The sequence below is a fragment of the Anabrus simplex genome, chromosome 8 (assembly GCF_040414725.1).
Source record: "Anabrus simplex isolate iqAnaSimp1 chromosome 8, ASM4041472v1, whole genome shotgun sequence".
NCBI lineage: Eukaryota > Metazoa > Arthropoda > Insecta > Orthoptera > Tettigoniidae > Anabrus > Anabrus simplex.
The window spans coordinates 81,014,916-81,087,004 of NC_090272.1; the positions used below are offsets into that span (position 1 = coordinate 81,014,916).

A 72,089-nucleotide genomic window follows, 5' to 3' on the forward strand; every position below is an offset into this window, starting at 1 on the left:
ACCTTCATTCCGAGGTGGTGCAGCTCTTTCCAGGCACATCTCCAATGGAGATGAGCTGCATATACCGTTTCAACCACTCCCCAGCCCTCTTGTTATTTTTATAACTCTAGAGTCGAACCGGGTTCCCCACAGGACGGCTGTTAACAGTTTTAACACTTACGCGGCGGAGGCGGACTCGAGAAACTAATAACGCTATTATTATTATTATTATTATTATTATTATTATTATTATTATTATTATTATTATTATTATTGTACCGGGCGGTACACCTCTACACCGTTTATTTAAAAGTTGCGCCAGTTGAAACTCCTCTTCTGGAGGAAGGTTGAACTTTATCTACTCTATTAATTCTCTACTTTCTCAGAAGATGTCACCACGTGGAAAATTTTGAGTTTTTGAACTGTGTCACTTTTGATGTGTTTTTGTTTCGCTTGAAGTAAGAAGTGTGAACTTTCTCTTCTAGAGGACACTACTGAAGATCAACAATAGCGCACCCTAGTGCGGAGTCAAAGAACTATTTTGTTGAAGAAATTTTTATTTCAAAAGTTTGTTTCTTGTTAAATTTCTTTCTGTTATTTGTTTAAGTTGGCTGTATACCCCTCTTTTTCCCCTTGTTTTAGATTTATCCAATCCCGAATTTCTTTTAGTAATTTCTGACCAATCTGGTGTATCTTCCCCCAACTTGTATCTGTTGCGGGGTCCTATCCAATAAAAACATTGTGGGCGGGTGTTTTCATTCCCCTAACGCCTAGAAACTTCCGCGAGAGTATATAAACTGCTGATTTTAGGGTCTCCGGGCCTCTTCTGTTCCATCTTTCAGTGTATTAAGTACATAGCGGGAGGCGGGAAGCGCCTCTTTCCTCGGCGGCGGTCAACAATAAGGTAATGGCCGATTAATAAATTCTTTCTTTTCTTGCTCAGCAGTTTAACTTTCGAGGCGGGTTCTAAGCGTTCAACCATGTAACCTTTTCCTAAAATGTAAAAACAACTGGTATCTATTCTATTTTAAAGCGACATATCGGGATAGAGAGTGCTTAACCCTCTCGAGCTCCCACTCACATCGTCTTGAGGTGAACTTATTCTCTCAACCAATTCTTCCGTAATGTAATGTAAATTGCTATTAAGTCACCTCTGTAGTATGGGATTAGCCCTTGTAATAACGGCCTAGTGCCAAAGTAGGTTTTAAAATCAAAGTGTATTAGGAGTGCAAGTTCGCCTCCTCTCAAATTGTTTTAGAGGTCATTCAATTAACCTGCTTTTCATTTAATGGACCTCAGTAGATTGGGTATTTTACCCCTGTGTTTATGTCCGTTGAGGACAACTTGAAGGTGGAGTTTGGTGTGGCCTAGGAGAGGCTTAAATTAAAGAGCGTGTGGCTCTTTTGGAAACGGAGTGTTGTATGCCTCGAGGAGGCTTTACTGTGTAATTTGGAGCAAGTGCTCCAGGGTTTGATTGGGGTCTTCTGCCCCTTTGTTAAAATTTGTATATCGGAAAGTTGGGCTAGTTGCTCAAAAATTGTGAACTCAGGGCTCGAAGCCCAAACTCTGTAATCCCTGTAATTGTACATTTCAAATTGTGCTTCGGCTACTAAGTACCTGTTCTTTGTTATTACTTAATATTGAAAAGGAAATATAACCTTGTTAACTTTTACATTAACTTTGATTCCGTAGTTTGAGACCCATTCACGCCCGCACCTTCTTACACCTCTACCTACCACCCAAAATTCGGTAACAATTATTATTATTATTATTATTATTATTATTATTATTATTATTATTATTATTATTATTATTATTATTATTATTATTATTATTATTATTAGCAAGTGTCTGTCTCCGCGGCCATATACATATTTATTTAGAATACTGGCATTTGGTCCAAGAGGGTCCTTGTTTCGATTTCCGGTCGGGTAGGAGATTTAAACCTTCACTGAGTATTTCCTCTGTCTCAGGAACTGGATGTGTGTGTGCCGTCTTCAACGTTATATTTCATCCTCGCAGGCGCGCAGGTCGCACATGGACGTCAACTCGAAAGACTTCTTCTGGGCCTCACTGTTTATTACAAATGTGTTATTATTGGTAGGTAAGAGGCAGTAATGACAAGTTCAATTGGCTGTCTTCTGGTCTTCAACTAATGCTCCCGAGATGACAGCTCCTAGGGTACCTTTAGAAACAAGATTTCCGCTTCTGAAGAATCAGATACCCCTGAGGTTCACTCAACAAACATAAATGAGTACCTAGGCAATTCCTGGAGGAAACAGCTTTTCTCTGTCATACAAAGCCAAGGTTTTTGAGTAGTTCTGCTCCTCAAGGGACCACCAGGACTTTCATATTTTTGGAGCAATAGTACAAATAACCAACAAGAGAAAAATGTGTCCACCCCTCCTTACTGCAACATAAACTTCCCATTAACCGACGAGATCGAGACGCGTGATTAGGTTTTCACCTCTTAAGACAGGGCCGTTTCTCCATGTGTCTAGGCTGTTTCATATGAATCTGTTATCGATTGTGGGTGAGTTACAAATGTGTCTGGATTGCTTTTCGTAACCAGGCCAAGACCAACTGATATCTCTACATGTGAAAACACACTTATCGCTCTACAAGAAAATTAAGGCAAGCCAGCATTTTGGAATGGGGAAACATGACTGGAGATTGTATTGACGATTTCATTATGAGAGAGATAAACGAAGGACTTCAGGACGAGATCAACACCTGGAAGCACACAAGACGTAACTATATGGTCTTATTGTATACGGAGATGTTGGTGCGAGAATGGAAAAAGAAACTTTTCCAAGTTGTAACTTTTTATTAATGTCAAAATATTTTTTTGTTTGTTAAAATATTGTTTGTAACATTTTATTCTTACATAAATTCTATTAACTAAAGTGTCAAGTAGGTTCTTGCATAGTAGCCTGAGAGTATGCTCCTATCCGATTCCGATCGTTTTCAAGGGATTATAGGTAACAGAATGCAAGAACTTTTCAGTTTATGTACGCGACCTGGGAAGAGTAATCTCATATTTGAAGAATTATTTGGTGACATCATAGCGCCCATTCACCAGGACTTTTGTAAAATTATTATTTATTATTATTATTATTATTATTATTATTATTATTATTATTATTATTATTATTTACAATTTGTTTTACGTCGTAGATAGGTCGTATGACAACGATGGAATAGGAAAGGGCTAGAAGTTGGATGAAAGCGACCGTGGCCTTAATTAAGATACAGCCCCAGCATTTGCCTGGTGTGAAAATGAGAAACCATAGAAAACCATCTTTGGAGCTGCCGACAGTGGGGTTCGAAATAAATAGCAATAGGAGAATGAGGAGAGAAGTTAACAAAATGAAAAACTCTCATTTAAATTTACAGAGAAGTACTTTGTGAGGTTGTGGTGGTGGTGATTATTGTTTTAAGAGGAAGTACAACTGGGCAACCATCCTCTATAACACTAATCAGAGAGAAAAAATGGAAGGGATCCGATACTTCGAAAAATGAAGATATCTGTCAAAGAAAGTCAAGGGCCATGAAGAGCATGAAAATGAAAGCCTCCCTAGGCTTCGAGTGCTCTAATACCATCGGGGTCTGAAAAGAACCAGAGTTGACCAAGGGAGGTCGGATATGATAGATGAAAGTGAGGAGCCTATCACAAGTAAGTGCAATCAATGCAAGGATTCAGCTAAGGGCCTAGCGGTCGCCAACCAACGCTCCCAAGTTAAGAGCCGTTAGGGCCCCGTTTAGTCGCCTCTTACGATAGGCAAGGGGTACCATGGGTGTTAATCTACCGCCCCCAGCCACAGGGGGATATTTGTGAGGAGTGTGGCATTGAATAGGAGTGAAACCTGCACAATAACTATAAACTCATTTACATTTACAGATAAGTACTTTATGAGGTTGTGGTGGTGGTGGTGATTATTGTTTTAAGAGGAAGTACAACTGGGCAACCATCCTCTATAACACTAATCAGAGAGAAAAAATGGAAGGGATCCGATACTTCGAAAAATGAAGATATCTGCCAAAGAAAATATAGTGCTACAGATGAATGCTGAAGGTGAGACGAATCTGAAATGAAGAGATGTCGAACCGGGCTGGCCAGAGGAGAACTATTTAGCGAAAAGAAATAGATTCCGGGACTTGTACAGTTAGTTTCAAGGTGAAGCATAAGGGATAAAAACCGACCTCGCGGTCTAGGCGTAGCGATCCTGCCCCTTGCCAGGTAGCTCCGGGTTCAAATACAGGCCAGGTCATGGATTTTTACCTGGATTTGAGGACTGGTTCGAGGCCCACTCATCCTACCTAATTTGACGGTGAGACAGTGGCCCGTGTCTAGAAAGCCAAAAATAACAATCGAGGGAATTCGTCGCGCTGGTCACGCATTTCCTCGTAACCTGCAGGCCTTCGAGTTGAGCAGCGGTCACTTGGTAGATCACCGTCCCCATCCGAGCTCTTGTGCCATGGGGTTTGTGTTTTGTTGTAGGGGTACGAACGGTAGGCAGACCTGGGTATGAATATGACAAACAGCGAATGTAGAACGCAGTAGTTACGGAAATGTTAGCACGGGATAGGATGACATGGAGTTCTGCATTAAAGCATTCTATGAGTTGAGGATGACCCAGACAACAACAATTATTAAGTTCTTTAAGAAAAGAAGTACCAAACGAAAAGTATAATATATCGAGCGATTTGGCCGTGCGGTTAGGAGTGCACAGCTGTGAGCTTGCATCAGGGAGATAGTGGGTTCGAACCCCACTGTCGGCAGTCATGAATATGGTTTTCCGTGGTTTCCCATTTTCACGCCAGGCAAATGCTAGGGCTGTAACTTAATTAAGGCCACGGCCGCTTCCTTCCCATTCCTAGGCCTTTCTTATCCCATCTTTGCCATAAGACCTATCTGTGTCGGTACGACGTAAAACAAATAGAAAAAAATATAATAGCCGGGCTGAGTGGCTCAGACGGTTGAGACGATGGCCTTCTGACCCCAACTTGGCAGGTTCGATCCTGCCTCAGTCCGGTGGTAGTTGGTGTTCAAATATGACAGCCTCGTGTCGGTAGATTTACATGCACGTAAAATAACTCCTGCGGGACAAAATTGCGGCTCCTCAGCGCCACCGACAACCGTCCAAAGTAGTTGGTGGGACGTAAAAACAATAGCATTATTATTATTGTTTCGGAGTTATCCGTGGAAGGCAGAGGTGAAAGAAGGTGCAGGCTGGAGTGGGTCTAACTACAAGTCCGAAAGATGAATTAAAATTTAAATAAAGGTTATATTTTCAATAGACAACAAGATTTAACAAATTTTCACTAGGTGAAATAACAATGAAAATATCAGATACAATTATAACTTTACAAACGAAAGCACAAGTTAAGGGGTCCTTACAAATCCTGGGCTTCAAGCCCCAATTTCACAATCCTTGAGCTCTCAGCTCACAACCACAAATTACCAAAGGGCAGAAAACCCCTAATTACATGGAGCACTTGCTCCCACCTAGTAATGTCAAGCCTCCTAGAGGCACCTTTCAAAACACCATAAAGAGCTGACCCGCTCTCAATCTTTCAAGCCTATTAAAGGCAATACAATGCTTTACAATCACTTGCCATCGAGGCGCAACTTACGAGAATTAAACAGGGGAATCTCGTACCCAGCCTACAGGGCCTTAAAAGAAAAATAATAGGTTAATTAAATGGCCCAAAATACCAATATGAATGGAGGCGTTGCTTGCGCTCCTACATGAAACCTTATAAAACCTAAGGGGCACTAGGCCGATGATACAGGGGCTATTTCCAAACTAGGGAGGCGACTCGTATAAGAAAATTTTAATACATTAAGAGAAGAAAATCGGTTATAAAAACGTAGTCACCTCAACTCAAGATGAAGGGGAGCTTGAGAGGGTAAAGCACTCTCTATCCCCGATTTACAGTTAAAGTAATAAGAAACTTTTATATAAGCTGGCACTAAGTAACATTTTTCGAAAGGTAGGTTACATTGAAAATGTTTCGGACCTTCCCCGAGGGCTAAACTGCTGAGCTAGCAAGAATTAAAGATGTTAAAAGGCCATTACCTTGTAAAAGAGCTGCTGGCGGATGAAAGAGGCGCTTCCCGCCTCCTGCTATGCTTCCATACACTAAGCTAGATGTTGTACAAGTGGCCGAGAGCCCGGAAAATCAGCAGTTTTTATACTCTCAGGGAAGATTCGAGACCTTTCATGAATGATTAAGTCGTTTATTGGGTAGCTTATAGTTACACATCAACAATGGGGAAGAAAGACGCCATTGGCTAAAAGTTAATGACAGAAATTTACTATTGGCTAATTTCAAAACTGGCGGAGAGAAAGATTAATATTGCCAACCCACAAATGAAAGAACAACATTTAGTAAAGAACAAACTTATGAATACAAAATATCTTCAAGAAAAGTTCCTTCACTTCGCACCAGGGTGCATGATCATAGTTTTTGGTAGAGATGTCTGTGAGAGAATGTCCACACTTCTTGATAATTAGTAAACAAAAACAATTCGAAATTAACTCAGTGGCATCTTCTGATAAACGGTTGAATTAATTCAGTTTTAGTTTTAAAGTTCAGATTTTCAGCTGTAGAGGAGTACTTTAAGGCGGAAAATTCAAATGTGCGGCGTATAGGTGTACCAACCGGTACAATTATTATTATTATTATTATTATTATTATTATTATTATTATTATTATTATTATTATTATTATTATTAAATACTATAATATGTTACGAGGAATATTTTGGAGATATTGCAAGTCTATAATCATAAGAAGGAACCTCCTCTGTAGTGATGGGATAATCGAATACCTTTAAAAATCGAACAACCTCCATAAAAATAATCCAATAAATAATCGAATGAGTGTCAAATACCATTCAGTTGTATCGCAAAGAATATTTGGGTGCATCGTGAATCAATTTTTCGATTTAAGTGTGTCGGATGGATAATCGATTGAAATAAGCGGATAGAACTCTTATGAAAAATAGAAATACACCTTTTTCCAAACGTATCCCCAAATGTTGAAACTAACTGAGTGTTAACTGTCTTAATAACATCACTTTTCATTCGATAATTTCTAAAGCACTCACTATTCTATTGCCTTATTTATTCCAATGCAGTTCCGAATTAATAATCGAATGCAAAAATCCACTATTCGATTCCCTCATTGATTTATGGAGTTTTGGATCGGTAATCGAAAATAATCGAATAGAAAAAATATTCATTATTCGATTGCCTCATTCATTCGAATGAATAATCGAAAAACAATCAAATGAGGAATATAATTGACAATCGAATAAGCGAGATCTCCGAAGTTAAGCAACATTGGGCGTGGTCAAGATTTGGATGGGTTGCCACGCGCTGTTGGTGGGGGGTAAGGGAATGGAGGAGCGGAAGTTGGAGGAACGGAAAGGAACTGGCCAACCTACTGTACGTAAACTCCGGCTCAGGCACACCTCTGCGGAGGTTCGGACCTGCCTTCGGGCAGAATACACCCTTACCTTACCTTATCCCATCACTACGCCCACTGCCTAGGCAGTAAGAATTAGGTCCGCCCCAATAATCTTCTCATCACCTCCTGAGTCTGTTAGCAGATCCCATAACGTTCGCAACCAACTTCCTCCGAGCGAGGTCTAGGCTCTAGTGCCACGCCGGCCGTGAGCCGAACTATTGCTCTGATTGCATGCTGCCTCTATTGATTGCCGTCTAACGCTAATGCATGCGCGGCCGTAGCTAATTATATCTGCCATTCATGGAAGAGAAGACCAGACAATGTCAATAACATTACCCAGTACTCTTTTCCCATTCTGCTACACACAGAGCAGCAGTATCGGCGATTGGGGATTAAAAGTGCGGGAGCAAAAAAGTATACAGACAACAAACAGTACGCGGGTTTGTGGGATACAGCGGAGAGTGGTGCGGGTGGGGGATTATACACATCAAAACTAAGGAATCATGCTAAAAAATGGTAAGTTTTTGATGCTCTCTGAGCGAATTTCGACAGAGAGGTAAAAGTTGAGAGTTTGCCAATTTAAGTGCGGTAATAACAGTTTTTTAAAAGATTTTGATCCAATACTACACAATAAAACTTTCACCACAGGAAATATAAGTACGGCGTGATTATACGGTTCCGTCTCAAAACTCACGAGTTTCAAAACTCACGGGCTAAAATTAGATACAAGTAGTATCAAAACTCTCGACTACAATTTGGTAGCTAAAGTAAACATTCTAATGAGTCTCGAAATTCACGACTCTGGACAGCAGGTGCTTGCGATGTCCACAGGAGGGATGAGGTGCGCGGTGACTCACGCTTCCCTTACGACAGGCAGGGGATATTGTGGATGTTATTCTGCCACCCCAACCTTTTCTTTCTTTCTTAATCTGTTTATCGTCCAGGATTGGGTTTTCCCTCGGACTTAGCGAGGGATCCCACCTCTACCGCCTCAACGGCAGTGTCCTGGAGCTTCAGACATCGGGTCTGGGGATACAACTGGGGAGGATGACCAGTACCTCGCCCAGGCGGCCTCACCTGCTACACTGAACAGCGGCCTTGGTGGGGGATGGGAAGATTAGGAGGGATAGACAAGGAAGAGGGAAGGAAGCGGCCGTGGCCTTATGTTAGGTACCATCCCGGCATTTGCCTGGAGCAGAAGTGGGAAACCACGGAAAACCACTTCGAGGATGGCTGAGGTGGGAATCGAACCCACCTCTACTCAGTTGACCTCCCGAGGCTGAGTGGGCCCCGTTCCAGCCCTCGTACCACTTTTCAAATTTCGTGGCAGAGCCGGGAATCAAACCCGGGCCTCTGGGGATGGCAGTTAATCACACCAACCACTACACCACAGAGGCGGACATTCGATTATTTAAATTGATTATTCATTCGAGTATTTAAATAATCGGATGGAAGCTATTCGATTATTAAAAGTATTCCATTATCCCACCCTTTCAAAGAAGAACTGGCCCTGCTCGTGAGTTTTGAGACTGGTCCAGGTAGAGAAACCTGTTCTTACTAATCCCCTTCCTGGAATGCGTGAGTTTTGAGACTCGTGAGTTTTGAGACGACACGGATTATGCAATTAAAATCATTTAGTATTTGACTACACACTAAGAAACTAACAGGTACTGAAGAGACTGTCAGACTGACGAATGCGCGCGTCAAGCGAGTGAATCATACCTCAGTGTCCATGACCTCGGCAATAAATAAATAAATAAATAAATAAATAAATAAATAAATAAGGCAATAGAGGAGAGAAGACAGGCATGGATGAAATGAAACTGCAATAAAAACACGGAAAATCATACAGCCTTCCTAACAGTCAGAAAGAACACGGCCAAAACCATCAGAAATAGAGGCAATAATCATAGAACAGGCAGAGAAGGACTTTCAAAGGAACAACACCAGTAACTTGTACAAAATTCTAAAATCTCGGACAAACGCTTACTCAGCCCCTACACTTCACCTTCGAGGACCAGATGGAGAACTGAAAATGAACAATGAAGATTGTACCACAGCCCTTGCAAAATATTTTGATGACCTCCTCAATGCAGAAGAACCAGAGGAAAAACTACAGTTTCAACCCAAGAATTATTAACCCTGACTCCCTTCCTCCTACCAAAGAAGAAATCAAAAATATCATCTCTCTGAACTGAAATCTAACAGAGCAGCAGGCGAAGATGGTTCATTGCAGAATTATGGAAACATGCAGATGAAGAGTCAATTGACAGTATCCACATAATCATAACTGACATCTGGACAACGGAAACACTACCAATGGATTGGGCTTCAGCTATCATCCACCCGCTGCACAAGAAAGGAGACAAGTTAGACCCTAACAACTATAGTGGGGTCTCTCTCCTATCAGTGACTTACAAAATCTTCTCCAAAGCATTGCTTAAAAAAAAGAGGAGACACAATTAGACTCCTGCATAGGTGGATTTAGGAAGTCAAGGTCATGCACAGAGCAGATTCTGAACCTCAAAACTATCTTTACCTACAAAAACCTCAGCACCTCACCTTATGTAGCAATTTTCGTTGACTTCCAGAAAGCCTACGACTCAGTAGACAGACAGTCCTTTCTTGAGACGACTGAAATGGGACTGGATAAGAAGACTTTGAATCTTGTGAAGGCTACCCTAACGAACACCATGTCCAAAGTCAAATTCACAGGGGTATTATCAAAACGTTTCGAGATCAAAACAGGTGTTAGACAAGGAGATGGTTTGTCCCCTATCCTGTTTAACTGTCTGCTGGAGGTCATTCGGGAATGGACGAACACACTAGCTGACAACTCTGGATTAAAAATCGGCCACAAAAAAGACAAGTTAACAATCACTTGCTTAGCCTTCGCAGATGACCTCACACTCTTAGCTTCAAGTATGGAAGAAGTTACGTACCAGCTATCCTCCTTCGAACGCATACAGCTAAAGTAGGGCTGAAGATCGCTGTCACAAAACAGAATTTCTGACCATCATCAGAGAAGCACCCGACCTCATTTCTTTGGGGGACAAAATAATACACAAGGCCAACTCATTCAAATATCTTGGAGAATGGATAACCCAAAATGTTAATGAGGACCTTGCACTGAAGAGTAGATGCACTAAATTAGAAAGAGCTTATCATCTTTGTAAGAACATATAAACCCCCCCCCCCATGGCACTACAGCCCTTGAAGGGCCTTGGCCTACCAAGCGACCGCTGCTCAGCCCGAAGACCTGCAGATTACGTGGTGTCGTGTGGTCAGCACGACGAATTCTCTCGGCCATTATTCTTGGTTTTCGAGACCGGGGCCGCTAATCTCACCGTCAGATAGCTTCTCAATTCTAATCACGTAGGCTGAGTGGACCTCGAACCAGCCCTCAGGTCCAGGTAAAAATCCCTGACCAGGCCGGGAATCGAACCCGGGGTCTTAGGGTAAGAGGCAGGGACGCTACCCCTATACCACGGGGCCGGCTTTAAGAACATATACAAGTCTAAATCCCTCTCCTTGAATCTCAGACACTACAACACCGTAGTAAGACCATCTATACTGTACGCCTCAGAATGCCTAAACATGACCCGGATAGGACAACTCACAAAACTGGAACTGAAAGAGCAAAAGATCCTCAGAAGGATTATGGGTTCCATTAAAGAAGAAGATGGGTACAGAACCAGGAACAACAAGGAACTGTACAGTAAAATAGAGAGCATTACAACAGCTATGAGGAAGAGAAGACTAATGTTCTATGGTCACATAGTCAGGATGGACAGCCAGAGACTCACTTCGAGGATCTTCAACACTGTATCTAGAGGGAAAGCAACAAATGCCAAATGGACGAATTTAGTTCGGAAAGACCTGCAATACCTAAACAGTGATCACATTGACATTTACAACCGAGATAAGTTCAGAAAGTTAATCAAGACATCTGACTCTCTCCAGTCACTAACAGCTAAACCTCTCCGTCCAGGAGTAGGGGTGAAATGGATTCAAGAAAAAAAGACATCCATAGCGCTAGAATGAAGGAATACTGGGCTAAGAAGAAGAAAAGAGCTCACCAGAGTTAAAAATCACGTGGTCCATCGTAGGCCTAAACGAAGAAGAAATAAATAAATAAATAAATAAATAAGTAAATAAATAAATAAATAAATAAATAAATACATGAATAAATAAATATACACCCCTGCTACCCTTACAGCAGTGCAAAGTCTCCATTACTTGCTGTGGTGCTATACAAATTGGTTAGCCGGGACGCACGACATTTTGTGCGCATGTCCGCAAATAATTTTGTCAATAACAAAAGAAAATAAAGGAAAGAATTAGCTGAGAAGACAGCAGGGCTTGTAAAAATTGATTTTAAAAAAATAATTCCTATAATTCCTAGTTTCAACCGGCAAAAATGCGAGTAAATGTGTAATATGCACGCCCCCCCCCCCCGCACTCCTAGTCGCCGTTACTGTAGAGCAGGGGCGTACAGTCACAGAAACTTTGATACTGTAATGGACCCCAGACCCAGATTCAACCGAAGAGATCATTCGCATACAAAACTCGCAGAGTACACATACGAAATCATTAGGCCTCGATCCCTGTTGTGCTAAAATAATGATCCATCTGTTACGGGGATACCGTGGTTTACAGAGATGTAAGAAGGTGCGGGCATGAATGGGTGGATAGAGAAAATATCAAATTTTAGTTTAAAATTCTTAATTTTTAAATTTTAATTCTTTCCTATGGTTTTTGGTTTCTTTTCACATCTTAAACTTTGTTAAACAAATAATAATACAACAAAGGTCAGCTCGTGAACTCGAGAAACAATCAGACAACAACGATTTAAAAAATGAGTTTGAAGCTCCCAAGTTACAAATTTTACAAGAGCTCCGCTGCTCCATTCAATAAATCCTCACGGGAACTGAGCCCCAAAATGTACTACATTCACACGGAGAGTCTTTGCTTCGCACACTTAAGTAGGAGACTTTTCTCTATAATTTACAAGTTTCAAGCCTCTCCAAGGCACAAACTAACTTTTACAAAACAAACAGTATTCACTGTCTTATCCGCCCAACAGTAGATTTACCTTTAACAAGGAACTGAATAATCGTAGTTAACTTTAACAGGGATAATAAGTACCCATTCTACATGGGTTAGTGAAAAGGAAAAGGTTAAAGTTATTGGCCGAAAATCAAAATGTTAGGACTCGAACTCTTGCACTCGTTTAAAATTCAGTAGAACATCATTAAAACCCTATGTGGACTTATGGCCCGAAGTTACAGAGGCTAACCCTACACTATGGAGGTGACTAGTTGGAAATAAAGTTCCAAATTACAAAATTAAGGGACAGATTTCAAAAAATTACAAAATCATAGTCACCTCAATACCAAGCTGAAGGGGAATAAATGAGGGTACACACTCTTTATTCCCTAAGTTTGACTAAGGTCTTAGACCTGATTCAAAGATTTACATATTTACACTAAGAAAAGATTTGAAAACCTTCCCCTCAAACTAGCTTTATGAGATTATTATATGATTAAAAGTTCTTCTTAATCTGTTTATCCTCCAGGGTTGGCTTTTCCCTCGGACTCAGAGATGGATACCACCTCTACCACCTCAAGGGCAGTGTCCTGGAGCTTCAGACTCTGGGTCGGGGGATACAACTGGGGAGGATGACCAGTACCTTGCCCAGGCGGCCTCACCTGCCATGATGAACAGGGGCCTTGTGGGGGATGGGAAGATTGGAAGGGAAAGACAAGGAAGAGGGAAGGAAGCGGCCGTGGCCTTAAGTTAGGTACCATCCCGGCATTCGCCTGGAGGAGAAGTGGGAAACCACGGAAAACCACTTCCAGGATGGCTGAGGTGGGACCCGAGGCTGAGTGGATCCCGTTCCAGCCCTCGTACCACTTTTCAAATTTCGTGGCAGAGTCGGGAATCGAACCCGGTCCTCCGGGGGTGGTAACTAATCACACTAACCACTACACCACAGAGGCGGCACTGATTAAAAGATGTCTGCCATTACCTTGAGCTGAAGGGCCTTCCTGAGATGGGCGAGGCGCGTTCCCCGCCTCCTCTATAAACACACACTACTGCTGGACCGGAGTGATCGAAAGACAACAAGGTCTAAAAGGTCTCAGCTTTTATAGCAAAGAGGAAGGTTCCAGAATTCTCTGGGCCGAAGCTCTGAACACACCCATAAATTTGATTGGTTGATTAAATAAATGTCAAAATTCCTTATTGGTTAACTTTTAAGGCCGGCGGGAAGAGATAGAAGCGCTGATAACCTTAGAATCCTAAAAACAATCTACAAACAATTCAGTTTTACCAACTAATGACTACAAAATTTATCTTGGAAATTGATTGTCCAACCTCTCACCAGAGGGAGAACCTAGGTTGACAGTAGAGACATATGTCGATAGACGTTCAAACTTCTTCCGAAATAAGTTTCACTGATCGCATTATAGATGGCCTTCTAAAAGGCGCTTAGTTTGAATGTACGGAGTTGGTGTACCTCCCGTCCACATCTGTCCAGGGTGCCGGACTGAGTGGCTCAGACGGTTGAGGCTCTGGCCTTCTGACCCCAACTTGGCAGGTTCGATCCTGGCTCAGTCCGGTGGTATTTGAAGGTGCTCAAATACGTCAGCCTCGTGTCGGTAGATTTACTAGCACGTAAAAAGAACTCCTGAGGGACTAAATTCCGGCACCTCGGCGTCTCCGAAAACCGTAAAAGAGTAGTTAGTGGGACGTAAAGCAAATAGTATTATTATTATTATTATTATTATTATTATTATTATTATTATTATTATTATTATTATTATTATTATTATTATTATTATTATTATTATTATTATTATTATTATTATTATTATTACCTGTGCAGGGTAAATCGAACTACTGGAAGGAAAAGATATGTCGGAAAAAACACTCAGTTTATTGAACAGAAAAGAAAATGAAATGCATCTATAGCCAAAGTTAAAACACATATAAATGACCTTAAACCAATAGACAGAAAAACATTACGATACTCACAGGTTACTAACATTGAGGGTTACATACCCCCACGAAAAAGTTCAAGATTTACGTCAACATGTGACTTCACATAAAATTAACAGAAGGCAGTAATGCTCCACCTCGCACCAACCCATAAATCAATCACGTGGCTCGTAAATTCCCATCCATTTAAAATGAAAATATGTTGGTTTTTTTACATCGACGTCAATATCACGTCGAACAGCGAAACTAATCCAGAATACAACCCCCGCTAAACAATAAAGGCATCACGGAATTTCATTAAGAAGAAACAACCCACAGTTAAGGGAAACGTATATCGTAGGACAGGCGTAAACATAGAGAGAAAAATGAGGCCATGCGCATATAGAAACATAAAATAGTGTTCGCATGGAAATAATAAAAGCAGCTAAAGAAATAGGAGGTCATCATGGCGTCATACAATAAAGTAACGGGAAGCATTAAAACAGGAAACCAACGGGAAAGCACACACACAATAAAACAAGAATATGTTGTGTTTGAGTCATATGTCTATATACTGGTTTGATGCAGCAACCCACGCCACCCTATCCTGTGTTAACCTTTTCATTTCTACATAACTACTGCATCCTACATCTGCTCTAATCTGCAGTAATACTCCACCTCGTACAAACCCATAAATCAAACACGGGGCTCGTAAATTCACATCCATTTAAAATGATTTTTTTTTTTTTTTTTACACCGTCGTCAGCGAGACTGACAAGGTCTTGTTCTAGATCTGCAAGTCTTTGCAATTGTTTATGAATTGCTATAATTTGGCGGTAGGCAATTACCGCTGGTGACTCTAAACTTTATGGATTCGATTGGATACACTATCCTAATGACATAGTGACCGCTTAAACAAACTTAAGCAAGTGTCTAGGCAACACGTACTGACGGTCTGAATACACAATTTCGAGCCTGGGCGACTGCACATTAATAGACAAGAACGCAAATATTATGGGAGTGCCGAGTTCGGAAACCGAGTGGAATTAAGGCACATATGTAATAAGTACATGGCATATTTTGTAGCGTACCTGTCTTCCGATGCATTTAATTTGCAATGTACATTTCATACTAATACTAAATATTATTATGAGAAAGTGTTAGCATTAATGCCAGCGCGCGGTGTAGGGGTAGCGTGCCTGCCTCTTACTCGGAGGCCCCGGGTTTAATTCCTGGTCAGGTCAGGGATTTTTTCCTGGAACTAAGAGCTGGTTCGATGTCCACTCAGCCTACGTGATTACAATTGAGGAGCTATCTGACGGTCAGGTAGCGACTCCGGTCTAGAAAGTCACGAATAACGGGCGAGAGGATTCGTCGTGCTAACCACACGACACTGTAATCTGCAGGCCTTCGGACTGAGTAGCGTTCGCTTGGTAGGACATGGCCCTTCGGGGCTGTTAAGCCATGATGTTTGCTTTGGTTAGAATTATTATTTTTGTTTCATCATTGCTTAACACTAGCTAAGGTTGTATCTTTAGTACAATTGTATTTTGTTGAAATAGTAGTGTTATATTGTCTTAATCCCCGTACGAGTTTTGATTTACTGATTATCCGTACAATTTGATTACTTTAACAAAGAATCATATAATCTGATAAAATTATAGTCGCATTAAAGTATATAACCGCAGGACACTATAATGAGAGCAGGCATCGCTTGTAGAGTGACCTGGTTAAAAAACAAAACGAACTCAGTACAGAACACATTCGTGCTGCACGTGTTTACATATCTGCATCATAGATGGTACTACTAGTTTCTCGGGATCAATTGCGGAATCGGGTACGCGATTCCCCGAGCATAAGGAATCGAGTCTTCACGATTACAGTCGCAGCCCATCACTACTTTAAAGGCTACTTTAAAGAGATGGTAGATAAATCACAATCTGTTACTTTGTCACCGATGTATCAGATACGCTGTAGTGGAAGTATCTGTAACAAAATATCATTTAAGTTGTGTATTTGGATCACGCTAACAAGGCTATGTTATCTGCTGTAGCTGAAGGTCCTAAATCTGTTTTTCATTTGCCAGTTACCTACGGCGATATTAAGGGTGTTAAATCATACATTTTATCGGAGTGTATCTTTGAGCACAGTAGAGAGAATACCTATCTAACAGCTCTATATGTCAGTAGCTAATTCATGTTTCATACGCAGAGCGAATCGAACAGATCAGTAATTCAACTGGTAAAATGAGGCATGTTTGAATACATAATATTTTTTCAAGAAGCACTTGTCCGATTTTCAAAATAATCGCCGTGCTGAATTGGTATTGTTTATAAATTAAAATGAAATGACGTATGGCTTTTAATGCCGGGAGTGTCCAAGGACAAGTTCGGCTCACCATATACAGGTCTTTGGATTTGACTCCCGTAGGCGACCTACGTGTAGTGAATTGTTTATAGATTTAAGGCTATGTGTACAAAATTGTGTGGTACCATTTAAAAAAACAAGCAAAGTTAGTACCATGATCTCAGAAAATATCAACGTCATTATTATCACTATTAACCCTTTGGTATCATTACTGAAAGTGAAAACAAAATGTCAATATCTTTAACCATTCACGAGTTATTTGAGGTGGACATCTTCGCTGAATATCCCTGTATAGGGGAGGAATCTTTGTATTAAGTTCTTAAATTTATTATTTTTAGTCATTTTATTTTTAAACCATGCCTTTGCTGGCGGGACCTAGTGTTTACACTGCACTAAGTTTTCTGGTATGGGCTAGAACAATTTTGTTACTTTCATTGATCTGTCTCTGTCTTATCCCTGGCTTTGACAAAATGAAAGTGACTGAGGTATGAGCGATGCTAGTAATGCCATTCCTTACGCAGCCAGTCCCTGCTATGAATGGTGTGAAACTGTTGTTCTGGCTCGGTGAGGAAAGCAACGGGAAACTACCTCACTCTTCATTTCCCTAGTACGCCTCTTCAGTGATGCCTAGGCCATCTAACACAGCTCATGGCGGAATTGTTGAGGATCCAACCAGCCTTCGGGCTGATGACTAAACATACACATACATTTTTAAACCTACATTAAGTACTGTAAAAAATTGGTATCCCGGAAACACGACACGGCTTATCACATTCCGCTTGTTAATTTATTGCACATCATGTTAACAACCTTTTCCCTATGCATTATTAAAACATCAGCTTACAATAATATGAATATTATTTTTCCCAATTCTTATGTCCCGAATCTTCCGAAAAATACCAGCCGACTTTCTCATCACATAAACTAGAAGTATTTCCATACTGGCCGCCCGCGACCAAAGAGTGACCGTGACGGCAATCATATGCTTCCTGTGACTGAATCACAGTTAAAAGTCGCAGATATTTTTTTTGTGTCACAGATATTCTGAAATATCATTTAAGCTCATCTCTGCCATCGTCAACGCCACGATAATCAACACCAGAACGACCATTAGATTAAGAACAGAACAGAGAAATAAAATGTAAAATCACCCTGGTCATCCGTATGAGCCACCTACCTCCGGAGAAATAGGTGGTTTGTGAACTACCGATACCGGTGCGTTTTAGCGCTCCTCTGTCGGTCATTATTTGAGATGTTTAATTTTTAGGGTTATAAATAATAGTGATGGCTTAATTAGTGGAGTGTTGATTAATTTTGCGGTAGAATGCGTGTTGAATTTTTTTAAATATATGGTTATTTGACTAGGAGCTCAAACTTTACTCTCCCGATATTGGTGACACAGATGGTCGTGTACATGTGGTAGTCCCTCATGTATCAACCATGAAGATATTGCTTTTGGATATGCAAATGCTATGCCGTATATAGTGCGCTAATTTATCTAAGATAAATTTAATGCAGATGTTGGGTTGTTTGTATACAGCATAAGTTGTATTGGCAGCTAATTTTACGGTGCTCCCGCCTCGGTTTTCGTGTGTTCCAATGCTTTTGAGGCTAGATGATGTAAATTTTAAAGAAGTGAGGACTTACATGGTGACTTGGTGGGGGGGGGGGGAATTGGTAGGGGTAGGGGGTGAATTTAGGTTAGAATCAGTTGTCTGGTTGGCATAGCGGGAATTAGTACCTGGTTTTGGTCCGATAGTAATTTGAGAAGGAGTTTAATAGGGCGGAGGTGTCTTACCTAGAGATGGCAAACGAATATCGATATATCAGAAATATCGATATTTTAAGATGGAAATATCGATATATCGACATCGATTTTTGGAGTCCGATATATTGTCGATATCGATATTTTGTGCCCAATATATCGATATTTATGTCTAATTTAATACTTTTGGCTACGATTTGATTCTTCAATCAATACTGATCTGCATTTAGGGCAGTCGCCCAGGTGGCAGATTCCCTATCTGTTGCTTTCCTAGCCTTTTCCGAAATGATTTCAAAGAAATTGGAAATTTATTGAACATCTCCCTTGGTAAGTTATTCCAATCCCTAACTCCCCTTCCTATAAATGAATATTTGCCCCAGTTTGTCCTCTTGAATTCCAACTTTATCTTCATATTGTGATCTTTCCTACTTTTATAGACGCCATTCAAACCTATTCGTCTACTAATGTCATTCCACGCCATCTCTCCGCTTACAGCTCGGAACATACCACTTAGTCGAGCAGCTCTTCTTCTTTCTCTCAATTCTTCCCAACCCAAACATTGCAACATTTTTGTAACGCTACTCTTTTGTCGGAAATCACCCAGAACAAATCGAGCTGCTTTTCTTTGGATTTTTTCCAGTTCTTGAATCAGGTTATCCTGGTGAGGGTCCCATACACTGGAACCATACTCCAGTTGGGGTCTTACCAGAGACTTATATGCACTCTCCTTTACATCCTTACTACAACCCCTAAACACCCTCATAACCATGTGCAGAGATCGGTACCCTTTATTTACAATCCCATTTATGTGATTACCCCAGTGAAGATCTTTCCTTATATTAACACCTAGATACTTACAATGATCCCCAAAAGGAACTTTCACCCCATCAACGCAGTAATTAAAACTGAGAGGACTTTTCCTATTTGTAAAACTCACAACCTGACTTTTAGCCCCTTTTATCAACATACCATTGCCTGCTGTCCATCTCACAATATTTTCGAGGTCACGTTGCAATTGCTCACAATCTTGTAACTTATTTATCACTCTATAGAGAATAACATCATCCGCAAAAAGCCTTACCTCCGATTCCACTCCTTTACTCATATCATTTATATATATAAGAAAACATAAAAGTCCGATAACACTGCCCTGAGGAACTCCCCTCTCAACTATTACAGGGTCAGACAAAGCTTCACCTACTCTAACTCTCTGAGATCTATTTTCTAGAAATACAGCAACCCATTCAGTCACTCTTTTGTCTAGTCCAATTGCACTCATTTTTGCCAGTAGTCTCCCATGATCCACCCTATCAAATGCTTTAGACATGTCAATCGCGATACAGTCCATTTGACCTCCAGAATCCAAGATATCTGCTATATCTTGCTGGAATCCTACAAGTTGAGCTTCAGTGGAATAACCTTTCCTAAAACCGAATTTCCTTCTATCGAACCAGTTATTAATTTCACAAACATGTCTAATATAATCAGAAAGAATGCCTTCCCAAAGCTTACATACAATGCATGTCAAACTTACTGGCCTGTAATTTTCAGCTTTATGTCTATCACCCTTTCCTTTATACACAGGGGCTACTATAGCAACTCTCCATTCATCTGGTATAGCTCCTTCGGCCAAACAATAATCAAATAAGTACTTCAGATATGGTACTATATCCCAACCCATTGTCTTTAGTATATCCCCAGAAATCTGATCAATTCCAGCCGCTTTTCTAGTTTTCAACTTTTGTATCTTATTGTAAATGTCATTGTTATCATACGTAAATTTTATTACTTCTTTGGCCTTAGTCTCTTCCTCTATCTCGACATTATCCTTGTAACCAACAATCTTTCAATACTGCTGACTGAATACTTCTGCCTTTTGAAGATCCTCACATACACACTCCCCTTGTTCATTAATTATTCCTGGAATGTCCTTCTTGGAACCTGTTTCTGCCTTAAAAACCTATACATACCCTTCCATTTTTCACTAAAATTTGTATGACTGCCAATTATGCTTGCCATCATGTTATCCTTAGCTGCCTTCTTTGCTAGATTCAATTTTCTAGTAAGTTCCTTCAGTTTCTCCTTACTTCCACAGCCATTTCTAACTCTATTTCTTTCCAGTCTGCACCTCCTTCTTAGTCTCTTTATTTCTCTATTATAATAAGGTGGGTCTTTACCATTCCTTACCACCCTTAAAGGTACAAACCTGTTTTCGCATTCCTCAACAATTTCTTTAAACCCATCCCAGAGTCTGTTTACATTTTTATTTACCGTTTTCCACCGATCATAGTTACTTTTTAGAAACTGCCTCATACCTGCTTTATCAGCCATATGGTACTGCCTAACAGTCCTACTTTTAAGACCTTCCTTTCTATCACATTTATTTTTAACTACCACAAAAACAGCTTCATGATCACTAATACCATCTATTACTTCAATTTCCCTATAGAGCTCATCTGGTTTTATCAGCACCACATCCAAAATATTTTTCCCTCTGGTTGGTTCCATCACTTTCTGAATCAGCTGTCCTTCCCATATTAACTTATTTGCCATTTGTTGGTCATGCTTCCGGTCGTTCTCATTTCCTTCCCAATTGACATCTGGCAAATTCAGATCTCCCGCTACAATCACATTTCTTTCCATGTCGTTTCCCACATAGCTGACTATCCTATCAAATAATTCCGAATCCACATCAGTGCTACCCTTTCCCGATCTGTACACTCCAAATATATCAAGTTGCCTATTATCTTTAGAAATGAGCCTTACACCTAGAATTTCATGTGTCTCATCTTTAACTTTTTCGTAGCTTACAAATTCTTCTTTCACCAGAATGAAAACTCCCCCTCCCACCTTTCCCATCCTATCTCTACGATACACACTCCAGTGCCGTGAGAAAATTTCTGCATCCATTATATCATTTCTCAGCCATGATTCAACTCCTATTACAATATCTGGTAAATATATATCTATTAAATTACTTAACTCTATTCCTTTCTTTACAATACTTCTACAGTTCAACACTAACAATTTTATGTCATCCCTACTTGATTTCCAGTTCCCTGTTCCCTTATCACCGCTCCCTAGGCCATCCCGTTTCCCTGAATGTACCTCCCTATTATCCTTCCAAACAAATTTCCTAACTTATACGTACCACTGCGGTTTAAATGAAGGCCATCCGAGCGCAGATCCCTTTCTCCTACCCACCCATTAGGATCTAGAAATTTCACTCCCAGTTTCCCACATACCCACTCCATAGTCTCATTTAAATCCCCAATCACCCACCAGTCAGTATCCCTCCTACACAGTATTCCACTAATAACAATCTCCGCTTTCTTAAACTTCACCCGTGCTGCATTTACCAGATCCCACACATCTCCAACTATGTTGGTACTTATATCAGCTTGCCTTACGTTGTTGGTACCAACGTGAAACACTACCACCTTCTCCTTCCCCTCCTCCCTCTCTTCTACTTTCCTCAACATCTGCCTCAACCTAATTCCTGGATAACATTCTACCCTGGTTCCCTTTCCTCCACACACTTTCCCCACGTGTCTAACGATGGAATCCCCCATGACCAGAGCCTCAACCCTACCCACCTCATTTGATCCCCTCCCCTCCTGGTCAGCCCTATCTTTCCTGATAGCTGCAGAAGCTACTTCCTCCTCCCTTTTCTCCTTCCCATGACCCTGTTCCACCTGTCTTTTCCTATCCTCTACTCTACATTTCCCTTTCCTACATTTTCCCTTCCTCCTACTTCCACGCATCTCAGCAACAGTTCCCTGTCCCTCATCTTCCCTCTGTTGTTCTACCTGGAGTGACTCGTACCGATTTCGCACAGACACCTGTCCTGAATTCTGATCCTGAATAGAGCCCTTGGCCTGCAATCTCCTTCCCCTTAGAACATTAGACCACCTGTCTTCTACAACTCTCCCTTTCCTTCCCCTCCCTCTTGTACACCTACTGTAACCTGTACATTGTTTGAGGGAGTCCTATCTTCCTTCCCGTCTTCTGTGAGAATCCTAATTATCTCCCTCAAACTTTCCAACTCCTCTCTCATACCCCTCAATGCCTCACCACACCCACATTTCAGGCCCTTTCAATATTTGCATGCTACAGTTACAAAAATTGAATTTTCATTTCTCAATTCACTTCGGTAAATACAGTGATAATATCACAACTCATTCATCGTGCAGACCTTGTATGCATAGCTTTACACGTTAGCTAGGCAATACTTGAGCATTATAGCGACATGTCCCAGCAGAGAGACTGTTTTCAAAGGTCGGTAACACCATCGCGGAATACGGAAACCGATTAAATGGCAAAATGTTATCCAAGCTGCTTTTTCTCAATTACTTACCGAAGAGGCATTGAAAATTGACCTAAGATTATCATCATGTTTTTTATTTTCACGAACAAATGGAAATGCAGTGCTGAGGAAGAAGTTGGGAAGAGAATGTTTTATTATTTTATAGAACTCTGATCATCATCAGATGTACTTCCTACACAAATTATACGTTTGTAGTTTTTTCATATGGTTTTTCAGTGAAAGTTATTACCTCGTTGCCAACAACTTGTATATACTGTTTTCCTATGTATCATAACATCTTTCGGCTGAAAAAGTTTTTATAATGTGTCGTTGTAGTGAAAAATTCATGTTACTTGTCATTGCTTTAAGCTTGTTTCCTGGACTGTGTCAAGACGTATTAAACCTAATGGAATCCTTTAATCATTGTGTTAAATGTAAAAAATGTAAAACTAGACTTACAATAACGGATAATAGCACCAATATTTTAAAGACCGATATATCGATATTTTGAAGACCGATATTTCAATGACATCGATATTTTAACACCGATGTATCGAAAAACCGATATATCGATATTTTGAAAAGTGTTGCCATCACTAGTCTTACCTTATAAAGAAATAAAATGTCGACACTTGCTGACAAGATTCTCCGTTCATGGGTTCCATTATAAACTATGTAATATAAAGCATTACCATGAACCAGGTTTGAACTGTGTATGTTCAAGATGTGGTGCACACTGCACTAGGTACCATGTTTTAAGTTGTAAACAGCGATCGGAATCACTGGTGAAATTTTGTAACGAAGATTAATATTTTGTATATCAATTCTTTGCACATTGTGCGCATTAAATAAATTATTATAAAGAAATAAAATAGGACGTCGAAAGGGAGTCCTCACATCGGCATGTGCTTAAAGCGAACGTAAGACACGAATTAGTATAACAATGTTACCTGATAAATTTAAGCCTGCATTTTCTCCTCCACTTTACAATGCACAATCCAAGGGGAAAAAACAAATCGGAGATAAAGAAAAGAGTAAAGTCGAATCAATCGCGAGTTCGGAATCTTATTGCCACCTAGCGGTGGAGAAGGGGCATACATGAAAGGAGCAAGAAACAACTAAACATGTAGAGATTAACACTATGACCAACGAGTTCGAGCACAATATAAACACTAGAGGCGGCAAACTATCGATAGTAATCGCCATTGATATTTTCCGACTACATTGTAGTTGGTCTTGGTTTGAGCTCTACTATCGATAGTAATCGATAGTTTTCAAAAAGTGAAGCGAATCTTATCATTATGCCTGAAAATGCAGTAGAACAATTATTGGTCACCATCCACAAAAAATCAGTAGAAAGCATAACTATTTCATGCTGTGTAATTTATGAAATTCATATCGGAATCACTCATAAATCTCTTCAGTAGCACGTCCGAGACAATCTCGGGCTGCACGCACTTGCCCATAACGTGACTGCCCGAGAAATTCTCGTTCAGCTGCAGTGTTCATTTTGCGATCGCCCGACATATTCTCGCGTATTATAATATCTTTGGAAAAATGTTTTACAGCATTCTCAACAGATGGCAGGAGTCTTTTCAGTTGCTTTCATGTAGTCTTTGACCTAAAATATGCCTTATCTTCTCTCGCCTACATACAATCTTTGACAACTTATAAATCTCTTTTTTTTTTTTTTTTTTTTTTTTTTTTTTTTTTTTTTTTTTTTTTTTTTTTTTTCCGTATTGGCATCAACTCAACTAAGGTTAGTTTTCCGCCTCTAATAAACTCGGTGAGCGGGGTTTTGCTCAGTCGACAAACTTGACCATATCGGTCCTTAATTGGTCCGTATTGACTCGTAATAACAATAATGTACAACGGGTGATTGTTTGGTCCGCCCTGCCAATATATTATTAATATTTGAATCATTTATACGTAAAGTGGCTCAAAAAAGTATTGGTCTGTCTAGATATGTTATATGTGAGGAGGAGGAATCGAAGGGAATGACGATAAAAATTGACATAAACTAGAATCCTTGATTATTTATCATCTTGTGTAACATGTACATTGTAAAAAGAACATAATTTTTCCATGTCCATATACCAAAAAACATAACTTAAAACAATCATTTTCACTTGTCACCAAAAAGTATTGGTCTGAATTAACACAATGCAGTTTCTTGATCCTTCGTAAATGTTTCAGTACTTGCTAAGTCCTCCAATCAATCAATAAATAAATAAATCAATCAATCAATCAATACTGATCTGCATTTAGGGCAGTCGCCCAGGTGGCAGATTCCCTATCTGTTGCTTTCCTAGCCTTTTCCGAAATGATTTCAAAGAAATTGGAAATTTATTGAACATCTCCCTTGGTAAGTTATTCCAATCCCTAACTCCCCTTCCTATAAATGAATATTTGCCCCAGTTTGTCCTCTTGAATTCCAACTTTATCTTCATATTGTGATCTTTCCTACTTTTATAAACGCCACTCAAACTTATTCGTCTACTAATGTCATTCCACGTCATCTCTCCGCTGACAGCTCGGAACATACTACTTAGTCGAGCAGCTCGTCTTCTTTCTCTCAATTCTTCCCAACCCAAACTTTACAACATTTTTGTAACGCTACTCTTTTGTCGGAAATCACCCAGAACAAATCGAGCTGCTTTTCTTTGGATTTTTTCCAATTCTTGAATCAGGTAATCCTGGTGAAGGTCCCGTACACTGGAACCATACTCTAGTTGGGGTCTTACCAGAGACTTATATGGCCTCTCCTTTACATCCTTACTACAACCCCTAAACACCCTCATAACCATGTGCAGAGATCTCTACCCTTTATTTACAATCCCATTTATGTGATTACCCCAATGAAGATCTTTCCTTATATTAACACCTAGATACTTACAATGATCCCCAAAAGAAACTTTCACCCCATCAACGCAGTAATTAAAACTGAGAGGACTTTTCCTATTTGTGAAACTCACAACCTGACTTTTATAACCCCGTTTATCAACATTCCATTGCCTGCTGTCCAACTCACAACATTTTCGAGGTCACGCTGCAGTTGCTCACAATCTTGTAACTTATTTATTACTCTATAGAGAATAACATCATCCGCATATGATACTGTAGATAAATAATAGAAGAAACTCGGAGTAATTACATTTTAAAAGCCGACTGTAAGTTCAATACATACATAGAAACATTGGAATAGTTGTTGGTTTAATTGTATTTAGCACTCACGTTTCGATGACTTTGGAAGTTGTTGAAGAAGCCGAAGCTGCCCACAGTCGACACTTCTTCGCGGAATACTTCATTCATAACATCTATTTGATGGTTTCTTTTTTGAGGTGACGTATTCTAATGAATGTCCTAGTTTGACGTACCGTACAAAGATATAATGCCTATCCTGAGACCTTACGCCATTAGTTACCCAAGCTATCATCTACAGAGGGACATTTGAATGCCATAGTACCGGGCGAGTTGGCCGTGCGCGTAGAGGCGCGCGGCTGTGAGCTTGCATCCGGGAGATAGTAGGTTCGAATCCCACTATCGGCAGCCCTAAAGATGGTTTTCCGTGGTTTCCCATTTTCACACCAGGCAAATGCTGGGGCTGTACCTTAATTAAGGCCACGGCCGCTTCCTTCCAACTCCTAGGCCTTTCCTATCCCATCGTCGCCATAAGACCTATCTGTGTCGGTGCGACGTAAAGCCCCTAGCAAAAAAAAAAAAAAAAAAAAAAAGAATGCCATAGTCAAATTCAGTCTTAATTATAGATCATCTGCTATATAGACAGTTGTTCCTGCTCGACGGTTGTGTCGATTGTATGCACACGCTGATGCAAAGCCATGGATAAAGCGCTGCGACACGATTGTTCGACTGAATAATCATAAATCCTCCTCGACTGGCTTATGACTGTTACGTCGACCAGCAGTCGTGTTGATTGTATGCGCACTCTGATTTCAGGCTGTTGACTTGAGATACGACTAAACTGTCGAACAATTAAAATAGTATATATGCGCCCGCCCTAAGATGCATTTTTTTACCGGGCGAGTTGGCCGTGCGCGTAGAGGCGCGCGGCTGTGAGCTTGCATCCGGGAGGTAGTAGGTTCGAATCCCGCTATCGGCAGCCCTGAAAATGGTTTTCCGTGGTTTCCCATTTTCACACTAGGCAAATGCTGGGGCTGTACCTTAATTAAGGCCACGGCCGCTTCCTTCCAACTCCTAAGCCTTTCCTGTCCCATCGTCGCCATAAGACCTATCTGTGTCGGTGCGACGTAAAGCCCCTAGCAAAAAAAAAAAAAAAAAGATGCATTTTTGATTAAATCTTGTACGGTACACGATTAAATGACGTTTTAATGTCTAAATGTTTTGAGACCGAGCTCGATAGCTGCAGTCGCTTAAGTGCGGCCAGTATCCAGTATTCGGGAGATAGTTGGTTCGAACCCCACTGTCAGCAGCCCTGAAAATGGTTTTCCGTGGTTTCCCATTTTCACACCAAGCAAATGCTGGGGCTGCACCTTAATTAAGGCCACGGCCGCTTCCTTCCCACTTCTTGCCCTTTCCTGTCCCATCGTCGCCATAAGACCTATCCGTGTCGGTGCGACGTAAAGTAACTAGCAAAAAATGTTTTGAGTGAAATATACAAGGTGCAGACTATAATTTGTTTTCTTATTCTCGATTATATTAATGCTTTCTGTCACCAAATGCAGCAACAATTTATTCTCTTGGAAAGTCATACTAGGCTTCCTTTTTCGTTTCTTGTTAAGAGCGAACATAATTTATGATAAACAATTATTTGCAAACTCCGAATGAAATCATAACTTGTTTACATTTCGATAGTGGCGGCAACACGTAGTCATTTGTTTTCCGTATGAAAAATTTAGCCTAAGTTTCAAATTCAGAATGAAACGAAAATTTAGTTTTGGTAAACCGAGATAATAAATTCTGTGGTGAATAAGGAAATGAGCCTTATCTGAGATAATGCCATTATACAAGTTTTGGTAATCTAAGATAACAGCAAAAGTAACTGACGTTCGTGAATACGGGCCTAAGAATGTAATAGTTACAAGTAATCTGATTACTTTTATTCAATTTCTTCCCAACACTGGAAATATCAACAAAAGTCCAGCGACGGGTAGTGCAGCTAGTAAAACATCAACTCGAAATGGATACTCGAGAGAAAGAGTTCAGGAACCGCTAACAATAAGGTCGGATATTATTAGAGTGGACAGGAGCTTTGATGGTTCCTATAGCTCATTCCATATTAAGAAAACAGTATTGCTCTTATGACAACAGGGTTGCCGTATCGAACGGCTCTGCTCAACACCATCACGGGAAAACGGTGGAACATAAATTTGTGAAATTCAATATTCAAGTTCAGGACAAATGCAGAAGAAACAAATTATTTTTATAAACTAAAGGGGACGAGAGGTTTACAGAGGCTATTTTTGGCTTGTTCAGAATCAAAGGCAAACTACGGCGCATAAAAAAAACCTCAGTATTGAAGTATAAGACAAATTGGGGGGAGAAAAGAGACAAATAATTTTTATGGGCTCGAGGGGTGACGGATGTATTTAACTGCATTTAATAAATTTCTCCAGGCAATAAAGGCTACAAAACCAACGCAACAAATACATATTGTAGTTGTCTCTACAGAAGATCATAGTATTAACGTTAAAGAAAGAAATAACACACGTAGGCTTATTCCATAGCACTCACTCAACACAAGACAATTACGCACTGATTTAAAGCCTAAAAACACACACGCAACAAATAAATACTGCCGATGATTTCTCTATAGAAGTGAGCTGCCGGCGGTTCACAGAGTCAGGGACTACACGAGGCTTGTACCAGAGCAACACAGAAGAAGGAAAATGAAAGAAGGCAACGAAGGGATGGTTGTTCCCGCCATTATGCCTCCCCCTTACAAATATATTTATGAAAAAGAAAATGTTATTTAGTTATTTTAATAATTCACGGGCAAAAGTGCCTCATCCTTTTTGTCTATCTTTCATAATACATTACAAAGTACAGTATAATATTCCTTAATCACGAGGAATTGTGGTTGTCTCAGAGGGGGTGTATTCATTTCTTCTAGGTCCATAAGAGCAATACTGTTTTCTTAACGTGGAATGAGCTATAGTGAGTTTATTTTGTGGAGCTTGCCTTTATAATGTATGTTTGAAGCATCCCTTTACTTCGCTTTCTGCACAGAGACTCTGAATTAAATAAAGTGCGTTCTAGCTGCAAGCAAGCTCCAGACTTCCAAATGAGATATTTCGACGGCTCTTTGAATACAATCAGTGTACGAGCTGCATAAATTTTCGCCAGAATATGTAGAGAGTAGACGGAAATATATGTATTTCCTGCAACAGCTCCGGGACTTCGATTAGGAAACACCTACAGGTACAGAATTTTTAAGATATTAATGTAGCTGAGTGAGAGCCCGGCTGCATGGCTAAATGGTTAGCGTATTGGCCTTTGGTCATAGGGGTACCGGGTTCGATTTCAGGTCGGGTCGGGGATTTTAATCGCATTTGATTAATTCATCTGGCTCGGGGACTGGTTGTTTGTGTTTGTCCCAACACTCTCCTCTTCAAATTCAGACTACTATTACACTTCCAATCACCACAGGAACACGTAGTAATAGTTACATCCCTCCTCATAGGGTTGGCGTCAGGAAGAGCATCCGGCCGTAAAACAGGACCGAATCCACATGTGCGACACAGTTCGCACCCGCGACCCCAGATGTGTGGAAAAAAGCAGTGGAAGAAGAAGAAGAATGCTGCTGAGTGAGAGTCCGTCCCCTTGGCTCAGCGTACAGACCTTCGGTTAAGAGGGCCCTGGGTTCGATTTCATGCAGGGTAGAGGATTTTTAATTGCGTATACTTAATTCTTCTGGCTGGCGGACTGGGTTTTTGTGTTTCTCTTACCTTCATCTACACACATCACTGCAAGAAACATGCAATAATGAATGCATCCCTCCACATAGGCTTGGCGTCAGGAAATGCATCCGGCTGTAGAACTGAGCTGAATCTATTGAAAGTGCCGATCCGAGATAACCGAGGTAACCGGGAAAAGGTCAGAAAGAAAAAGAAAAACGTAGTTGAGTGAGATGACGCTGGTGTAGCTAGAGGATATCCACAAAGTACAGAACAAGTGTATAAGTGTTGTGATACGGAGGTACAGGTGCTACAGCTGATGTCTATCTTACTTTGCGCAACTGTGAGCTGCATTCGGTAGATAGTGGGTTCGAACCCCACTGTCGGCAGCCCTGAAGATGTTTCTCCGTGGTTTCTTATTTTCACACCAGGCAAATGCTGGGGCTGACCCTAATTAAGGCCACGGCCCTTTCCTGTCCACTCCTCGCCCTTTTCTATTCCATCGTCGCCATAAGACCCATCTGTGTCGATGCGACGTAAAGCAGACTGTTAATATATACAGCGTGCATCATAATGAAGAAGCGCAAATTGAAACAGCTGTAGTATACGATACTAGAAGCAAGAAAGTCGTACTAAACATTGGTCCACAATCGAGCTGTTTGCGAGATCATTTAGAGTTTGTGGGAACCAGCCATCACTGACTTGATTGTACGTAAACGTCACAATAGTTAGGAAAAGGTACCAATACAACATTAAGAAAAGTTATTAGATCCTTTGGTAGAAGTGCAGTTGTTTTTAACCCTTTTAGGACCGGGTATATTCAAGGAGGGCTCGTCTAAGAAGACCAGCTGTTTAGCATGAGGTATGGCGAAAAAGACCGAAGGCGTTCGAGGCATATTTTCCACATCTCCATTCAGAAACCTATAACTTAGTCCGTAATAAAGGTTTCTTCACGACTCTTTTTTCAAAATCTTGAGAAAGCAACGGAAGCAACGGAACGGAAGCAACGGAACGGAAGCAACGGAAGCAGTTGGAATAAAATTAATATGTTAAAATAAACAATATTTTATATATACACCAAAAATGTTTTCTAAGTGTTGAAAATAAATATATGTAGCGTCTAAACTAAATCTATATACGGCAAATACATTATTTATGTTCCATACTTCATTTTCCGTATTATCACTTTTTTTTAGTTCAGATTGAAATTAATTAACAAAATATTGTTACTGTCAACTTGATCTGAAGTCAAAAAAAAAAAAAAAAGCAGCACTGCAGTAAGAACACATTGTTTGCCTACACTTTGTAGATACAAATCCAGAACCTTTGAATAGCACCAATACACACCTACAATATAACACTGAAATTGCCCCAGTAATGTTTTAAAATGCTTCCAGTTTCTTTCCACACTTACAAAAATGTATTTACAAATATGTTTTGCAATGCACAAACTATGGTATCCTTCTTGGCATTTAGTACAGAAAGATCTTCAGCTGGTCCTACAAGGGTTAAAGATTAATAATAACAACAATAATAATAATGTTGTGACGTGTGGCGGCAAGTAACCTAGTGCACTCTTCTCAGTTTTATCGTTTGTTTGTTTTTTCGTTTGTTTTCTTGTTTACGGTATCTCCTTTCCAAGTGGATAATTATTTTAAGTGTTGATTTCCGTTTCGAGTGATACAGCCACGGTCGAGAATTGAATCCGAGACCCTCTGAACCGAACGCCAGTGCGCTGACTATTCAGCCAACGAGTCGGACAACGTGTCGAATGTCCATTGGGAGTGTATTCTAGAGTTTCGATGCAGTACCGGTAACTAGAAAAAGAATGATTGTAGTAATTCGTTCGATTTAGCGGGATTTCAAGAAAGGAACCAGAATGGGTTCTAATTTCATATAATGATGAAAGGAAACGAAAATGAGAAGATAAGTAAGTAGGAGTGTTCGTCGAGAGCAGTTGGTAAACAAGTGTCATTAGGTGAAAATTCCTTCGTTCATGTAAACGAAGCCATCCCAATGTTTTGAAATATGGTGTAACATGAGCGTCATATCGTAGTTGAAAGGCATTTCGTATGCATGAGGTTTTTGCTCGTTGAAGTGAGATTGAATCAAAGTGTAGTAAAGCTAATGCCATGAGCTCGCAGTTGCGATCAGCTGTGTTCTGTAAGAAGGAATCAGCTCCCAGACGAAACTATCTTTACATCGGTCTGTTTTCAGACCAACTTTGCTTTACGAGAGCGAAAGCTGGGTGGACTAAGGATATCTTATTCATAAGTTAGAAGTAACAGACATGAAAGTAGCGAGAATGATTACTGATACAAACAGGTGGGAACAATGGCAGGAGGGTACTCGGAACTGGATTGAACTCGATGGATGAAGCTGTACGCATAAACCGGCTTCGGTGGTGGGGTCATGTGAGACGAATGGAGGCAGATAGGTTACGTAGGAGAATAATGGACTCTGTTATGGAGGGTAAGAGGAGTAGAGGGAGACCAAGACAACGATGGTTAGACTCAGTTTCTAACGGTTTAAAGATAAGAGGTATAGAACTAAATGAGGCCACAGCACTAGTTGCAAATAGAGGATTGTGGCGACATTTAGTAAATTCACAGAGGCTTGCAGACTGAACGCTGAAAGGCATGATGGTCTATAACGATAATGTATGTATGTATGTATGTATGTATGTATGTATGTATGTATGTATGTATGTATGTATGTATGTATGTATGTATGAAGTCACGAAGCTTGTTCGGCGTTTAAATTGACTAGTACCGTATCGCAGTAGTCTAAAATTGGGAATACGAGTGCTTCGATTAATTTGTATTTAAGATTTTGAGGAAAAGCATTCTGGCGACGTTTCAGGGGTCAGAGAGCTGCATGAACCTTTCTACATACATTAGTTACGTGTTCTTTCCAGGTCAGATCCTCATTGATGGATATTCTAAGATTAGTTAGATTTCTAAGCTACGGTACAGCAATGTAATTTATGATTGAGGAGGATTGATATTGCTTATTATATGTAATAATTTAGAGTTTTCTATGGTAATACTTTGTGTTTTACGAGGATTTAGGATTATGTGGTTGCTTTTAGAATAGGCGGTAAGTATTTCAATATCTGAATTCATATGCTGGACTGTTTAATGTAAATTGTGTTAGTGAATAGGATAGCAGATACTTCAGAGGAGCTGCAGCGACTGTACTTGATCTACCCAAGTGCTTTCTCACTCTGCGCTGTGCTGTAGGGATTCACCGCTGCCACGACTCGCTTCTTGTACTGTACTGTATTTACTCCAACTGGCTGATGTTCCAGCTGGCAAGTTAGCTGAGCAAGTCGCTTCCCCCACTCCCTGACTGCCCCTTCGACCGGCGCCGAGCCGTGTGCACACAGTCCCTGCCTGGGCCGACTGGCACATTGCAAGCCAGTTCTCACCGGTGTATTGAGCTACAGCCAGTATTATTCATCAGCCTCCTCTGCGTTTGTTTAAATATCCTGTTCTCGATGACACACACAAAGTGGGGTGACGAAAAGACTCTCAAATTCATCGAACTCTACAAAGAGAAGGAAATTTTATGGAACCAGTTCCACCATTTGTACAAAGACAAGCGTGAACGTGACAAAGCGTTAGGTGAAATTGTGTCTGGAATGAATATTGAAGGTTTCAATGTGGTGGATGCCAAAAGGAAAATTAAAACACTACGAGCTACGTACTGTGGTGAAGTAATGAAGATTAACAGAAGTGAAAAAGCATGTTGTGGTTCGAAAGATGTCTACGTACCTGTTCTCAAGTGGTACAATAAGATGAGAGAGATCATGGAGAAAGGGACTCCAAGGAAAGATGCAGATGACAACGTGGTAAGTTTATTTATTTAGTTATTCATTCGACATAATTTCAGAATAACGGCCCCGAAGTGTAGGGGTGATGTGCCCCTACACTTGCGCGGACGCCATGGGTTCGATTCACGGCCAGGTGAAGGTATTTTACCTGGATCTGAGGGCTGGTTCGAGGTCCACTCAGCCAACGTAATTACAATTGAGGAGCTATTTGTCCGTGAGATAGTGGCCCCGGTCTAGAAAGTCAAGAATAATGGCCGAGAGGATTTGTCGTGCCAATCACACGACACCTCGTAATCTGCGGGCCTTCGGGCTGAGTAGCGGTCGCTTGGTAGGCCGTAGCCCTATGGGGCTGTTGCGCCATGGGTTTGGTTTATAAATTCAGTATGGCCCCTAGGCTAGCAACGCGGGAGCGTGCTGAAGTAGGCATAAAGGACGGGCGATACTTTGTTGTTCTTAGCACCTTATTTCGTCGCTCAGACAATGTCGCCAACAGTTCATTGTTCTAATTGTTTGTGAGTTTTTATTGTTCCTCAGTTGGTAATAAAATCTCTCTACGTGGAATTCTGGGAGTGACGCCATTTTGAATATATTTCAGCCAATAGCAGTGTTCGTTCAGCCGGCTACTTTGGAAAATGTCGGCCCTTTTTGTGATATGTTACTCTAAAAGTAAACATATTTCTTATGATGGCTGGGTGGGTACTCAACATTAGCAGTGAACAATTATATATCTCCTACATGCAATACGAGGTCAGATTTCTGGATATATTGTGTATTTTAAACTCAGGTCCTATATACCGTTCCATTCGATTTCACTTTCTATTCTGTCATCCTTAGAAAATACATACCGTAAGTATTTGAAATGATTCACCTGTTCCAATTTCACATTCGGTTATCTTTGGTTTCCTCCAAGTAAAATCACTTTTAGTCTTGTCAGTATTAATTTTCATATACTCGCTGATCTATAAAAAATCAAAGATATTAGATTGCAAGGTTTCCCTGCCATTAACAGCAAGTCTTCGACTGCATAGGCCCTACTATATTTTCCACTCAACTGAATCCCTTCCTGTAAATGAGTATCTTTATGGAAATGATCCATGTAATCTATAATAATGGCGTGTGGCCTGGTGCAGATCTTTTGACTTGACTCCCGTAGGCGACCTGCGCGTCGTGATGCAACGTCTGTAATAAAATTGATCTGCGTGGTATTCTGCGAGTGACGCCATTTTAATAAATTTCAGCCAATAGCAATGTTCGTTCAGCTGGCTACTTTGGAAGATATCGGCCTTGTCTCACCTCTGGTAACTGCTTTGAACTAGGAAGTCATTCCAATAATTCTCCGTTCTCACTGTGTTCTGATTGTCAACATAAATCTCATTCGTTGTCTTCATTAATCTATCCCTGATCCCACAATCCCTCAGTATGGCAAACATATTTTCCTCTGTCATACGTTTCCTACGAAGCGTACGCGTAACTGTTTATTTCTGTCGTAGCAATTTTTCATTTTTTGTTATTTATTCAGTACTGAATATCTGGTTCTAACAGTTCCTATGTGGTCTCAGACCACGCTAATTTTCATTCAATTTACTCTGTACCATTGGTCGCACCATCCGTTCTAAAATGCAAGGGAAAATCTTGCCTGGTACATGGATCGAAGAAATACCTGCTTGCCAGTGGCTTATACTGAGGGCTAGCAAGGCTATCGACGAAGCCCAAACTTCTAATGAGAAGGATGGAAACGATGGATTATAATGTAAGCATCTGACACATTGTTCCATTTACAAAACTTGAAAGCGGTGAGGATAAACATCGCTTGTATTTCTGAGTGTAAGGCATCGGAGACTGATATCGCAGCTCAGGTGCTGCGTCTCTCTCCCCTCGACTCACCTCGCGCGTCTTGTTGAATGTCTGTTAGGTGCGGGGACCGAGCGAATATATGGACAAGGCTTCGCTCCGTCAGTTCGTCATTTCTATAATGAGGGGGAGAGAGCTCAAAGACTCGAAGTTCTCCGGAAGACTCCGAACTGACAGCATGTGATCCTCATCTAATATTCTTCCTCACCTCATACTTCAGACCTAATTATATAGATACCAGAGTGCTGGTTTTCTACTCTTTTTTTATCCTTGTAGGAAGACACTGCAGCGCTGCTGTTATAGGAGAAATATAATTATATTTTTGTAGGTAGATCTGCTGAATTGAAGTGCAGTCTTACAGGTTTTGTGTTTCTGTTGTTTGAAGTCGAGCCTGTGTTCATGGGTCGGACACCACCACCGATCTACCAGGAAAGCTAATAAACCAGTGAACGACGGGTACGACCGCTGGTAATGCTGTGAAATTCTGCGTTTTAATAATAATAATAATAATAATAATAATAATAATAATAATAATAATAATAATAATAATAATAATAATAATAATGCATAGCCTCTGGAAAGGCTTGGTGGTGACATAAAGAGGATTAAATGAATGGCGAAGACGTCATAAACACCCAGCCCCCAAGTGAGGAAAATTAACAGTATGAGGAGGTTGATTTCAAGAATTGAATCGGGGCCATCGGACCAAAAGCAAGCACACAAAGCCGTACTTTAATTTGCTAAGGATATTAATATGCTAAATCCTAAGCTACCATTTCCAATGATTACGTGTTGAGTACTGGCAGTACAGAGGCCAGGGCAGTATGGTAGCTTGTGAAACAGCCGTGACAACACAATAGGCTACTCCGGAGGCTATTGCCTGCAGTTCAAAACGCTTAAGGCTTGACTTTCACTAAAAAGTGTAACCTAAGTCTAATGGTAGCCCATGTCTTGATCCCAGCATACGCCACTGCTGCTTGCCAAGATCTTTGCTGACCAGAGAGATGACCTGCAGATCTGGAGTGTAACGTGTTTAGCCTGCAACTTTCTCCTCCGTATTTCTTGACTTTCCTGACCGTGTTCGTTACCTCTCAAATCAGACCTTCCATAGACTGACCTCACGGGGTTGGGTGAACCCCACTCCATTCTTGAGACTACGACCATACGAGCAACATTTACGGCTCGAAATTCGCGGCAATTGAAGCTCGAGAGATTCGTGCCATGTAGTTAAGACTAAAAGGGTCTCACGGAGCAGTAAATACGCTGGTTTCTTAGTGAACGTAGCGGTTTCGAGGTCGGATAGGTATCGGCCTTTTGTCTAGCAGTAGGCCTATTTGTCGCTAGTTCGCCTGGAGATACTAACTTCATTTCTTGCGTGCTTTAATTGATAGTTGAGTTTGGTTTCCATTCAATAATGAATCGCTATAAAGTTTATAGACAGTGAACGTCTAATCTGGAGGTCCAAAAACATCCGTGTACGATATTTACGACATGAAGATTGAATATTACAAAGATCGTCACATAAACGCCCGGGTTACCGCTTATCGAACATTTCCCTTGAATAATTATGATGGAATAATTTATCAAGGGAAATTTTCGGTAAATTTTCAAGTTCTTTGACATCATTTAAGAAAAGACAAGGTAAACAACTAATAGGTAATCTGCCATCTGGGTGACAATCCTAATTGCATATCAATGATGACTGATTTCTAACTTGTAAATCGCTCGTTGGTAGCTAGAAAAGGAACAGAATTGCCGTCGACGATAGATTAGGAGCTGGTATGCATAATATTGATATTGCTTGTCTGTTCAGTAACCTACTAATGCTAATCCATAGCCTGTTTCTAGTCATTCGACCGGGTCAGAAATGGAATGAATGAAGCCGCCATCTAGCGGGGAGGATAGGAATTGTGCCAGCTGGCGAAGCCTGTCGCACTCCTCTGGGGCAATGGTAAATGACTGACAGATGAAATGAAATGATATCGGAGAGTGTTGCTGGAATGAAAGATGACAAGGAAAATCGGAGTACCCGGAGAAAAAACCTGTCCCGCCTCTACAAATCTCGCATGGTGAGACTGGGATTTGAACCACGTGACCCAGCTGCCACCTGAGCCATGGAGGCTCTCCTCAGTAACATACTATTCCTCATATTTTGCACACACTGTGTGTGACATGATGGATGTTGCAACAGGAATGGGTTTGAACGCTCGACAGCATAGATTGCTCCATGCGGCCACCACGCAATTGCGATATTTGACGCCCCAATGAGCAATGGAACTCACTCGAAGTAAAGGTTCAGTCAAACAGAAAGCGAACTGTCCGCGCGGACGAAATGACCGCAGGGCGTCGCGAACTCGGGGTGGTGCAGCAGAATGCGGACATGCCAGGATGAACCAGTATGAAAGCAGTCGCAACCAAGTGCGTACCAACTTGACTGCTGTGCAATGCTTTATTTATTTATTTACTTATTACTAGCATGTACCCTCGGCTCACCCGCGTTTATTAATTCAGCCGTTAGATGCTTTAAAATACCTATTTAAAAACAAAATAAAACATATTTTATTAAAGCACATCTGTTTTCTTCTTCTTTATCTGTTTACCCTCCAGGGTCGGTTTTTCACTCGGAATCAGCGAGGAATCCCACCTCTACCGCATTCAGGGCAGTGTCCTGGAGCTTCAGACAACAGGTGACGATGACCAGTACCTTGCCCAGGCGGCCTCACCTGCTATGCTGAACTGGGGCCTTGCGAGGGAATGGGAAAATTGGAAGGGATAGACAAGGAAGAGGAAGGAAGCGGCCGTGGCCTTAAGTTAGGTACCATCCCGGCATTTGCCTGGAGGAGAAGTGGGAAACCACGGAAAACCACTTCCAGGATGGTTGAGGTGGAAATCGAACCCACCTCTACTGAGTTGACCTCCCGAGGCTGTGTGGACCCCGTTCCAGCCCTCGTACCACTTTTCGATTTTCGTGGCAGAGCCGGGAATCAAACCCGGGTCTCCAGGTGTGGCAGCCAATCACACTATTGCATAGGTAAATTGAATGAAATTACTACTTAACTCTCAAACGAACTGGGAGACAAAGTAAACAAACCAAAACAAGTGAAATGGGTTGGAAAATAATGATGTTTATGGAAAATTTCTCCCCTTCATCTCTCTGGAAAACATCTATCAATCACTGCTGAATAATCCCCCTATGGGTGGGGGCGGTAGAATAACACCCACGGTATCCCCTGCCTGTCGTAAGAGGCGACTAAAAGGGGCCTCAGGGGCTCTGAACTTTGGAGCGTGGGTTGGCGACCACGGGGCCCTTAGCTGAGTCCTGGCATTGCTTCTACTTACTTGTGCCGGGCTCCTCACTTTTATCTATCCTATCCGACCTCCCTTGGTCAACTCTTGTTCTTTTCCGACCCCGACGCTATTAGGTTTGCGAGGGCTAGGGAGTCTTTCATTTTCACGCCCTTCGTGGCCCTTGTCTTCCTTTGGCCGATATCTTCATTTTTCGAAGTGTCGGTCCCCTTCCATTTTTTATCTCTGATTAGTGTTATATAGAGGATGGTTGCCTAGTTGTTCTTCCTCTTAAAACTATAATCACCACCACCACTCACTGCTGAATACTTCAAGAAAAGGTAGATTGTTCCAAATTTCCCAAGTTTTTTTTTTTTTTGTTTTTTTTTTTGTTTTTTTTTTTTGTTTACTTTGTCTCCCAGTTCGTTTGAGAGTTGTTTAGTAATTTTCGAATAGAAAAGTTGTTATATTGAGTGTGTTGTACTCTATTTGTAAAGTGTCATAAGGAATTTGCCTTTAACTTAAAAAGAGTATTCCAGGCCGAAAACTGGATCCCACTTCATGTGGAAAGGGCAAGAAAGCTAAGTGCAAATCATGCAGTTTAGAAATGTAGGGGTTAGTTGCTAGAATTAAATTACATATTCGGAAATGTAACAGCACAAAATATGATCAAGAAAAAAAAATTGTTGACACTGCAACATCTGACAATGAAGATCAGAAATTCAGAGACAGATCCAGTAGTTTCATCTTCAGCATCAAAACATAAGAGATTGTTAGTTACGAATCAGCTGTCCACTGAGGGATCATCTCTGAAACTCAAGTAAAGTCAGATTAGTCACTTTGTTGTCCAAACTAGTGAAAAACAAAGAGAGAAGTTAGATAAGTACACAATGGTATGATGATAAATGTGGTTAAAAGGCAGGTTGTGATTTTCGCAAATAGGAAAAGTCCTCTCAGTTATAATAACTGCGTTGATTGGGTGAAAGTTCCTTATGGGAATCATTGTAAGTACCTAGGTGTTAATATAAGGAAAGATCTTCATTGAAGTATTCACATAAATATCATTGTAAATAAAGGGTACAGATCTCTGAACATGGTTATAAGGGTGTTTAGGGGTTGTAGTAAAGATGTAGAGATGGCATATAAATCTCTCCTAAGACCCCAACTAGAGTATGGTTCCAGTGCATGGGACCATCACCAGGATTACTTAATTCAAGAACTGGAAAAATTCCAAAGAAAAGCAGCTCGATTTGTTCTGGGTGATTTCATACAAAGGAGTGGCGTTACAAAAATTTTGCAAAGTTTGGGCCGGGAAGATGTGGTGATGGTGGTGATTATTGCTATAAGAGGAAGTACAACTAGGTAACCATCCTCTATATAACACTAATGAGAGAGAAAAAAATTGAAGAGATCCGACACTTCGAAAAATGAAGGTATCGACCAGTGGAAGATAAGGGCCACGAAGGGCGTGAAAATGAAAGACTCTCTAGGCCTCGAGTGCTCTAATACCGTCGGGGTCGGAAAATAACAAGAGTTGACCAAGGGAGGTCGTATAGGATAGATGAAAGTGAGGAGCCTGGCACAGGTAAGTGGAAGCAATGCGAGGATTCAGCTGAGGACCCCGTGGTCAGGACACCGTGGGTGTTATTCTACCCCCGACCCACAGGGGGACTGGGCCGGTAATACTTGGGAGAAAGGAGACGAGCTGCTCGACTAAGCGGTATGTTCCGAACTGTCAGTGGAGAGATGGCATGGAATGATATTAATAGACGAATAAGATTGAGTGGTGTCTTTAAAAGTAGGAAAGTTCACAATATGAAGATAAAGTTGGAATTCAAGAGGGCAAATTGGGTCAAATATTCGTTTATAGGAAGGGGAGTTAGGGATTGGTATAACTTACCAAGGGAGATGTTCAATACATTTCCAATTTCTTTGAATTCATTTAAGAAAAGGCTAGGAAAACAACAGATAGGGAATCTGTCACCTGGGCGACTGCCCTAAATGCAGATTTAAACGCATTCGTAATTACTTTATGGAGGAAGATTTATACAATAAGGATATTTATTATTAGAGTTACTCCGTGATCTCATATAACATACATACATACATACATACATACATACATACATACATACATACATACATACATTATCATTATAGACTGTTATGCCTTTCAGCGTTCAGTCTGCAAGCCTCTGAGAATTTACTAAACGTCGCCACAATCCTCGATTTGCAACTAGTGTTGTGGCCTCATTTAGTTCTGTACCTCTTATCTTTAAATCGTTAGAAACAGAGTCTAACCATCGTCATCTTGGTCTCCCTCTACTTCTCTTACCCTCCATAACAGAGTCCATTATTCTCCTAGGTAACCTATCCTCCTTCATTCGCCTCATATGGCCCCACCACCGAAGCCGGTTTATGCGTACAGCTTCATCCATCGAGTTCAATCCCGGTCCGAGTACCCTCCTGCCATTGTTTCCACCTGTTTGTACCAGCAATCATTCTTGCTACTTTCATGTCTGTTACTTCTAACTTATGAATAAGATATCCTGAGTCCACCCAGCTTTCGCTCCCATAAAGCAAAGTTGGTCTGAAAACAGACCGATGTAAAGATAGTTTCGTCTGGGAGCTGACTTCCTTCTTACAGAATACTGCTGATCGCAACTGCGAGCTCACTGCATTAGCTTTACTACACCTTGATTCAATCTCACTTACTATATTACCATCCTGGGAAAAAACACAACCTAAATACTTGAAATTATCGACCTGTTCTAGCTTTGTATCACCAATCTGACATTCAATTCTGTTGGATTTCTTACCTACTGACATCAATTTAGTCTTCGAGCGGCTAATTTTCATACCATACTCATTGCACCTATTTTCAAGTTCCAAAATGTTAGACTGCAGGCTTTCGGCACAGTCTGCCATTAAGACCAAGTCGTCAGCATAGGCCAGGCTGCTTACTATATTTCCACCTAACTGAATCCCTCCCTGCCATTTTATACCTTTCAGCATATGATCCATGTAAACTACAAACAGCAAAGGTGAAAGATTACAGCCTTGTCTAACTCCTGTAAGTACCAAAAATGAAAGTATGATATATATACAATCCTTAATACTAAGAGTGCCGTACTAATATTTAAAAATACCAGATCATAATATATACAATACATATCTTAAACACCTAATATACCGGGCGAGTTGGCCGTGCGTGTAGAGGCGAGCGGCTGTGAGCTTGCATCCGGGAGGTAGTAGGTTCGAATCCCACTATCGGCAGCCCTGAAAATGGTTTTCCGTGGTTTCCCATTTTCACACCAGGCAAATGCTCAAATAAGCCGTCTGATTACACAAATCCAATGTTACCCATGTTTTTGACATATTAAGAAATTTTAACCCACCATCTGGACAACACACGCTTATTTCCCTCAGATTTAGTCTTCAGGAAATTGGTTGATACATACAACTGTATGGTGATAACCTAACTCTTTCTTCATCAGAAGGAACACAGATACTGGAGTGTACTCTTCTCCTTTATAATTTTCTTTGCAGCCATGCACACAGCAACTCTTAGCATGGTGATTTCTCTCACTGATAACCTTAATTCATTTTATACACATCGTGGTTGATAATAAAACGCTGATTGCACTAACTCAATTCATTTTACACTATGGATATAACATTATGCATATAAATTACAAAATTAAAACACTGCAGAGCGATATTCTTAACCTCTAGCCTCACATGAATACACGTTCACACTAAGTTTTCTTCACTAATTGAGGACTTTTCACTTAATAATGCAGTCGATAACGACTCACTTCTTCGTTATGGTCGAGATACTCAATGTTGAAATCAATGATGCTGATTCATGAAAATGTAGATATGTCACGTTTCACTAAAGTTATTGCATTTCTAAAAAGAGAATCAATTGGCTACGAACCTAATCAATCAAAAACTCTTTCAAGAGATCATGTAAAAAGATTTATGATAGAAGCATGTGATGACGAGCATCTCTTGACGAAGGTAAGAGAAAAGTTGTTGGTTTATTATTTGTAAAGATTTGCGCACTAGGTTGTACGTATTGGGAGTTTGCAAGTATGTATTTTTAAAGGTTGTTGCAGTTGTGAGATGGACAGCAGGCAATGGTATGATGATAAACGGGGTTAAAAGTCAGGTTGTGAGTTTCACAAATAGGAAAAATCCTCTCAGGTTTTAATTACTGCGTTGATGGGGTGAAAGTTCATTTTTGGGAATCATTCTAACTACGTTATCTAGGTGTCAAGATTTTCATTGGGGAAATCACTTGAATGGGATTGTAAATAAAGGGTACAGATCTCTGCACATGTTTGTTTTTTGTTTTTGTTTTTTTTTTGTTTTTTTTTTTGCTAGTTGCTTTACGTCGCACCGACACAGATAGGTCTTATGGCGACGATGGGACGGGAAGGGGCTAGGAGTGGGAAGGAAGCGGCTGTGGCCTTAATTAAGGTACAGCCCCAGCATTTGCCTGGTGTGAAAATGGGAAACCACGAAAAACCATTTTCAGGGCTGCCGACAGTGGGGTTCGAACCTACTATCTCCCGAATACTGGATACTGGCCGCACTTAAGCGACTGCAGCTATCGAGCTCGGTCACATGGTTATGAGGATGTTTAGGGGTTGTAGTAAGGATGTAAAGGAGAGGACATGTATGTCTCTGGTAAGACCCTCAAGTAGAGTATGGTTCCAGTGTATGGGACCCTCACCAGGATTACCTGATTCAAGAACTGGAAAAATTCCAAAGAAAAGCAGCTCGATTTGTTCTGGGTGATTTCCGACAAAAGAGTAGCGTTACAAAAATGTTGCAAAGTTTGGGCTGGGAAGAATTGGGAGAAAGAAGGCGAGCTGCTCGACTAAGTGGTTTGTTCCAAGCTGTCAGCGGAGAGATAGCGTGGAATAACATTAGTAGACGAATAAGTTTGACTGGCGTCTTTAAAAGTAGGAAAGATTACAATATGAAAATAAACTTGGAATTCAAGAGTACAAATTGGGGCAAATATTCATTCATAGGAAGGGGAGTTAGGGATTGGAATAACTTACCAAGGGAGATGTTCAATAAATTTCCAATTTCTTTGAAATCATGTAAGAAAAGGCTAGGAAAACAATAGCCAGGGAATCTGCCACCTGGGCGACTGATTGATTGACTCAGTCTGATATATATTTGGGTAAACATGCGGCCAACGTTAAAAATGTCAATAAAACAGCGAAGAATTCACATGTAACTCAACTAACTCACGTGCTAAACTTCCCCGCTAACGATCAGCTGATTGCTTTCCCGCGCTTGCTACAGTACGGCCTGTACTTCACGAAGGCAGTGGCAACATCCAGTGCGACGTGGAACAGTTATTTACGCAACGGCCACGGAAAGTGATATTTTACGTTACGAGTGAGATGTTTAATTTCGAAACGAGAAACGTAAGGTTATCACTATACTGGCTGTCGCTTACAATATTTTATTTCACACTCTGGTGAATTTACTAATGTTAAGTTAAATATTTAATTATACATTTTGATACTTCGCCACTCAAATCTCGCATGATCGAGATTGCCATGACCAACACAATCGCTATAATAATTTAATAGAGCACACAATTTGTGTATATAAAGCGATTACATGTCATTTTAAGCATAAGTCATTATAGGCCTACTTCGCTTAGAGCATTCCATAACATGGTAACGAGGACAAGTCAAATCACACAATGCACACACACAACTATCGTCAGGTTCATGAAAGATCTTAGTTTTGTATAGTTTATAGCGGTAGCCATGAATTGCCATAGAATTGACAAAATGTCGGAGATCGTGGTTTGTATTGGTCCAAGTTCTATCCGTCATTGCTTTAGTCGAATAGAATTCAGTACAAATATCATTCCTTTTGGCCAATCTTTCATCCAAGAGTTTCTTCTAATGGTCTGTATAAGGTACAGCGAGCTTGAATCTCAAATATTCAATTAAAAAAGGCTCGTTTGCAAGTTCATAAACCAGTCTTGATCTAGTAAATCTGGATACACAGAGGGTTGTCTTTAAGAATCGGGCTTTGATTTTTTCTAGAGTGTGTAGGTCATTCTTTGTTAGCTTATTCCAAATGATTTCCAGTCCATATGTTAAAACAGGAATTATTTTTGCGTCAAACAAGATCATGGCCGTCTTAAGAGATAATCTATTTAAATTCTTGATGTCAAATATTGCTTTCATAGCTGCCGTAGTACATAGCCTAATATGAAGCCTAAAGGAGTTTACTGTCGTCTGCATCGTCAAGCCAAGATATTTAAAACTGTTTACGTTGTTTAATGTTTCCATTGTATAAGTCACTTTGTCACTTGAGGGTATTCGTCCTCCCTGAAAATCATGTAGTCAATCTTTTCAATGTTCATTTGCAATTCATTTGTATTTGTCCAATTCTTCAGTGCATCCAGTGTTTTTTGTAGCTCTTTAACATCGTGTGATCCTAGAACACAATCGATATAACAGCAGGTGAACAAATGATAAGCGGCCAAGTGATAAACATGGAGGAGAGTTTGACTATGGAACCGAAACTGCCAAAAACGTTTCGGGGATAAATAGTAGGTTCCAGTAGGATGTAAGTACCGATGTCATTATCTCTCATATATTTTTGTTACATTCTCTCCTTAGGATTCATCAGGGTAGAGTTCCAATCTGTGTACTTAGAACTGAGGTTACCAGCAATAATATAAAGAGCATGTGACAAATGACTAAGCGGTGGGTAAATAGGCCGGAAAAATACGATAATAAGAGTTTTCATAACTAATATCGATACCGAGAGAGGGTCAACGACGTGATGTGTAAGTTTAGACTTAATCAGCGCTGCCACGTCCCCGGCCTCATTGTTAATTATATCATTATAATAGACTAAAGATGTTTTAATTTAACGATATATAGTCTATACTGTTCACAACATCAGGTCATCCATAGCACAGACGCTCCGTGAGAAAGGATTTCAAGTGCATGAGGAAGTCCATGGCATTGGAGTAAATGGCAGCACGAGAAGGATAGATATGATCGCCATTAAAGGGAAGAAAGGATATATATTAGACCCCACAGTAAGATTCGAAACACACTCCGACCAACCAGACGAAGTGGACCGAGAAAAGAAGTCTATCTATCAGCCTACAATGCCGTACTATAAGAATAAATACGAACTGGACGATGTAGAAGTGTGGGGTCTCATGATCGGTGCGAGAGGGACAGTCCCTAAGAAGATGATAGAGCTGATGAAGGTCTTCAACATCAGTACCAACGAGTTCATCGACTGAGGGCTGAAAGCACTCAGGGGTTCTCTTTTGATACTCAGACACCACTTGTATTCGCCAGACTGAGACATTAATTACTTATTTTTTATATTTTTTGAATGAAATTGTATGTGTATTCTTTGTCTTAGGCAGCCTCCGAGTGGAGGAAGATTTTGAAAATAAAAGTAAAATATATTCTATAATGTTCCATAATAAGGTTTGGCATAATAGCAAGTTTCATATCCTGAGCCCCGCCTTATAAGAAAGGCAATAAACTAAACTAAAACTAAACTAATTTTAAAGACATGTTTAGTTTCAGACATGTCTCACCTAAAAACATGACACTGCTATTGTAGTCAGAAATTTAAAAAATCGATCTCATATTTCTGACCTGCGATACATTTCCATGCACAGATTGCAAGGTCCGGTGTCAGGCGAAGAGAACCAGATTAGGGTTGTGTAAAGTACTGCATGGCAGCATTTAGTATAACACCAATGTTATCGCAGCGGCCTCCTCTAAGATAGGCAGAAGCCGAAAAGTTGATTTCACTGCAGAGGTCCAAGATGTCTTCCATGCCCAAAAAGCCGGATATGGGAGAAGCTGTGTTAACTGGAGCAGAGTTTGTAGTGGGGATGGGAGCGGGGACGCCTCCTGTTTCCTGGGGGGGGGGGAAAGTTAGGGTCGACTTTTCTTGAAGGAGGCAGAGTGCTGGTTTTCTGAGACTTCACGTACTCGTTCACCATTTTCTGTCCCATGATGGACCGGAACAGATTACAGCCACTCCAGGAGGCTGGTTGTTCACCTCCGCAATTTACCCACTTAACTGGTGCCTCCGCATTAAGAGAGCAGGCAGCAGTTGAGTAGTTTTCCCCACACTTCACGCAGCATAGCGGCATTTTGCAATAATTAGCATTGTGCTCGCACGGCTGGCATTGATAACATTGAGTAGGCCCTTCTCTGCCCCTGCAGGCTTCATTGGTGACCCTTGACCCGCAAAAGTACCTCATGGTGTAGAACTTTTAGAGGTATCGTCGTTTGGAAAGATAACACTCATGACACTCAAGGGTATCACATTCTCAGACGTGACATCACGCCTAGTGAATTGATGCACGTCCTGAGTCTGGAACCCCAGTGCCACGAGTTCCTCCTTGACCAATTCCACGCTTACTGTGGAAACGATATTACGAATTATTACTGTGAGCAGCCTCTTACTCGGGAGCTGATGAGTATAGAAGCTCTCATTAGCTTCGTCGAAATACCGTTTTATTAGCATCTAGTCCTGTTCATTGGCAGTGTAGAATATAAGGGCATCCCTAACGTTGCCGGTGCAGTTGTACCTGTAGTAGCACTGATGCTCCTACTTCCCAGCCACCACGATAGGAGAACTATCTTCGTGGACTCGCTCTGCCCTCTCTGGGTGGTACTGCCACCGATCTCATTCTGAGAAGTCCAACTCTAAGCTCGTTGGCAACCCCCCTTGTGTGCTCCCAGAGGGGCAATGAAATTTGGGACCGAAGACCACCAAATGGGTCCTATGTCTCATGCCGACGGAAGGGAAATTGCTTTTGGTTGGGGATTGATCGTATTTACGACGTAGTATTGTATTTACGGCGAAGTTTGTCCTAATCTTCCCGTGATAGGTGGAAGGGTAGGAGGTATGATTTGAGATGGAGTTGTTGAAATGTGGTTGAGGAGGAGGATTGATCTACCAAAGGATCGGCACGTTGATTGTAAGAGAGTGGGGCTATTGAATGAACACAGGAAGGAACCTGTCGTCCGTTCTGGCATGCTTGTGAGGGCTACAAGGAGTGTGGAGCGATTTGTTGGAGCATACTGTGTTTAAAGGGGATAGAGGAGTCTTGGAGGGGGTTCTGGGTTAACAGGAGTTTGTTAGAAGGGAGAATTGGGACTTAGGGACTTTAGGAATTCTATAGTGGAGTGAGGCTTGGTGACGTGGTTCGTTATGATAGGGGGTGTGGGGTTAATTTTGAGACTTAGGAGGGATGGGGGAGGTTGAGATTGTGGTTTCAGTCTTGATTGAAGTTGTCGTGTGGAATAATGTGCTCTAATGGCCGGCTTGAGGAAGGGCAGTCAGGATATGAAGCTGCGTGATTGCCGAGGTAATTTGCACACTTCACCTTCTCCCGTGGAACTGTACATACAGTGTGGTTGATTACCACATCTGTTGCAGCGGGCGTCGTTCTTGCATTCTGCGGTTGAATGGTGCAGTTATTAGGCTTTTTTGGGGTTGATTCGGGTCCGAACCTTGGGGAGGGCAGGAGTTTGTGTTGCTGAGTAGGCTCAGGATTTGGCCGAAAAGGCTGAGGGGTGGCAGTACCTGTAGAGGGCCGAACCTCAGTCTCTTTTGAGTCTTCGGACCGGGTTGGAACAAAAGTAGTTCTATAATATTCTCCAGTAGTAGGGAGGAAAGCAAGAACCAGGTATTGGTTCTTAACTGGGACAGGCTTTTCCGTGAATGTTGCCTGCTTCTTTTCAAGAACCACCTTGCTAACAACTTTCCGCTTTCCTTTCACAGCGGGGTGCCATGGAGGAAATTGAGCAGCTACATTTGCTGGTATTTTCCCAGATTTGAATAAGGCCACCAGTGTCCATTCACATCTAACTCTGGTAGCACATCTTAGATGTTCTGGCGGCAGCCTCAGAAGGCGTAAACAAATTAGCAAAGCACACCTCCGACGAAGAGGTGGAAGCTCAAGAAAACATTTCCCAGCCTCCCGATTGGCGGTAGCCATCGTGATCGTTTATCAAGCACTGGAACCGGTGATCAAGTAACACACTCCAGCAAAGTAACAAGCTATCACAAAATAATGGACCATAACAGTCGCCACGCCAGAAAGGATATAGCAAAGGATACCTAGGCACAGCAGTGCCCACAACAATCACCCAGTCTCGTCGAAAATACAATCAAAGCGTGACATCACACCAGTAGCGGGAAGACACACTGCTCTTGCTCATGGACCAAATGGGGATGAATCATAGTCTCTAACTATCGATATTTGCGTTGCTGGGAAGCGGAGGTCAACCAATCAGATTCCTAATGAAATAATGCGAAAAGTAATTACAACACGGTAAAAAGGCAATTACGTCATAGCATGAAATAAAAGAATAATCGATAGTGCTAGATGGCAGTCGATTGCTCTTAATCGATCGATGCCCAGTGTGACAGGGCACTAATCCGCCAACAGCGAAAGAGCCTCGGCATTCGGGAGACGGAGAGGGGCTTGTCCCCACCGTCCTGAGAATGGTTTTCCATTCTTCTGAGTAGTATAATTGGATGGTTCGGGCGCCACCTCCACCTCAGGCTCCCAGAGGCCACCTCCACCTCCACCTCAGCCAGAGGCCTCCCAGATGCCTCCTCCACCTCCACCTCAGCCAGAGGCCTCCCAGAGGTCTCCTCCACCTCCCGCGGGAAATTTGAATTTGTAAACAAAGCCACGTGCTTTTTGACAGCTGTCATCGACAACAACGCAACGCTAACCTCAGTACTGCCATCTTGACGGGCCTAAACCTCACTAGTGCCAACATAACCTCACTAGCGTGAGGTAAACAAAGCCACGTGTTTTTTGACAGCCACGTGCTTTTTGACAGATTTGTAAACAAAGCCACGTGCTTTTTGACAGCTGTCATCGACAACAACGCATCGCAAACCTCAGTACTGCCATCTTGACGGGAATAAACCTCGGTGGTACCAACTTAACCTAACTAGCTCGAGATAAACAAAGCCACGTGCTTTTTGACAGCTACGTGCTTTTTGACAGCTGTCATCCGCCATCTTTAAACTACAGAGCGCTGTGCTGCCCTCTTGCGTCACCTGTCATCGGCAGTGCTGCCATCTTGACGGGCCTAAACCTTAGTGCTACCAACTTAACCTCACTAGCTCGAGATAAACAAATCCACGTGCTTTTTGACAGCCACGTGCTTTTTTGACAGCTGTCATCCGCCATCTTTAATCCATAGAGCACAGTGCTGCCCTCTTTAGCTACTTACCTTTGAAATGTGGTGGCGGATAATTTGAAAAATGCTTTTTGACAGCAGCCATCTTGCATCGCAAACCTCAGTGCTGCCCTCTTTAGCTAGATACCTGTGGTGGCAGACAATTCCACGTGACAGCAGCCATCTTTAATCAAGAGAGCACCGTGCTGCCCTCTATGTGGTGGCGGCAAATTGAAAAATTCCACGTGCTCTTGTTTGGAAACAAACTCACGTGCTTTTTTTCTGACAGCTACCATTCGCCATCTTTAATCTATAGAGCACAGTGCTGCCCTCTTTAGTTTGAAATGTGGTGGCGGCAAATTCCACGTGCTCTTGTTTGGAAACAAAGCCACGTGCAGCTGTCATCCGCCATCTTTAATCAACAGAGCACCGTGCTGCTATCATGCGGGCAATTTCATCACCTGTCATCCGCCATCTTTAATCCACAGAACACCGTGCTGCCCTCTTTATGGCCACTACCTTAAGCACGTAGTAGCGGGCAATTTGAAAAGTTCTGCTAGTTATCATCCACCATCTTTAATCAAGAGAGCACCGTGCTGCCATCTTTAGCTAGATACCTTTGAAATGTGGTGGCGGCAAATTGAAAAATTCCACGTGCTCTTGTTTGGAAACAAACTCACGTGCTTTTTTGACAGCTACCATCCGCCATCTTTAATCAACAGAGCATAGTGCTGCCCTCTATGTGGTGGTGGCAAATTCTACGTGCTCTTGTTTGGTAAACATAACCACGTGCTTTTTTGACAGCTGTCATCCACCATCTTTAATCCAGAGAGCACCGTGCTGCCCTCTTTATCGTAGTAGATATAAATTCGTCCCCTGTCATCCGCAGTGCTGCCATCTTTAGCTAGATACCTTTGAAATGTGGTGGCGGATAATTTAAAAAGAAAAATTCTACAGCAGCCCTCTCTCGACGCTAATTGCGTAAGATGGCGGCTATACATGACTCCTTAAGGGTGCTTACGCAAGATGGCTGCTATACACAGGTTCTTATGAGACGCCCTTGGGATGCTTGCGCAAGATGGTAGTTATACATGGCTCCTTATGAGATGCCCTAGGGATGCTTGCGCAAGATAGCGGCTGCTCTTATGGGACGGCTTAAGGGTCCTTGCACAAGATGGCTTGAGACGCCCTAAGGATGCTTGCGCAAGATGGCGGACACAAGATGGCGGCTATACATAACTCCTTATGAGACGCTTTAAGGGTGCTTGCGCAAGATGGTTGCTGCTCTTAGCTTAGAGGCTAACGTGTCGTGATAGTTCGATTCATTAAATTTAGGGCTTAAATGCAAAATGTTAAATATATCGAAAACGGTGCACCGTAGAGCAAAACGGACAAAATTTTTCTGCCTAATACCTAGGTTCGCAGTATGAGGAACAAGAAAATCATAGTCTAATGATGGGATCAACGGTTCGGTTCCTACTTACGCCCTTTGGCATTTGCTCTGTTTTAGCTTGTATTGAAGCGAGTCTTCGTAACATGATCAGGTCTAGCTATGGTAGAGAGTATAACGTACCGTGCAGGTTCGATTCATTAAATTTGGAGGCTTAAATGCAAAATGTTAAATATCTCGAAAACGATGCATCGTAGAGCAAAACGGACAAAATTTTTCCGCCTAATACGTAGGTTCGTAGTATCAAGAACAAGAAAAAACATAGTCTAATGATGAGATCAACGGTTCGATTCCTACTTAAGCCCTTTGGCATTCGCAGCTATCTATTTCTACAAGATGGTGGCTGCTCTTATGAGAAACAAGATGCCTTGAGACGTCCTAGGGATGCTTACGCGAGATGGCAGACACAAAATGGTGACTATACATAGCTCCTTATGAGACGGCCTAGGGGTGCTCGCACAAGATGGCGGCTACTCTTATGAAGAAAGCTAGCTTAGAGGCTACTGCGCAAGATAACAGCTGCTGTTATGCATGTGGTGGAGGGGCAATTTGAAATTCTATGTGCTTAATCAACAGAGCACCCTGCTGCCCTCTTTAGCTGAAATGTGGTGGTGGATAATTTGAAAAATTCTTTTGACAGCTATCATCTTTAAAAACAATGGCGACTATACATAGGCTGTTAAGGCCTTATCATTCTCCTCCTCCTCCTCCTCCTCCTCCCCCCTCCTCCACCTCCTTCTCTACCTCCTCCTCCGCCTCTTATGTCAAGGCATAGCTTTATATCGAACAAGTTTAAACCTGCATCGCGAAGGCAAGCGTGTACAGCGATAACATTATTGTGCATGTTTAGACTTTCGAAACATAAGAAGAGTAGAATCAAACGCTGTACTCGATACGACATGTGATCAGAACATTGATTGATGCGTTCAGAAAACAAAATAAGTGATCAAGACTAGAATCGAACAATGTACTCAATACATCATGTGTTTAGAATATGTCAGGGGATACGCTTGTTCTAAGAAGATCAGATTGAAACATAACAAGACTAGAATAGAACACTGTAATCGATGTTGTTAACTTCAACATGTGATCAGAACATTGATTGATGTGTTCAGAACACAAAATAAGTGATCATGACTAGAATCGAACACTGTACTCCATACAACATGTGATCAGAACATTGATCGATGTGTTCAGAACACGAAATAAGTGATCAAGACTAGAATCGAACACTGTACTCAATACAACATGTGTTTAGAACATGTTAGGGGATACCCTTGTTCTAAGAAGATCAGAATGAAACATAACAAGACTAGAATCGAACACTGTAATCGATGTTGTTAATCTCAACATATGATCAGAACATTGTTTGATGTGTTCAGAGCAAAAGTACAATTTTGATGATTTGCTTAGTGTAAAATCAAAAACTATGGAAACACACTGTACACATATCGCGTAGCTAACTCGCTCAGTAAGCAATATTGCAAAACTACAACTTCAATGATTTGCATAGTGTAAACATCAAAAACACACTGTACCCATACTGCGCAGCTAACTCGCTCGGTAAACGATATAGCCAAAGTATAACTTCAAATTATTTACCTTCCATCATTCGTCTTGTGTGTAAAAATCAGTCGAACAAGTTATCGCATAAACATAGCTGAAAAAAAATCGTGATAGGGTATGGAACGCAGGGGTTACATCTTGTCAGAAGAGCAAAAAGGATGAAAGGACTCTTCCTCCTCCTTACCGCACATTCCTTGGCTAAAGGGCTAATGGGCTAAAGGGCTAAAGGGCTAATGGGCTAAAGGGCTAAAGGGCTAAAGGTGCAACAACCTCGTCGATCGCTATCAGCAAGAACGCTTGTACTTTGTAGAAAATTAATCTTTATTTGTAAATGGTTTCATGTTCAGAACAAGGAATGGAACCTAGGGGTTACGTCTTACGTAATAAAATCCCCGAGGTGCGATGAGTTACGTTTTTCGAACTAGTGTTTGGAACACTGAACTTTTCAAGATGATAGCAGAGAGTTTAGCAATGTTCTGTTGTTGGATTTTAAATTCCGCTCTACAACATGCATAAGGTGGTAGCCTTGAGGTTTACCGCCGTAAAGATGGCAAGAGTGAGGTTAACAATGTTCTGTTGTTGGATTTTAAATTCCGCGCTATAACATGCATAAGGTGGCAGCCTTGAGGTTTACCGCCGTAAAGATGGCAGCAGTGAGGTTAGCGACGCTCTATTGTCCTTCAAAGTGAGGTTAGGGTTCGTCAAGAAGACAGCTGTCAAAAAAGCACGTTGACTTATTTCTCTTTTATGTCATAATGGGCAGGAGATAAGTGTTAAACATGGTCTGTTTAGTCTCAGAGGAACTCCCTTGTCCCATACAGTAGTTGATGGAAGAGGCTGGATCCTTTGTGCGCCCTAATTGTGTGGTCATTGGAGCTACCCAGACTCATTTTCGTTTTGGTCAGGGTTTAAATACTGGATGCTCTTCCTGAGGCAACGTAATTTTTGAGATGAAAATCTCAACTTCTGATAGACGGGGATTCAAACCTCAGGCTTCTGGGTGGGAAGCCACTGACTAAGCCACTGAGCTAATCATGTACTCCCCCGTGCCCCGCCACCAGTGTTTGTTTTAATAAGAAATGCACGGTCTTTAGTTGTCCAGCTCCTTGCCTGAACTAACCGTTGGTTCAGAGGGCCCCGGGTTCGATTCCCGACCGGGACGAGGATTTACCCGCGTATGGTTAATTCCTTTAATACGAGGACTGGGAGATTATGTTCGTATGAATACATTTCTCCCTTTATACACAAATCACACTATCAAGCTCTGTGGAAACACGCAGTAGTGAATATTTCCTCCACATAAAACACGACAAACATCCCTCTTTGGGTTGGGGCGGTAGAATAACACCCAGAGTATCCCCTACCTGTCGTAAGAGGCGACTAAAATGGGCCCAGGGGAGTGTGGGTTGGCAACCACGGAGCCCTCAACTGAGTCCTGGCATTGCTTTCACTTACTTGTGCCAGGCTCCTCACTTTCATCTGTCCTATCCGACCTCTCTTGGTCAACTCTTGTTCTTTTCCGACCCCGGCGGTATTAGGAGATTGCGAGGCCTAGGGAGTCTTTCATTTTTATTTCCTTCGTGGCCCTTGTCTTTCTTTGGTCGATATCTTCATTTTTCGGAGTGTCGGATCCCTTCCATTTTTTCACCCTGATTAGTGTTTCATAGAGGATGTTTGCCTTACTGCATTTCCTCTTAAAACAATAATCACCCCCACCACATAGGGTGGACGTTAGGAAGGGCATCTGGCTGTATAACTGGACTAAATCCATACCCATTTCCGACCCTAAGAAATAAGGATCAAAGAAAAGAGAAGGGGACAGTGGTCTTTAGTAATCACAATTAAACAACTTTTTCTTTCATTCAAGGTCAGGGTCTTTGTAAACATTCATAAATAATAAATAATTCGAACTGGAAACGTTTTCCTTGCATGTATTGCGACTTTACTCATTCTATTTTCATTGTTTTGACTCGACAATTCTTGGAATATTTGGTTTATTTTGAAGGAAATTCAGAGTCTACAGCTCCTCCTTTAATTCTTTTCAGTAAGATTTTCTCGGTACTGATTTTTCTTAGCCTCTTCATATAACGAAAGCTATATTTACTGCTTATCAAACCAGCTACGATAGAACAATCTTGCCATGGCTGTGGCCCTGTCGCATAGGACTCAGTTTGTCATGCCTGAGTTGAATGAGGGTTGTTAGTATCTCACTATATCAAACAAAAGATTTAATCTTTAAAATACAGTACCGGTTTAAAGTTTAGGACCACATAAGGAAATCACGAAATGTCATCTAGAACTTAAAACTGTGCCACTAGACCTCGCTAATTTTCTTTCTGAGCTCTCACATCTAATATGATATATGTCGCCTGATTTCAATGAGTTAGTCCACATACTGTAGAAGTTATGAATTTTTAACTCATGGAAGGTCACACCAAAAAATCAAAAATGTTGGTAATATAATGTACTGTATACTCTAATTTGTTGCAAGTATCACCACCAAGATTTGTCTGTAGACTTAGCAATAGGTGGGGGCCATTGTAGTATAAATATAAAAATTCCGAATATATGCGGCACCGGTTTTTTTGCGTGTTTTATTTTTTTTTGAACCAGGGCCAAAATTGTTGATTTTTCTTTGCCTTTGTCATGTAAGGCCTAAGGTCTCAGGGCGATCTATCAGCGTCAAACTTATCTGCCCTGATAGTTTCATTTGCACTCTCCGGATGGCATCTAAGGACACATTTCTGATGCCGATAGCTCACACTGAGACCTATAACAAGAACAAGGAAAAATTGACTATTTTAGCGCTGGTTTGAAAAAAAAAGTAAATGTACAAGAATGGGTGCCGCATTTTTTTCGGAATTTTTATATTTATACTAAAATGACCCCTAACTATTGCTAAGTCTCTACAAGAATCTTGGTGGTGATACTTGAAACCAATTAGAGGATACAGTACATAATATTTCCAAAAATGTTGACTTTCTGATGTGATCTTCCAACAATCAATGAATATTCAAGATAAACTTAAATATTATAACTAAGCAGTCCGCCTATTCAATACAATATATAATTTATTATATCTAGTACATGTGTCGTCCCCTAAGGGACATCATCAGCTAATAATAAATTAACATTAATATATTAGAAATAAATATTATTAAAATTGGAAAGACACATTAAAGTTTTTGACATTTAAAATAAGATCTTCGAAATTTTGTTAAAATTGTAAGTCATAAGACAGATAAAACAGTTAAATTGTCCATATTTCTCTTGTTGATATTCTTGGAAAATATCAGTTTTGCTTATAAAATCTTAAAATATCATTTGTTGTAAATAGCACACTTGATTTGTATCTCTTGTGAAAGATTTGTTGAAACTTAATAAGAATTCCTTAGATGGTATAATAAATTTAAATGCTTCAGAATTTAAAGTCGGGGCCGTGATGGTAAGGTTCTGTGTGGTAATGGATATAATTTTATTCCTTATTATTGGCCCCGATGTGCAGAGAAGGACTCACTTCTACCGAGGTAAGTGTGCATCTGCTTTAAAACAAGTTAAAATTGTATAACTTATACAAAACTTGGCGTAAATCACTGAAATCAGGCGATGTATATCATATTAGATGCAAGAGCTCAGGAAAATATATACAGAGGTCTAGTAGCAAAATTGTAGGTCCTAGATGGAACATCATGATCTTTTAATGTGGTCCTAAACTTTTGACCGGTACCTAGAGTCCATGGAAAGAAGCGTGTATTGAACGAAGGTGACCGTATGGACAGGTTTCCCTGTATTTTTAAACGTCAAATAATCACATATAGAACCATTATTCCTTACATCGATACATTTAAAAGGGTATTCATAGTCCACCAAAGTAAGTAATGATGTTTATCTTCTTGTAACTGGAAAATTCGTTCCACAATGACCAGGAACACAGATTGCCATGTACTGTATTTTCCATATAACTAATAGTTCCAACTTCCATTCAGTCTCTTTTCAACTGTCTTCCTCCCACCCCGAGGAGCTCTACCTTGGAAATAATATAATACAAAACTGTTGTAATATTTTATAAATTTAACGCGTTTTCTAAACACTTGAGTCGGTTCATAAAAAAGGACATTAACCCATTTCTGCTGCTAAGTTTTGGAAGATAAAGATAAAAATATCTGAAGTTCTAAATATTATTATAAAATTGTAAAAGAGGATTATCAACCAATGCAGGACCTTCATTAGGATTTCTCCTGAGAATTTCATGAATTTAACCTTAATAGTAGAATTTTACTGAATTGTTAGAACTCTGGTAAAGATCATGTTGCTTCATAACATGGTCCGTCTCCGTTATTTAATGGTTAGCGTGTTGACCTTCGATCCAAGGGATACCAGGTTCGATTCCTAGCCGGGTCGGGGTTTTTAACCTTCAGTGGTTAATTCTGATGGTTCGGGGTCTGTGTGTGAGTGTGTGTGTGTATGTGTGTCGTCTTCAACATCAGAATTAATTATTGTAGGTAGGGCCCCATCCTCATAGACGCGCAGGTTGCCTCGAAGCGTCAGCTCCAAGGAACTGCACCAGGCCTCTCCGTAGGCCATACGCTATTATTATTCTTTATAAAATGAGGTCAGAGATGACTAAATATATTATTTATTATCTCTAGTCACCCATATATCTATACAGGCTTTGTTTGTTTACAGAAAAATGTGTGAATATTGTTCACATTAGATGACGTGTTTTCTCATCTGAGATACAGAGCAGGCGCTGAAATGACAGCCAAAGAAAATTAATTTTCCTGCAATCATCAACCTTTTATTTTGTTTTTTTTTTCCTCCTTTCATAGTAGGTCGAGAGTTAAACTCCTTGAAATACTCCTGTTACTCATCCGGTATGTATTGATACTCGACCCTTCCTTTACGGAACGTTCACAATTCTATCACAAATTACAACGAAGGAGGTACTGGACTGGCTTTTTCTTTTTTTATAAACGTTCTAGATAGTAGATTCATAGGTATCGCCAATTTGAAAAGTGTGCCTGATGCCATTTTCCTTTCAAGCGATTTATTTATTATGTATGCATATCTAATAAAATTATCTTATTCTTTCTTTTAGAAAACAACACCTTTGAATTCTCGTTCAGAAGATGAAGCCAGTGAACAAATCAGCAGCATTGACATTATAAAAGATGACCAATCTTTTGACGACGACTATGAGCAAACTATACCTAAATCCGAAACCTTGTTTCTTCCTACATCAATTGATCTAGCAGAGCCTCCTCAAAAGAAGTTTAAAGGGAGATCAAGAATTGTAGAGATTGCTTCAACTGTTCAAGAGTTGAAAGGTTTAAAACAATCAATGTTACAAACTGAAGACAATGAATGTGATATTTTTGCTAAACATATCGCAGCTCAACTGAAACAATTAAGTCCACAGCAGTGTATTATTGCACAAGGAGAAATTCAGACAATTTTGACACGATGTCGGTTAGCCGACTTATGTAGAAATCAGTATGACACCAACACCTCTGGAATATCATCCTATGAAGCATCATCGTCGTCACAGCAGTTCAATTTATAGCCTCCCCCTCCAAATTGACTGCGCGGGGAAAAGCGTATGTCATAAAATGGCCAAAATGAAATAAGTCCATATTATTTCTGGATTAAAGCTTCGTACATATTGCACCCATATTGCCATGTTTCAAGGGTACAATAAATAACAAAGCTTTAGCAAAAAAAAAAAAAAAAACCGGGCTGTCAGCCAAATTTCATTGGCTTTCATCAGGGCAATGCATACGACGCTCTACTGCTGACAGTAAACATTGAAATGCTTCATAGAAACTTGTGTTGGGAAATACTATCAGCCAGTCAGCCGTAGCAGAACATTTGTGCAGTATAGACCATCAATTCTCTTTGACCAGGTGAGGGTCATCGCGCCTGTAAAAAACTATAATGCTCGACTTGTGAGGGAAGCCATGCGGATAGAGCTGTGCCCAAATAACTGCTCCAAGTTGTCAAATACATGGAGATCTGTTCTCCAGAAAAAATAAACGTCAGACCAACACGAAACAGCGCTAAGATCTCAGAGTCCAGTCAATAGGGGATGGTGAATAATCGATTCGTGATTCACTCAACAGAATTCCACTACACGTTCCCATGAAGCTTTTCTATGCTTACTGTCAACAGAATGCATTACCCTGAGGAAAGCCAATGAAATTTGTCTGAAAATTCGGCTTTTCTAGTAAAACACTTGTTTTGTGGTTTTAATCTAGAAATAATCTAGAAAGTGATAATGAGCCAAGAAAACTTACGTTCATTAATGTCTGTACTACTCGTACGTTAGCCCAGTATGTGTCCTATAGCTGGTAATTAAGAGAAATCATTAAAGTTTAATCTATTCATTCTGAGACACCTTGGTTATTTCAGTATAACTCACAAGACGAAGAGTGCCAATAATGTCCCGGTAGGCTTCGTCGATTTTCAAAATATGTGTAGCCCATGGCGAGAACTTTCACTTATTCAAATTACAATGCGCAACTCCACCAAATTCCAAGAAAATGGAATTTGAATATATTGAGTGTGCTTCACAAGAATAGCACGCAACACATTCTCACAACGAACGCGCAGTGGAAGGAGCATGCCCTCTGCCTCATAAGCTTGTTGTTTACTTTTTGTTACAATTTGTTTTACGTCACACCGACACTGACAGGTATTATGGCGACGACAGGATGGGAAAACCTAAGAGTGGGAAGGAAGCGGCCGTGGCCTTAATTAAGATATGTCCCCAGCATTTGCCTGGTGTGAAAATGGGAAACCACGGAAAACCATCTTCATATCTGCCGACAGTCAGGCTCGATTCCACAAGCTCAAAGCTGCATGCCCCTAACCGCACGGCCAACTCACCCGGTCACAAGCTTATGATCTACGATCGAAACTCCCCTCCGTTGTGTCTCCGTGGGTTAGTTTTTACGTTCAGTTTTGACGTTATTTGCATTACAAGCACATTAGAGATATTCGCAATAATATGTATTTAACAATTATGATTGACTTATGCGTGTATTGTAATCTGCTTCTCTGTGAAACATCAGATGTTATGTTTTGAAAATATTAGTAATTTATTGTTAAGTTGTTTCAAGAACTGCGTACGTACAGTTATAACTGATGATTACGAGTTTTGTTATTACAATGAAATGCCCAACATTCGAGCCGTTTTAACATGAATATGTTTTGGCATTGGGGTCTATCTGGAGTTAGAGTCATTTCCTGACACCATTGTAACTACGACAACCAGAGTTTGTCTAAGTATACTAGGTCAGCAGCGTCATCTTCTTACTGTGCACTTCCTGCAACGAAGAGCTTGAGAGAACTCCGTTCTACAGTGTGATCCGAAAGTCTGTTATCATTTGACGAGGCAGTACTTCACGGAATATTAGAGGGAGAGAGGTAATAATTGACACATATAATTGGCATGACTTGGGGTTTTATTGACACCAAACTAAAGTAAATAAAACTTCACTCATAGTGCCTTTTCTGGAAACCTCAACATGCCGTGATTGCAGGCGCATCTGACTCCCTCTCTCACGACAGCTCCTTTTATACCGTACACGGTTCTCATGCGGCATCATTGATGTGTTGCTGTCCAGCGCCAGCTGTTGGCCAGGCTGTGCACTCGTTGTTGATGTCAATAAAACCCCATGTCATGTCAAGCTCGTGTGGCCATTTTTATCTGACGTGTCGCTGTCCAGCACCATCTGTTGGTCATTTTGTGCTATTTATTTTGGTGTCACTAAAACCCCATGCCATGCCAATCATGTGCGTTAATTATTTCCTCTGTACCTCCTCTGTGCCTCGTCAAATGTTAACGGACTTTTTGGATCACCCTCTCTTAAGTCCATAATTACAATCTTTGAACCAGCCGGAAAATTAACCCAGGACTTTGGAATAAGATACAAGGACGCTACCTCTACACAATAATAATATTCTTACGAGGTCTAGGAAGTCTTCCTTTTTCTCACATTACCATTATTTTGTGGAAAGACTAATTTTTCTTTTGATTTACCGGATCTCTGTATCTCCCCTGTGGGTGGAATCAAAGGATGATGCATTATATTGTCCCCGACGTAGTCAGCGAACACGAGACGCCCCAGGGGTGCTCAGTTCGATGGCTGTAGGCTTATAAAAATAAATGAATGTGGCAGGATTAACATAGGGTTCATCGAATAATCATGTTCAAGGTATATAACAAATATGACACTTTTATTGAATTAAATGAAATATTAGCCATCCTGAAGTCTGTGATTATAACTATGATCACTATTTTATGTAATTTAATATGGCTCTTGATGTAACAAACTCAAATGCAAACAAATGGGATGGTACACGGCAGTTGTTTTCCTTAATATTCTAACAGAGTATTTTACATTGTTAATTTTCTTTATCGTCTTTAAAGTCATTAAATTATTAATTTAAAGTTGAATCAAAATTGTTATTCAAAAAAATGAGGTCTGGGCCAAGACTTCCTCGAACAATCTGGAAAAAATGCAGTAATTGTAAGAACGAGTATAATAAAGAAACATCCAAGATTCATTATTTGACTGTTATGGCTAAATAAAATTTACATTCGTTATATCAACAATTTGTAAAAATAAAATGAAAAGTTGAATTTGCCTTTGTTTTCTCTAAGTTAATCCGAGACGTCGGATATATCTGTTCACGTCGTCTCACATCTCTTTTCGTGAGAATTAATACTGAACTTTAAGCATCTGATCAATAATTGAACAAAATAAAACGGCTTCTGAGCTTACGAACATTCATAAATGGAGAGAATATCATCCATGTGGAAATCCCATCCACTATCCATCGATAATATCAAAGTGTCACACATTATCAGAACAAAACACATAGAAAATAATTCTCTAACTACTAGCAAATTACTACATCTACAGCTAACTACTGAAATTATCAAGAAGACTATGATTATCAAGAAGAAAATATCTACAATGTTTACATGTCGACGAGTGTCGATCAACTATATCACGTTCCTGTTAACAAATTTATTACGTTCCAACAAGATCGAGTTACCTCATGAGAGCGAAATATTGCGTTAACGAATGAACTTGCCTAGTCACGAATCAAATATTATTGAGATATTTCATCGAAGATCTGTTCTTCAGGCCTAAGGCCTTCGCGAACATTCACCTGTACCTTCCACTTGAAATTATTAAATTACTTGAGCAAAATTGGGATATTTTCACGAATTAAGAAGTGCATCGATTAACATGGACTTTCATTTTCTTCATCTGAAGACACTAATATTAGACTACACTGCGTTCGTCTCGAATAATCCATATTCACATTACAACCTAATCAACATCAGGCTTAATAATATTAAACATTAACATGTGAAAACTCAGTTTCACGAAGATTCGTATCATGCGCAATTATTCCACATACTTTACATGTACAGTGTACCACAATGACGATTCTAACTTGTCGCATCCTAATATCAAATATGTGTAGCCACGAAATATAACGACCTACCATCGTCCTACAAATACATAATATCCACTTAAATGTGTCTCGATGATTAATTAATCCAATTAATTATCACATGCCACAATGCACATATTCTCATTAAATTCATACATAGAATTCAGACTTAATATCCCGATGACACGTTATCTCAAACACGAGGTACAAGTAGAAGTTCCATTTCAAGGAAAATATTGAAAATATTGACAAAATATCCTTTCATCAAATCCATCGGACATAAATTAACTCATATTCGTAACGAAATTCACTCAGTAAGCAAAGATGGTTTCGATAACACATGGATAACACTATTAGAACCCTCGCTGTCAAATTCATGGCCACATGGTCATTAAGCAATCGCATGTGTTAATTTTACGACATATCCGAGCGAAAGATACAACCATAAAAATGTGTCAAAATAAATTACTAAGAAGAAAGAAAGAATAGATCAAAACTACATAGAACAGATATAAATGAGACGTAATCGACTTAACTTAAGGAGATATCTTCACGTCTGGAAGTCTGGATTCTCAATCAGCCATGCTAGGATGAAAGAATCTGCATCCCGACGCCGCCGACGGTGGTCGATGGTTTAAAACTTCATGGTGAAGCACAGGTAATCCATAATACGAAGTTCCGTCCTCTTCTGGAAATGATCAAGTCCAGGTCCTCCACGTTCACTCGTGAGAAAGCTGAAACTTACACAAAGTGCTTTAGAATAAACTCCAAACACACACGTAACTGTATTTTGGAAATGGCACGTACTTAAGGGATTAATATCTGCACATTCGACGTCTGATCACAGCACTGTTCTACGTTGTAGACAATTATCAGAAGTGTAGAGCACAGGAGTGAAGCCACTATTCCTGACGACAATATTCACGATGTTCTACGTTGAAAATCTTGCTGGCAAGGACTCTGAGCGACTGAAGATGATAGTTCGGGAACACGTCAGTATGTGAGAGTGAGTACTCTTATCACATGACTTAAATATCGTGTCTGGTGCTCATGCACGGAAGTAAAGTCAATTTAGATACTGAATTCTTCTACCGTATGAATATATAATTTTATCGCCATTTTAGCCAAAAGGTCGTGTAAATTAGTTCAAAAATTTTAGTTTTTAATTTATATCATCTAAACGTGCTATTATTCATCCAGTTTATTTGAATTTAATCCATGAGCATTCCGTAATTATGCATGTCACGCCACCAAAGATATTATAAATATTTCATTCATATCGTTCCTCGCAATTACAAGTGACACGCGCTAGCAACTTTTTTCTCTCGCCAACCTTCATTTTTTATTTTATTTTGTTAGTCGACCAGCCACCCTCTTCACGCCAAAAAAACTTGTTCTCGCCCACGAGCCAAGGTCGCGCACATTCCCTCTAGCCGACAAGCGAACACAAGCCACACACCAACACCTGTACAGTCAGCTGTGACCTAATTACGGCCACAATATGTACCCCTACACGTTGTAAGAGGCTACTAAGAGGGGAACGACCGAATAATATGTACTTACTCTCTATCTTCTAAGCCCAGAAATATATAAATGACTCTGTGCTTTTTCCGTACAGTGCAGAAAATGTACGAGTGTGATTTTTTAAAATGTTGTTTGTTTAAAGGACTATGATCCAAACATTCATAAACTCTTTTTCACACGTCTTTCTCTATATTTGTTGTCTGTCTTTTATGGAGCGGAATTTATCTATGTAAGTACGAGTTGCGTTGCGACTACAGATTGCTACATAAACATATAAAATGCTATTAATATAAACATATTGCGAAGGCGAGATTTGATCCATAAATCACGAGCTTGCGAAGCGGAAAGCTTGTAGGAATATGTTGCGTGATGGTCTTGGGAAGCGTTCTTGAAATATTCAGATTCCATTTTCTCGGAATTGGATAAGAATTGCACCTTGCAGTTTGAACAGGTGAAAGTTCCTGCCATGACCTACACTTGTATTGAACATGGATTAGATTGGTTGGGGCACATAGGTCAGGCGACCTTGTTAGTTTTAAAATGTAGATGGTAAAAAAGTAAATATAAGTCAACTTATGTTATCATGAGCATACCAGTCTTCAGATTTCCCTCGGCTCTAATTAGTATACTAAGTACACAAACAAATGGGTGTGTGTGTGGGTGTGTTTTTCAAACTTCCTTACACGAAGAAAAGCCTTTCAGAACCATTCATTTATTAAGTGCAGGGTTCAAACAGAGGTTGAGCTACAGAGATGTGAATATTATTTGCCTCAACACTATCTTTTTTATTATTTCCGTTGTTGCATTACTTATTTCTGCCTGCCCATAGAAATGAACGTAAGTGGGACTCTTTTTACGTGTTACTTGTCTGTGTAAAATAAATTATAGAATACAAATTATATTTTCTTTAAATTACATCAGTGATGATTTTATAGCCAATTTAGATTCCTGTATCGACATTGAAGTCCAATGTTGAGAATTTTTATTTCCTCTTTTGGATGTAATTAGATAAAATGGAATCATTTGAAGTGATTGTGTGATATTTTGCTATACTTGAGCGCTGATATGATTCACAGTGCTTTGTACTATTTACTATTCAAACTCTCGATAACTGATGTACAAATCAAAATCAAAATCTCTTTATTTGCAAATGAGGTGTCTACCTCGGTGGCAAATGGTACAATAAAATACATTATTCTAAAGCACTATATTTTAAATTAACAAGAGAAGAAGAAAATATTTTCTAGAATACAATAATATACAATTTACGCTAACATTTATTTCCTATTAAACAAACAGATCATCCTTAATAAATTTATATTGTTTACGAAATTATACTCATAATATCTCCTATACTTACGAACACAGTCAACTCACATACAGTATGTGGAATTACTTCAACTAATACTATGCAACTGGTATAATATTAAAATTTACATTGCATTTATTTACTTCTTTTTTTACCCATTTTGGAACCTAAGTAGCATAACGACCTGCTGCGTCTTAACCAGAACCCCTTTTGCCACCACCTTTGAGAGTTCCTGAAGGGCCTTCACAGCTACCGTAGCGGTCCCAGGGCCCTCGAAGTCCCCACTGTACTTCACCCCTACAGGTAGTCCCCTACTTTGGTTGTCCAAACTCCATGGACCAGGGAATGGAATTAATTTTTTCACACACATTTTTTTAAAATTTACAAATAGCCTGCACTGGTCGAATGCCCTCTAACATTTCATTTATTTTCCCTGTTGCTGTTTATTCTCTTCTTGAATATCTTTACAGATTTTGGAAAAGGATCAAACACTACCCCTGGTAAAGTGTTCCACTCCTTCACGCCCTTCCCAATGAATGAAAATTTACCCCAATGGCTTCTGCCAAAATTCCTTCTAATTTTATACTTGTGGTCAGTTCTGCCGATATAATTATTTTCCAACTGAAGTCTCTCACGGATTTCTCCCCACGCTTATTCTCCTGTATAGGCTCTATATAATCCTATAAGTCTAGTTTTCTCCCTTCTTTTACTTAAAGTTTCCCACCCAAGTTCCTCTAACATTTCTGATACACTACTGTTTCTTCTGAAAACCCCTGTTACAAATCTTGCTGCTTTCCTCTGCACACTATTTATTTCTTTTATTAGGTATTCAACAGATCAAACAGAATGATATAATCTCAACGTAATATTTTAAAAATTATGAATAAAACAATATTTCACAAATTTTAGTCAGTCAGATTGGTATTTAACTGAAAGACGGGGAATTTCATGGTTCAAATTAGAAGGGCTAGTGAAGGCAAAAACTAAAACTAAGGCAATTTTATTTTTCATCTTCCCCTTTGAGAATAATAATTTTCACATCTCTGTAATACCCAAAAAGATATTTTACAGTACTTTGCCCGTGTCAAGAGAGAAGAAAAATTATTTTTTGACCTTCTTCCACTCATAAATCCAGTATTACACAATTTCTATAAACATGTGAAGACCATAGGAGTGCATGATACGTACCTTGTTGAAGATGGTGTTTTTAATGTTTAATATGAGCTATTATTAATTTCACATTTGACCCTCGAATAACAATTGACTAATTTAGAATCCTCTTAAATGACACGAGCTTAGTCTATTGTGATTCTTCTGAACAGGTGAGTGAAGTACAATATTCACTGTGAGACCGTGACAAAATTGTGCAAATAAGTGAGATTTTGGTCCAAATAGTACAAGAAAGTGTCTTCGTACCTAAATAAATACGTAAAATAATATTTGTGTAATAAAAGTATTAATTTTTGTGCAATCAATATCTCTAAATTAGAGTGTTAAGTTAGCACAGTGAAACATTAAATTGTATGTATTGAAAAGTTGCTTATTTTGTCTTTAACTCTTTTTGCTGAGTTTTAAGAATTTCCTTCAAGCCTTTTGATCCTTCTCGTGCGTTAACATCCTTCTCCCTTCCATAACTACTCCATCCCAGACCCGTACTAAGCAGGTGGCGAAGGATAAGATAAAATAATGTCGCCAACTTTCTCGTAACTCTTCTGTTTGTCTATCTTTATTAGTTTGCTATTTAATTTATATTTTACAAGAATTATTGTTACAGTATTATTGACTTATTTATTTGTTTTTTAATCTAATACAACAGAAGTAGCCTAAGTCAAATAAAACCTTAATATAAGTAAAAATTTGTAGTCTTTATTGCAAATCAATATATTTGTATATGAACCAATCCACAGCCAACTTGATATACAAGGTATCTCACATAAATCCAGACCGAACGCACGGTGTTGTACTCTACGCTACGGCAGCTGCAGTATGGGAGGCGCGCGCATAGTTCTTCACCCTGCAAGCAGCCTGCACGTGTTCGACCTGGAAAACATCAGTCGCCAGTCTGAATCTCAGCTGTTGTGAGACAGTTATCATTGCAACACTGTATATTCGTGTGTGAAAGTTATGGTTTCATCTTAATGGTCGTGTGAACAGTCAAAACTCTCGCTATTGGTGTACAGAAAGTCCTAATGGCGTTTATGACGTCATTCATTATGATAGGAATGGAATGGCGTATGGCTTTTAGTGCTGGTAGTGACCAAGGACAAGTTCGGCTCGCCAGGTGCAGGCCTTTTGATTTGACTCCCGTAGGCGACCTGCGCGTCATGATGGGGAAATGAAATGAGGTTGAAGACGATACATACACCCAGCCCCCGTGCCAGCGAAATTGACCAATGATGGTTAAAATTTCCCCACCCTGCCGGAAATCGAACCTAGGACCCCTGGGACCAAAAGCCAGCACGCTAACCATTTAGCCATGGAGCCGGACTTTATGATGGGAAGATTGAAGTTTGGTGTGTTGTTAGTGCAAGACGAAAAATTGGGTTTATATTCTTTCGAGACGACAGTAAATACAGAGAGGTACCAAGATGACATTTTGACGCCGTTCTTCTATCAGTAAACGGAAGAAGAAGAAGAAGAAGAAGAGTCGCGTGGGTGGTTTCAACAAGATTCAGCCCCTGCTCATACAGCAGAATATTCCCTTCTTACAATATCGGAAGTGTTTGCAGACAGAGTGATCAGTGCTGGTCTATTTCTCGTTCACCAGATCTAACAGTGTGTGACTTTTACTTGTGGGGGTAAACTGGAAGAAAAGGTGTATCGAACAAATCCTCACACACTGGAGGAACTGAAAGAAAACATTACGAATGCAATCAGAAACATTACAGTGGCAGAACTCACTCGCTTCAACTAGAATGTGGTTACCAGATACAGTGCCTGTATAACCAAGGAAGGACAACACTTTCAGCATCTTTTATAAGGTATGATTTCATATAAGACTATACACGTTTAAAGCAGGACGACCGCGCCTGACATAAGTTCCGCTGAGGCAACTGCCGTAACGCAGAGTACAAACACCGTGCTTGCGGACTGAGTATATATGACAGACCCTCTAGAAGCCTACTACAAAGAGCTGTGACGTCACACGGATAGTGCTAAGTCTATGTCGGCGCATGTAATTCCTGTACTACTAATAGATACTTTTTTTTATCATAATATGACAAAGGAATGCAATAACAAGCCTATGAATACAAAAAACCTGAATAAACGCTATTAAAAGAAAGTACACACAAGTACACAAATATATGCCCCCACGGTATATTACATATTGTGAAATGTTCGAATGAAGGCTACTCGTCTGGACTGTACGATGATAGTCATAAGACGAATTGTTATCTCTCAAAACAATATTATTTTACGCTTGGTGTAATTGTCAATAATTTTTTAATAACTATTACCAACAATATTTCCCAATATATGACAGATCTTGGACACAACAGTCATTAACTCTAAAACACACACTTGTCGCAAAAATTACCAGGTACTTCAAATTTCATTTACAAAATATTGAAAAGACCCCTATGATTTATACTGTTTAAAAATATTGTACATCTTTGAATCAGACATCAAGGTCTGAATTAACGTGTAGGCCTCCTCAACCATTTGAAAAGTAGTATGGTGGATACTGGGCGAACTATTGTCTGTCAAATGTCATTATGTTACACTTATTTGAGCACATGGTGTTGTTGCTAATTATACTGGAATAACTGTTACCAAAAATAATTCACAGAATATCACAAATCTCGGGCACAACATTCATTAAATTTACAACGCACACAATCACTTATCACATAAATTGCCAGGTTCTTCAACTTTCAATTTCAAAATATTTAAAATAACATCCCTATTATTTCCGCTGTTTAATAATACTTCTCACAATCAGATATCAAAGTCTGAATTAACGAGTAGCCTTCCACAATAATTTGAAATATAGTATGATGGACACAAGGCGGACTGTTGTCTCTCAAATGTCATTGTTTGATTCTTATTTGAGCACACGGTTTTGTTAATTATTTTGGAGTAATTGTGTACATGAGATACATTATTTTTCAGAATGATGTCTAATATAGACATAAGCATATTTACTGGATTCAAAATTACCTCGGTGTATAACATGAATCCATTAATCTCGCTTCTCGTTATCTCTAGGAAACGCAAATGTTGAAATAGCCCCTTATTTGAACGATAATTACAAGTACAACCAGGCACGCTACACATTCGTTCTATATTGTGAAGAGGAGCCTACACTACATATAATAATCATAATTAAATACCAATTTTTTTAAAAACGTTAAACAATTCATAATCGTGAACAGTGGCGGTGGGCTCTCAAGAGCACACGAACAAGTGAACACCCAGTTCTAACGCATATTCACACATTCATGGATACCGGTAATTCAAAAAAATTCCTTGTTTTCGACCTGATTTCGTCAATCGATCAAAAGCATTCGACTTATATCGAAGCTCCGTTACACTGACAGCTGTTCGTTTCGGGTGACAACGCCAGACAGCACACTGGATATTTTGCTACTAGCCTTAAGACTATACGCATGCGCAAGGAGATGACGTCATGGTTTATGCACAGATTTCTCCATAAGCGGGGAGCACGGTACGGAATGTACCTTTCCCTCCAACCACCTTCAAAGCAGAGATAGTATTACAGTTGACCGCAAGGGTCCGCCACCTCCTCTGTTACTGTTGGCCACAGGTCCCAGAAGTTACTATTGCATTACATCGCCGGAAGATTTCGCCAGTGGGTAATTCTGAATAAGTGTTCGTAATCATGGGATCAGAAAGCCAGAGCCTCAGCCTCAGCCAAAGCCTGAGCGACTCAGGCCGGCAGTCGTAATTTTAATCTTCTTGTACACTCACAAATTAGTCTCGGAAAAATGTATACTCGGTTGTGAGGGTTCTACCATATTATGAGTAGAGAAGCAACCGTACAAGGAACTTTTAGTGAAATGATTTTGTTCCTATTTGCATTCTACTTGGGTATAGTTGAGACGTAAACACAAATTTTGTTGTGAACCCCCTGAAAATTTGGTCACGAGCCGCCACTGATCGTGAAGTTGCTTCACATAACCTAACAATGATTGCTAACATTAGGCTGTTTAAACTAATGAACTACGTCAGTAAACACATACCGGTACTACTGAAGAAAACATACTTTCACTAATGTTTTTTCGTAATATTACTTGCAAACACCAACGAGCACATTTAATAACAAGAACGTGCTACCAAACCATCATCGAAACAATACTCATGCCTCCACAACAAAACACCGAAAGTGTGACGTCATCCCTCTTGAACTGTCAAGTGCAGAAGGTTGGAACTACCTATCGAGTTGGCTATGACTAATCTCATTCATCTGAGTCATCCGACCAATGGTTAGCATTTATTACCTACTTAACAGTTTGCTTTACGTAATCTTCCCCCTCTACTAACAACTGTTTGTTTCTTCGTGCACGGGCGAGTTGGCCGTGCGGTTAGGGGCGCGCAACTGTGAGCTTGCATTCGGTTGATGGTGGGTTTGGACCCCACTGTCGGCATCCCTGAAGATGGTTTTCTATGGTTTCCCATTTTCATGCTTGCTTGTTGTTTAAAGGGACCTAACATCTAAGGTCACTGGCCCTTTCCCATTTTCACACCAGGCAATTGTGGGGATGTACCTTAATTAAGGCCACGGTCGTTTCCTTCCCACTTCTATCCCTTTCTTATCCCATCGTCGCCGTAAGACTATCTGTGCCGGTGCGACGTAAAGCAAAATTGTAAAAAGAAAAAAAATCGAAATAAAAACCTGACACCACGAGATTCTCATCGCCACCACCATTATCTACATCCACACAACTACAGCTCGTTTGTTTAGGCAGTAAATAGGTCTTACTGAAGCGATTAACAAGTATACTCTAGCTCAGGGCCTCACAGGGTGCATGCACAAGTGCATTGCACTGTGCACGGTGCAAAAGACGACTTCGCTTCGTTGACCAGAGTGCAGACCCCCACTCCTCGATTTGGAACAATAGCGCTGTCTCTCTCTTTCCCCACGCCTGTCTCGCTCGCTCCGACTGTCTCCCTCTTCCTCACTTGCTCCGTAGCGCTCCAAATCCGAGCCGAGCCGAGTGGGACCGATGCACTGTGCACACGAACCCTTCACCTCAGTTTGCACGCGTGAGATTTTGGGCGTTTGAGAGGCCCTGCTCCAGCCTGTGCGATGAAATGTTTATAAACCTTAGGAATACATTATATTAGAACCCCTTGAATTTATGTTACTCTCGCTACATTATGAAAGAGCGGGTTGCACGACACTTCCTGATGATACTTGTTGTTTAAAGGGGCCTAACAGCTAGGTCATCGGCCCCTAATGGTACGAGGTGAACGAAATGAAAATTAAAACTGTAATAATAATAATAATAATAATAATAATAATAATAATAATAATAATAATAATAATAATCGTATGGCCTCAGCTACCGTGTGCAGACATTTCAATCTGACGCCATCTGGCTGTCTGCTCGTCAATTTCGACGTTCCGTTTTACTCTAGGCGCACTAGATGGCAGACCGAGTAAACCGAAACTCTCTTGGGCGTCTATGGCTGAGATTTAATTAATTTTGTCGGGTAACCACCAATTGTGTCACCAGAGATCTTTTACATGCCGACATCGTACGACATGGAGTGTCGAATGGACTTTTTTCCGCCCTTCAAAAATCCGACTACCTCTGCCGGGTTTGAACCCGCTATCTTGG

At 40.5% G+C, this 72,089-nt stretch overlaps 1 protein-coding gene across 1 annotated transcript; it reads left to right on the forward strand.

Moving 5' to 3' along the window:
* The first annotated feature begins 33,251 nt into the window (after positions 1–33,251).
* On the forward strand, positions 33,252–58,542 carry LOC136879304 (uncharacterized). The gene is made up of 2 exons (XM_067153124.2): positions 33,252–33,605; positions 58,078–58,542. The coding sequence occupies exons 1-2, from the start codon at positions 33,252–33,254 to the stop codon at positions 58,540–58,542; spliced, it is 819 nt and encodes a 272-aa protein (XP_067009225.2).
* The last annotated feature ends 13,547 nt before the right edge of the window (positions 58,543–72,089 follow it).

Coding starts and splice junctions, on each gene's coding strand:
- LOC136879304 (XM_067153124.2), top strand. CDS start 33,252: ATGACACACACAAAGTGGGGTGACGAAAAGACTCTCAAATTCATCGAA. Junction 33,606..58,077: donor AAGATGCAGATGACAACGTG/GTAAGTTTATTT, acceptor TCTTTCTTTTAG/AAAACAACACCTTTGAATTC.